Below are 60,948 nucleotides of genomic sequence, written 5' to 3'. Positions count from 1 at the left end.
AATGCCACTTATCTCTAAATCTGGGGCAGCTTGGTGAGCTTGCACTGCTCCAGCTAGAGCAATTAGGGAATAAATTGTTCCATTCTGGGTTGTTTTGGACCACAAACACCTTGCTCTATGTGCCAGCCAGGTCTTCGGGCCAGGTTTTGTGGATGCCAGAGGGTAGTTGAAGACTTGTTCATTCACCTGTGAGGAGATTAACAATCATTGCGCTTTCAGGGCAGTGAGAAGGAAATTCGCACAAAAAGTGCAGTGGAACAGAACTTTTTGGCTTCCTGAGAGTGTGAGTGTAATTTTATGATCCTTTTCAGGATTAATTGGCTCTTTGATAGTATGTTACGTAAATTACTTGAGCTAGCTTGAGAGATGAGGGGGAATTTATACCTGCATGATACCTATATTGGCATAACTCAGACCAGGAGCTGGATGTAGGAGGGAGACTGGAACAGGAAGTCACCCCTCTTCTCTGATTCTCTGGCCCATCCTCCTCTCCTCTGCCTCTCTCTGTGTCTCCCCTGCACATCCTCCAACACCCTGCCCCATCCTGCACACTGGCGTTCTCTGCTTCTCCTACCAATGGTACACTACGACCTTGCAAAGCTCCTGAGTGCACATGTGAGAGCCCCAGCCTCCCCAGACCCTGACCAATGTCCTCTCTGTTCCAACAGGAGATCCCAGGGAAAGAGAGTCTGATGGGTGCGGGTTGGGTCCAGACACTTAAGGGTAGTACCAGCAAGGCTGAAGGGCTCATCCAAAAGATGGAGGCAGTTCCCAGATACCATCTGTCTTAGATTGGATTCCCCCAGACACAGACCTTGAATGAAGGATTCCAGTACTAGCTTATTCAGGAAGAACCTGGAAAAACATATACTCCCACCTCATCCTTCTTTCTCCCTTTGGTTACCTTCTGGGGCTTTCTGTATGCCAAACTCTCAAGCCAGAATGTAAAGTCCAGGGAGCCTATTGAATTGGCCTATGTTAGGGCAGCCTTCCAGGGCACAGAACAGGGTGGAGAAGAGTAGCAAGTAAATCTGAAGGGGCAAATGGAAGACATGATTCGGACATTTCTCAAGAGAATCTTGTTACTATATACCCTAACACAGATATGAAAAAAATAAATTATTTCATCTTTTAGTTGTAGGGAATTGTAGCATTTAGCCATGCCCAATTTCACAGTATGACTCATGAGGTTTGAATAGTGTATCAACACTTGGCGTTCATCACTGCTTCATACAACCTGGGGTCAGACGCGTCAATAAATTCCTGGACAAGTTTTAAGCATATTTTGATTTACAAAAATATGGTCCAGGCCTGTCATAATAAACTTAACCAGTTCAAGTGTCAAATGTAATATGTTTATATTGTTCTCCATGGGAGTAGTTATGTCCTAAGCAAAAGAAATTTGACTTTAGAACAGTGATCTCGGATTTTGTTCTTTACATCTTCATGTGTTACTTCCAGAAGTCACTGTCCAGGGCTTCATTTAAACTCCTGTCACACTGATCCAATTGCAATCCACAAAGATTTGTAGAAATAATTCTTCCCCAAACAGCTTTCACCAAAAAGCCTCGTGTAGTTTCTGAAACAAACAACAACAACAACAAAAATAAGTTGTTTGTATTAGTTTCCTATTGCTGCTGTAACAAATTATCCCAAACTTAGTGGCTTAAAACAAAACAAATTTATTATCTTACAGTTTTGGATGTCAGAAGTCTAAAATGGGTCAACAGGAGTGGTTTCCTTCTGGAGCCTCTAGGGAAGAATCTGTTTCCTCACGTCTTTCAGCTTCAAGAGGCTGCCTGCCTGCATTTCTTGGCTAGTGGTCCCTTGCTCCACCATCAAAGCCAGCAGTGTATCATCTTCAAGTTTCTCTCTCTCTCTCTCCTCTTCTTCCGTCATCATCTCTCCTTCCCTGACTCTGACCCTCCTGCCTCCTGTTACAAGGACCCTTGTGATTACATTGGTCACACCCAGATAATCCAGGATAATCTCTCCATCTCAAGATCTTTCATTTAATCACCTCTGCAAAATCCTTTTTGTCACGTAAGGTAGTATATTCAGAGGTTTCAGGGATAAGGACACAGATATCCTTGAGGCACCACAATTCTGCCTACCACATTGTTATTAGGGGCATTCCCTTGATACCACGATCTATAAACACCCCAAACTAATAAAAAAGAAGGAGCTCTATCACTCTACACATTTTCGGGTGACGGTAGGAACCCACTGTAGGGTTCAAGGGAGACTCTCAAGTCCACCAGCGGAAATTACAGGAAACACAGTGGGGTGCAAGATCATTGTCTCCCAGCAATTCACCAAAGGTACTTGCCTTTTTGGAGTTGAGACTGAATTTGGGATAGGGTTGGGTGCCAGAGAAAGCAGGACAAGAAAAACGAGGAGAAAAAATTGGGGAAAAGAATTCTCTTTGGGCTAGCTGCAAAGAGTGGTTGCATTGAGCCTTCTAAACATAAAATTTCGTTCTGTAAAGGAAAAAAGGATGTTAGGTATTAGTGCTACATTAAACCCAAGGATTCATTTGTGAGTTTGGGGCTGATTCTCCAGAGAAAATTCCCACTTCATTAGTACTTAGCTTTGCCAAATTTGGTTTTTCCCAAGCTTTTCCTCCAGGACGCTGTTGATCTGATCGCGCTTCATCTCCTACTCACCGTAACCTCTCTTTGTTAGATTTACTATATTCTCAGGTTGCAAGGAGGACCTATTATTATCAAAGTATGTATACTTACAAATAATTCTCACTTTCTCTATCTTGACTGTGTGTTAATAAACAATGAGGTTTTTTTTTCTCCATCACCAATCTACAGAGAAAAGGATATTAATTAATTTTGTTCAAACAAAGCAAATAGATTCAAAGATGAGATATTTTTATCCTCTACACTACCATATGAGAAAAATTTAAGTATTTTATACCCAATATGGCATCTTGTATTTTCCAAAGATAGCTACAATAATATCTCCCTTCCTCTGTTCTTATAATGTAACTGACACTCCTCTCATCCTCTCTTCAAGAGGTGCAGCCTGTATCCCCTCCCCTTTAATCTGGGTGGGCTTGTGACTATGGTGGAAGTGACACTATGTGACTTCCAAGGCTAAATCATAAAAGACAGCACAGCTTCATCCAGGTGCTCCTGGGATACTCACTCTTAGAACCCAGCCACCTTGTGAGGAAGCCCAAGCAGAGATGCGGAGGGGCCATGTGTTAGTGTTCCAGCAAACAGCCCGGCTGACACTCAGCCAACAGCCAGCACGCACTGCCAGACTTGTGAGTAAGCAAGCCTTCAGGCGATGTCAGGCTCAAGCTGTCAAGCCACTCCCTGCCGTTGGGGTCTTCTCAGAGCAGGTCCCAGGCATTGCGGAGCAGAGACAAGATGTCCTCACTGTGCCCTTTCTGAATTCCTGCCCCACTGGATACGTAATCACAAAAAAATGCTTGTTGTTTTATGCTACTAATCTAGGAGGAGCATGTGTTGCAGCAACAGTAACTGGAACACTCAGGTAGATGTAAATGTAGAAAGACATGTTCTCACCAGCAAACACGGTAACTTGAACGAGATGCCTAATCTTACCATTTTTTCCCCAGCTTGTTTCTTAAGAATAACAAATGTTTCAACCCCATTAATCTAATCCAGAGATGGCCTTTTTTTCCTCCTCCAATACAATTCGTCTTTCCCAAACAATTCATGTGGCCAGAGCTCAGTGCTTTAGAGAATTCATGAAACCTCATAGATCCTGGAAACAAATCCCATTTAAAGGGACAGATTTAGTCTTTTTCTTAAAATTTATTTTTGTAAAATCTGGTCAATGAGGCAAGAAAGCAAGAAGGAAACCTCTTTTACAAGGGGGGGGGTGGGGGGGAGGAGGAGAAGGGCAGAGCCAGATGACAAAGCTGAAGAGTAAAGCTGTAAATGATGATACCCATTCAGCAGAAAAAATTCTCTTCTCTGAAGTTTCCATCCTTAGAATATTAGTGGTTATAGATCTGTTGGAATGGAACCCTTTTCTGAGCTGGTTTTCTGATCTATTTTTGCTAGGTTAAATCCCCCTTCAACTCTGTCCACTCTTCAAAAATATCTGTAGACTCAGAGTTCGGGGAGTAATAGTTTCCTGAGAAAGTGTTTTGTGAGGTCAGTTATATGGAGAAAGCTATTCATTCTTTCATTTAACAAATATTTGTGTTGGCTCTGTGGAGGGAGGAATGATAAGCAGACGATGGATGAGATTGGCATTTGGGGAGGAGCAGACAAGTGATTTAATCAACCTGGAAATAAAGCCTGTGTGATTTAATTAAGTGCTCCGATGCTGACACCAAGTAATTTGTTTATTCCTCTGTATAGTCATGTAAACTTACCTTGTGTTCTTTGAAATTCTTTTAAAGAATGGGAAGTAGAGAATTCGCTTATTTGATAATACCTCTGGAATAATTATATGAGATACTTATCCTTTTTCATGTCAGCTACTTATTCTTTTGAATGTCACTTCTTTCTTGATGGATAGCTCAAGAAAACCAAGGCTGGCTTACATGTGTGGATTGATGGATACAGATTGTGATTTTCACAGCACTTTATTAACACTTGACTTCACTTAAAAACACAACTTATGGAAAGAGGAGACTGAGAAAGCATAAATGATTGAAATTCTCTGACATTCTCTAAACCACAGTATTGACACTGTCTGCCTCTTCCCCCCGGCCTATATGACAGACAGCGATTTACAAATAGGCTGAGTACTGTTTCACTGCCTTCTGCTCCCTGAGCTGCTGCTGCTGTTAATCAGCAAGAAAAAGGTGATGGCCTTTTTGATGATGACTAGGGACGTAAATAATCATCCTTGTAACACAATGACATCTTTAAGAATGCTTCAGATAGTATCTTACTGGTTCTATCTCAAGCAGGGGTCAGAACTCCAGAAATACTAGCTCATTTAGTCCTTGTAACAATTATTTGGGGTAGATACTGATATTACATCCCATTTTAAACACAAGGAAACTGAGGCACAGATAGGTTAGTTAGCTTTTCCAAGGTCACAGTGAGTGGTCACAAAAAGTCAGGATTTGAACCCCGAACTCTGGCTCCAGAGACTATACTCTCAGCCATTACACAATGATGCAATTGAGAGTTTATATCCCTCGTTACTTAAAAAGAAAAACCCCAAACAAAAATTCTAAGAGGACAAATTGCTGGTGTATTTGGTCTTTGTCTAGTCTCACCTACCCACTAATTGATAGTTAAAGTAATAACTCTAGTCTTTTGTAGTTAACTTTGACCCAAAGAGCATTAGGACATATTGTTTTGGAGAGCCCATTCTTGGAAAGGACATGTTTATGACTAGCAGAAAGCAGGATCTGGTTTGTACATTTTCCGGTGAGACAGTCGGTTTTCAGAAGCTGCCAAGGCCTCTAAAACAAAACCCAGGACAATGATCATACCAGAAATATGCAGAGGGCAGGAAATGACTAACTTCTCATGATCATCTGAGGAAAACTGGGAGGGCTTAATTGGTCACTCACATGCATTCTATCATTCCACCATATTTCTATTTATAACCTTGCATACCACCATCTTCGTGGTTGTTCATTATTGCTAAGGCCAAGCGGGAGGTTAAAGATAATGATAGGGTAAATTCAGTTCATTTATATTGTCAACATTAGTTGGCTTGTCTGCAGTACTTCCCTTGAAAATCTCCAGCTTCACTTCACCACTCCTTTCCCCTGACACACACACACACACACACACACACACACACACAATGTGATAGATTGAGAGAAGAAAATGTCACAGTATATTGCAGCTTCTCCCATCAAGAGATGGATTCAATTTTTTGGTGAAATCTAGGCTTGGCTACGTAACTTGCTTTGTCCAATGGGACATTAGTAAATGGGTTGCAAACAGAGCCTTGAAAAATACATTGCACTGGGACTTACCTTGTTGCTGAGAGCTCTTCTGCCATCATGTGAACAAGCCCAGGATAGCCTGCTGGATAATGAATGACATGTGGCCAATTCATCCTGTCACCCCAGCTGATATCAAACCAAGTGCCAGACATGTGAGAGAACTGCATCCCCCTACTCCTCCCCACCCGCCAACCAAACAGCCTACCAACCACCAGATAATTGAGTGAGGCCGTCCTAGACCATCCAGTCCCAGCTTAGCAGGCCTGGGCAAACAAAAGGCCCATTTGACCAGCAGAATTGTGAGCAAATAAAATGATTGCTGTTTGTGGATGGTTAATAATACAGCAAAAGTTAACTGACACCCATCTTTACCTACTCACATGGCTATTTGAGAACCTGCTTTTTCTTACGTAATTCTCTCTCCCTCCCTCCCTTTCCTCACTCAGCCATAGTTGATTGGCTCAGGGATAGTGATTGACCCAAGTTTTGCCAGTCAGATTCCATCCCTGGGATTTTTCTTTCTTTTTTTTTTTTTGTGAGAGAGATCAGCCCTGAGCTAACATCCGTGCTAATCCTCCTCTTTTTTTTTTTGCTGAGGAAGACCGGCTCTGAGCTAACATCTATTGCCAATCCTCCTCCTCTTTTTTCCCCAAAGCCCCAGTAGATAGTTGTATGTCATAGTTGCACATCCTTCTAGTTGCTGTATGTGGGACGTGGCCTCAGCATGGTGGGAGAAGCAGTGCGTTGGTGCGCGCCCGGAATCTGAATTCGGGCCGCCAGTAGCGGAGTGCGCGCACTTAACCACTAAGCCACTGGGCTGGCCCGCCCTGGGATTTTTCAAACTGCATCTAAGGAAAAGCATAGTCTCTCTTCAATAGTAGAATTTGTAAGATACGAAACTGGAGATTTGTTCATAGCCGGGTTTCTTACCAGGGAGACAATACAAGTCAGCAGTGAAAAGGAATGAAGTCAGCACAGAGAAGAAAGTAGAAATGAGAGACGGGGAGAAAATGCCCTGTTGGCATTTAAATAGTTAAACATCATCCCTGATACTCCTGCAGTTGGATGAGTTAACTTCCTTGGGTTTCATGAACCAAAAATTTCCATCTTTTCTCTAAGCAGTTTGAGTTCAGTTTCTATTACTACCTCCCAAAAGAATCCTGATTGATATATCCCATTCATTTGCATATGTAACTGTTACTTATGCAATAGACAGATTAATGATTATTTCCATCCCTATGTTAAGTAGGACTTTAGGGACTGTCTTGGTTATCTATTGCTGTATAACAAATCACCCCAAAATTAGCAGCTGAAACCAACAACCATTTTATTATCTCTCATGGATCTGTTGGTTGACTGGACCAGCTGAGTGGTTCTTCTGCTGGTTTCACTTGGGGACTTTCACGTGGCTATAGTCAGATGGTGTCTGGGGCAGAGTCATCTGGATACTGAAGACTCAATTAGCTGGAACATCCGAAATGGCTTCTTTACTTACGTATCTGGCATCTCGGGGCTCCTCCACCTGGCTTTTATCTCCATATCATCCCGGGCCTGTCCACAGTTTCTCTTTCCAGCAGGATAGCTGGACTACTTATATGGTGGCTCAGGGCTCCCCTGAGCGTGTTCTCAGAGGTTAAATCGCTTTATGACAGGCTTGGAAGCCACACAGCATCACTTCCACTACATTCTTTGGTCAAGCCAGGCACAAGGTCATTCTGGTTTCCAGGAGAGGGAATTACACTCTTACCTCTTGATAATAAGAGTAACAAAGAAATTGCAGCCATTTTAACCTACCACAATAACTTTTGGATTTTAACAGTTGTTATTTAAATTTCAGCTTCAAGATGTTTGGTATTTGGAGATTTGGTGTGTAAGAAAACTGAAACCTTAAAAAAAGTTAAAGGCCAATGAAAGTAATTCCCCCTGCAGTCTGGTATTTCCATGTCTATGGATTTTACTCTAGAACTGGCACCTGCTTAAAAAGGTCATTCAGATCTTCTATTAAATATAGCTTTCCCCCAAAAGTGAGTTATTTGTGTAATTACATGTTTACTGTTGGCCTCTCTCACTTGACTAGGAAGTTTGAGAAAGCAAGGACCACATCTTGGCACACAGTGTCTCCCCTGCCCCAGGAGGAAAGGCATGGTGTCTGCCACATGATGAATGCTCCTTAAATATTTCTCGAATGAATGGGTGCAGTGATTCTTAACCAAAGGTGATTTTGCCCCTAGGGGACAATTAGAAAGGTCTGGAGACATTTTTGGTTGTCACAACTGGATGGAATATTGCTCCTGGCATCTTGAGGGTAAAGGCCAGAGGTGCTGCTAAACAGACTGCAATGCACAGGACAGCCCCTTAGAACAAAGAATTATCTGGCCCAAAATGTCAATAGTGATGAGTTTAAGAAATTGTGAATGAATGAATAAGGGAATGAATGAATAAGATGTGAAACCGATTGTGTTGTCATAGCCTAGTCTATTGGGAGTCTATTGAGCCATAGGTTCCCCAATTTTATCTGCATTATGCCGCTTGACTACACCTGGCTTCCAGCCTATACCATTGGTTCCACAGTAGGAGAGGAGCCAGGACTGGAAGCCCATGCCAGCCCTTATCAGTCGCCTCCTCAGGGGTCCTCACTGTCCTCCTTCTGCTCCAACCTCAGAGGGTTATCCTGAGTTGCCTGTGCAGGTGACGTGGTGTACTTACTGGGTATCTTACATTTGCCGCTCCAGGTCCAATCTCAGCCTTTATCCCTTCTGTTCTGCGCCCTAGAAGGCTGACTTCAGTGGACTGCTTCAATGGGCCCCTTCCCTCTGGCTTCCCTTTGGATTCAGTCAAAAAGGATGATGGCAGAAGGAGAGTAAGGCTGGAGAACTTATTTTTCTGGATTCCTCCCTATAGATTGGTTGCATCCTTCTGCTGAAAGCCAGAGCTTCTACCAAGAGGCTTCTGCTCTCTTTAGCTATAACTGCTACTGCCTCTTGATCCTTCAGACCCAGGGGTGTGAGTGGCTCCCCACTCTTACACACTGTACTGCACCATCCATTTTGATTTCCCTTAACCTGCCCACAACTTCGTAAATAGTCTTATGAAATTCTCCTCAATTACCCCATTTACATGTGATGTCAGTTTTCTTCCGGGAAATACACTGGGAATCACAAGGTTGCCTATGCTTTACTTCAAGGAAGACCTGCCATCTATAAATACCTGCTGCCTTGTTTCACCCATTGGTTTTGATTATGTTGGATACCAACAACAACCTTAAGCCAGCTGAATGCACCATGCTCCTTTGGATAATGAAAGTCTACAGTATTACCCCATTTTGAGTTGAATCCTACAGTCAATCCTTTTCCTTTCCTTACTACCCACCACTGCATCTCAACACCCCAAGTCCCAGGATTAACCAAAACTAGGTCCTTCCCTTTACCCAAGTGCGTCATGCTGCTGAGGCTGGCAAGCACCAGGGACGAGTTTCCTGCTGAGTTGTGACATGTTGGCCTTGAATGACCCATCCTTTCCTGACCTTTCACCCAGCTCTGAATTCTTGGCACCTGCCTGCTGGCACGGAATCTGCTGCAGCTTTGCCAGGGACGACAGTCTCTTTGGCCCCTGCTCCCCTGCCTCTCTCTGCAGTGTATACATGATGTCATATTTGTTATAGTTACTTTCAAGTCTCTTGTCTTTATAGATCCCCAACATTATCAGATGCTTTCTCTGGCATCTTAGTAAGTTATTCACAGTAATCTCAGAAGGGAAAGAAGAAAAGAACTAATTTCTATAGCTGTGTGTCATATCTTGTTTTAGCAATTACTATGGCTGTGTAAAAAAGTATCTCAAAATTTAGCAATTTAAAACAACCATTTTATTCTGTTTGCAAATACCATGGGTCAGGATTTCAAGTAGAGTGAGAGTGGTTTTTCTCTGCTCTATGATTTCTGGAGTTTCCACTAGGAAGACTTGAAGGCTGATGATGACTTCACAGCAGGGGCTGGAATCGTCCGAAATTCCATTTACTCATCTGTTTGACTTCTGGGCCAGGATGACAGATGAGATGCTGGATCATATGGGAGTTCTATATTTAATTTTTTGAGGAACCTCTATACTGTTTTTCATAGTGGCAGTGCCAATTTACATACCCACTAACAGTGCACAAGTGTTCCCTTTTCTTCACATCCTGGCTTGTCATGGCTTGTCTTTTTGATAATAGCCATTCTGACAAGTGTGAGGTGACATCTCGTTGTGGTTTGATTTGCATTTACCTGATGGTTAGTGATGTTGAGCATCTTTTCATGTACCTGTTGGCCATCTGTATGTCTTCTTTAGAAAAGTGTCTATTCAGATCCTCTGCCCATATTTTAATCAAGTTGTTTTGTTTTGTTATTGAGTTGTATGAGTTCTTATATATTTTAGATATTAACCCTTTATTAGATATATGATTTGCAAATATTTTCTCGCATTCAGTAGGTTGCCTTTTCGTTGTTTTGATGGTTTCCTTTGCTGTGCAGAAGCTTTTTAGTTTCTTTGAAGCTTCTTTATGACTGAAGGACAGAAATATCTAAATGGCAAGGTTGATTGACAGGGTAAAAGCCAATAGCAGATTTAACCAAGTAATACTGTTTTTTATCCTAGAGGGCCAGACACATATACACCATGAGAATTTTTCAAAGCTGATGGTATAAATATGGACAGTTATCCATGATTATAAGAAGTGAGAAGCATCTGAGAAAATGAAATCTAAAGGTAACATATAAAGAAACAAATTTTTAAAAAGTCTTTGCAGCGTCAACAGCAAAGGAATTCTCTCTCTCCCTGAGTGAGAGATCAGATCAAATGGGGAGAGATTTGAGGAGCTGTGACTATATTCATTTCCCATAGAAATCTGAATTTCTGATAATGTTAAAATATGTGGAAAATCACAATATTTCTCTATATGGTATATCCTATTTGTTTTTTGTTTTAGAGATATAACACAATGGTCTGCTCAATAGTAGTTATGGAACGTTCTTTCTTTTTTTTTTTGAGGAAGATTGGCCCTGAGCTAACATCTGTTGCCAGTCTTCCTCTTTTTCTTTTTTCTACCCAAAGCTCCAGTACATAGTTGTACATCCTTGTTGTAGGTCCTTCTAGTTCTTCTATGTGGGAAGCCGCCTCAGCATGGCTTGGTGAGTGGTGAGTAGGTCCGCGCCCAGAATCCAAACCAGCAAACCCTGGGCCACTGAAGCAGAACACGTGAACTTAACCGCTGTGCCACTGGGCCGGGCCCAGTGTATCCTATTTGGATTACTTATATTTCTTTTCCTTGATATGAGAAATGAAAAGAACAAAATTTTCAAAGTTTGCCTTTGTAATAAATTTTGAATTGTTTTTGGTAGGCAATTTAATATACAGTCAATATATATGCGACAACATGGATAACTCTTACAAGCCTCATGTTGAGCAAAAGAAGCCATGCACAAAATGATGATGTACTCAATTATTTCATTTATATAAAATTTAAGAATGATCAATGGTAAAAACATCAGAATAGTTGGGCCAGCCTGGTTGATAGGGAAGATGGGCACAGATGTTAGCTCATGGCCAATCTTCCTCATCAAAAAAAAAAAAAAAAAGAAAGAAAGGGGAGGGAGAATAGCTTTAGTTGTAATTCTTCAAAACTAACTTTCCAACAATTTGCCAGAGAGAACATATTTTGAACTTTCAAACTCTGTCTTATTTCAGAGACTTCATAGCAGTTGTGTTCAACTCATCTATGGAGACACTCAGGGTTCCGTGGCAGAGACTGCATGTTATCTGTGATGTGCTTGGTGGATATGGTGTTCCCTCTCCTAGACTGGGCTCTTGGTACTTGCAGATGGGTCTGTCCTCCTGTTCCCTGCCTCATCCCCTCTCTAGGGCAGACCTATTTCCGGAGTCTCTCCAACTCCAATCTGCCCCAGGCTGCAGTATGAACTGGCACCAGCCAGGAATCAGAATCTAACCCTGCTACCACAGTACTAAGAATTCAGCACAACCTGCAGGCCTGAATACCTGTGGGCATAACTTTAGGTTCAAATCACTGATTATTTAGTTTGAGTTCTCCTGAAAGCAGACCCTGAGACAAGGTCTTGGGTGCAGGTCATTTATTTGGGGAGGTGGCTCCAGGAAGCTCAGTGAAAGGGGAGGGAGAAAACCATGAAAGGGTAGATTAATAGGCAAGTCACAATTTGGGCAACCTGGGCTCAATCCCACTGAGGACCTTCTGAGGAACTGTGTAGAACAGGCCTCAGAAACATCACTCTGAGGGATGGGGAAGCTGGGGGCTTTATGTACTGTTATGGACTGAATGTCTGTGCCCCCCCAAAATTCACATGTTGAAGCCCTAACCCTGAGTGTGGCTGTATTTGGAGATGAGACCTGTCAGGAAGTAATTAAGGTTAAATGAGGTCATAGGGGTAGGGCCCTGATCTGACAGGATTAGTGTCCTTATAAGAAGAGATACTAGAGCTCACTTTTGCTTTCCCTCTTTCCCTCCCTCTGTGCACGCTTTCTGAGGAAAGGCCATGTGAGGACACAGTGAGAAGGCAGCCATCTGCAAATCAGAAAGAGAGCCCTCACCAGAAACTGAATTGGCAAGAAGCTTGATCTTGGACTTCTAGCATCCAGAATTGCAAGAAAATTCATTTCTGTTTTTCAAGTCACTCACTCTGTGGTATTTTGTTATGACAGCCTGAGCAGGTTAAGACACGCACTATCTTTCATTTTCAGTGATTGAAGGTTGCCCTTGAAGGCATTGCAGGTGGCTTGAGATGGGAAGTTCTATCAGTACATACAGAATTTTCCACCTTGGCTGCAGGTGAACTCAGAGGTGAGCCAAGGGAATACGGCAAGTCCACACAGTGTTTGCTATACCATTGTTTCCAACCTCTGACTTATGAAAAACAATGCTCCTTTGACTATCCTTGTACATATGCCATTTTGTACATGTTGAAGAATAAACTAGGGATAAATTTGCTCACTCAAATGGTATGGGAATTGTAAATTGCGATAGATAGGACCAAATTATACTCTTCAAAGGCTTGTATCAATTTACATTCCACCTGCAATGTCTGTTTCTCCACAACCTTTCTGACACAGTTTATCATACATTTTCATCTTGTCAGCCTAATAGGTAGAACATAGCGTCTCATTGTGATTTTCATTTGTAAATTTCTTTTGAACCAGTGCAATAGAGTGTGAGACAAAGGTAAGGGGAAAGAAGTTTTCCTGCTTCATTGGCAACCTCAGCTCATACATCAATTCTTCCTCAAGGGCATGGATATACCAGCAGCCTCAAAGGATGTAGGGTCTTTGGCCTGGCTGGGACAGGGAGGAAATCCCCTTAAGTATAATCTGGTCCAGGTATCACTTGATCTTAGTGGTAGCCATGGTAACAATACAGCAGCAACAGAGGCAGCAGAAGTAGTTTCAAGGCATCAAAGGCCTCGGAGCTGTGGGTACCCATACTAGCCTTGCATCCTCTTCTTTCCTCTAGATACCAATTCTTCATTGAGTTCACATCCTATAGATTGCAATTCCTTTCTCCATATTGATTAAAAGGATCATATTCAATTTTTGTTCAGAAACTTGTGCTATAGAAGAATCTGTTGTTAGTGACACAAAAAAACAGTAAAGAATGGGCTGGCCTGGTGGCGTAGTGGTTAAGTTCACGCACTCCGCTTTGGCAGCCCAGGGTTTGCAGGTTCGGATCCCAGGCATGGACCTATGCACCGCTCATCAAGCCATGCTGTGGCAGCATCCCACATACAAAGTAGAGGAAGATGGGCACAGATGTTAGCTCAGGGCCAACCTTCCTCACCAAAACAAAAGACAAAAAAAGCAATAGAATACCAAGGAACACCTAGGGCCTTTGGGGAGAGCTGACACAATGGATATCAGTGGCATTTCTAAGCCTGTTGCTTGCTTATTCCTGGAAGTCTCTGCAGAGTTGCCAGCCAGAGGTATCTTTTTCTCTGTCCTCCCTTCTGTGATGTAGAGTCTTTGTTCCATGCTGATCACATTAGTGGGGTGTTCTATTTTAGGCTAACCTTGAATGACTGGATTCTTTTGGTAATACACAACTGAATAATTGGTTTGGTTACAGCAGGCCTTCTGATTTATCTGCTCCATCAATGGGACGGACTGTCAAAAGGACACCTACAGCATATGGTGGGAAAGCCGAAAAGACCACTCTGTTTTCAGGAAAGTCAGCCACTTCCCAGCCTGTGCACAACAGATGCCTTGCCCCCAAAACCTGCACATGCTGTAGTTAAAAATGACTGCACATTTTCTTTTTCAATTTACTGAGTCAATTCCAGGCAAATATCATCTGACTGGGAGTAACTGGTATTACCAGATTGTTAACAACCACAATAACTCTATTCAACAGAGATTCAACTACACTATAAATAAATCTGTATGATGATTTTGTAATAAATGCTGTGCAAGCACAGAGGATGTGAGTAATATAATATTTATTATTATATATAATACAACACACAAATATATTATAATATAAAGTTGTCATGGTAGATTCAGAGCCCACAGGTTATAAATCAATAATAGAAAAGAAAGCCAGAATTAAGGGAAGACAAGATGCCAAGGAGAGAAAAGTCAATAATGTGTCAGTTTCTTAAACCTTCATATTTTTTAGGCTTCTTGAGATGGTTCAGCTGTAAAGTTGGATTAACCCACCAAGAATGCACAGCATGAACTTGTGCAAGCTTTCCAGCAAGGATGCAGCCCACAACTAACTGTAATATCATCTTTGTTTCACCGATCGGGTAACCGATAGAGTGAGAGGTTAAGCAACGACATAAGGTTTTACACCATGAGTCAGTAACACAACCAGGATTCGAACCAAGTGGCATCGCACACTCAGTGGGATGTACCGAGTACATTTTCTGCGAATTGGCAGCCTTGCAATATTTAGAATGTCACCCTTCTTTTTCTCATATTCTGAATGTCAATGTAACTCTTTGTTTTTCAGGGGGTTCTTCTCCAGAGACTAAAGGGTTTGAATAGAGAATAAACACATAAACCCCACAAGGCAAAGTCTTTTTCTGAAAGCACAGCTCTTAGGAGTGGAAAGACAGCAGCAAAATCAGTCTTTGCCTCCCACATGAGTTTTTGTCCTCATGAAACGAGATTTAAAATTATGTCAGTATCAGCTCTAAAGGGTCAAAAAAAAAAAAAAAGAGAGAGAGAGAGTGAGCCCACCTATTTCTTTTTCTTCTTCAACAGTGCAGGCAGTTTATGGGCTGAAAGCCATATTCTAGGAAAGCTACATTCTAGTAGAGCCACATTTAAGAATGTTGCCTCCTACAGCTTGAGTCATGGGTCCGTATCCTGATGTGTACTATGCTAAGCACATGTATATATTGATAAAATACATGTGTATACATATTTTTGTAAGCCCATTCCTTATCATTATGTCCTGCAGCTGAATTTGAAGTCAATAAAATAATGACACAAATCCAACTACTCCCACCTGACCCATGACTCTATGTGTGGTACCCAAGGGTGATCAGGGTGCAACAGGCTACTGCAGCCTGAGATTCACAACACCCCAACCCCATCAGGGTCTCAGACGGCTTAATTGCAGCTTCTACCCACCCTCTGGGAATCCTCTCTTCTTCCAAATTAGGAACCTGAAAGGAGGCACCTTCTAGCTTGATTACATCCTGGGTCAATCATTTTCCCTCAGGTACAATGAGCAACAAGCCAGCTAAGAGAAGCAACTGGAAGCATGAACTTTGGAGTCAGATCTGGGTTCAAATCCTGCCCCTGTCACTTACTAGCTATGGGACATTAGGCAAGTTATTTAATTGCTCCAGTGTCCTGGTTTGGGTTCCCTAGTGGGAGACCCTGAGGCAAAGATTCAAGTGCGAGTAATTTATTTGGTTGATGATCCAGAAAACACTAACAGGGGAGTGGGAGAAATGAGATCAGAAAGAGAAGGCAGACAAAAGAGAAGTTGCATTACCAACATGTCACCTCTGTAGACAACCGGAGCTTAACTCCATTGTGGAACTCTGGAAGACCGTGTCATTTGTTGAGGGCAGGAGGGGCTCTAATTTCTTGGCACTTCTGGCCTGTTCCTCTTCCCCTACATGGGCAGGACAGACTCTGGCAGCCAGGGTAAACCCTCAGGAAATAATTGTAAGTGTGGGCAGTTGGAAAGCTGGCCCTGGAGCCCAGAAATGGTAAGTGCGAGGGGATATGGGTAGAGCACAGACAGTATCTGCTACACCCAGCTGCATTTTCTATCTCCAACACCCACCTCACAGGCCCACACATAATGGCCTTTCAATCCATGGGAGCTGCTATCATTACAGTCAAAACAGAGTGGGAAAGTTGAGAGAAGTTATGGTAAACTGAATAATGGCCTCTCCAAAGATGTCCACATCCTAATCCTCAGAACCTGTGAATATGTTACCTTACATGGAAAAAAAGGGACTTAGCAGATGTGATTAAATTAAGGATCTTGAAATGGAAAGATTACCCTGCATTATCCAGGCAGGTCCAATGTCATCACAAGGTCCTCATTCTAAGAGGGAGGCACAAAGGTCAGAATCAGAAAAGGAGATGTGATGATGGAAGCAGAAATCAGAGTGACGTGGGGCCATGAGCCAAGGAATTCAGGCAGCTTCCAGAATCTGGAAAAGGCAAGGAAATGTAATCCCCCCTAGAGACTCCAGGAGGAAGGCAGCCCTGTTGACCTGCTTTAAACTTCTGTTAAATTAGCTAAACAAGGCCATTAGACTGAGGTGGTTCTAATACCTTAGCAGCCTATGTAAGCAAAACAAAACCTAAACCTGCAAGAAATCAAAACCTAAGGACAACCAATCACAAACAGCCAACTAGACTTTCTCAAATAAGGCAAATGCGTAAGCTACAGCCAATCAAATCATTTCCATGATTGCTTCCGCCTTTTCTCTATAAAAGTCTTCCCCCTGGCTCCTGTTAGCCGAATACTCCTGACCACTTGCAGTTTCGTGCTGCCCCATTTGAATCAATTTTTGCTCAAATAAACTCTTAAAATTTTTAATATGCCTCAGTTTATCTTTTTTTTGGTGAGGAAGGTTTGCACTGAGCTCACATCTGTTGCCAGTCTTCCTCTTCTTTTTGCTTGAGGAAGATTGTCCCTGAGCTGACATCTGTGCCAATCCTCGTCTATTTTGTATGTGGGTCGCCTCCACAGCGTGGCTTGATGAGTGGTGTATGTCTGTTCCTGGGATTTGAACCCACGCACCCCGGCCTCCAAAGCAGAGCACGCTGGACTGAACCCCTATGCCCCTCGGTTTATCTTTTAACAGTTCTCCAGAACTATGAAACAATAAATCTGTGTTGTTTTAAGCCACTAAGCTTGTGGTAATTTGTCACCACAGCCATAGGAAACTAGTACAGAGGGTACACGAGGGATAAGAATAGCAAACACATGATAATATTTCCTAAGAGCCAGCGCTAAGTGCTTTAAGTATCTTAACTCCTTTAAGCCTTAAACCAACTGTAGGTATATTTGCTACATGGACTTCAACTCATTTTGCCATACTGAGTGTCCTTTTCTACCTCTTCTTCTCTATCACTTAATAATAAAAAGCTTTCAATTAATTTTATCATTATGGTTTCTTTATACATACAAACAATTCTTTTCTGGAAAAACATCTTGTGGCAAAAGCTTCCTCTCTCTACCAGCAAAAGGTGAAAGCTGACACAGTTCCACTCAAAGCAGGCTGAATAAAAATTGGCCTTGGCCCCTTTAAGTCCCCCTGATTACAAACGGATGCTTTTTATCCTTTACAGTTTGCTCTGGCTTAGTACAGCCATTTAACTATTCAAAGAAAGGCTCCATGGTATTTTCACTATAGAAGCTGCAGCTTGGACTAAAATCTGACTTCCATTGTCTCCAATGATGAAGTTTCCAGACTGAAGTAATGGAAATGTCAGTGAGGTGACATTCCCAGAACCCATTCTCTGTGCTCTGCAAGGAAAGCTAGACTTGGGCTTCGGATTGTTGCAGCATGAAGTTCCTCACTCACTGAAGCTGTCTCAGCAGGAAGATCCACCAGAGACTCTAGGCCAGTGACTGTATGGATGTGAATGTAAAATTACCATGAATATAACAATTAAAATTGTGTATTCTGGGGAAACTCTTGGAGTTTGGAGAAAGAATCTCTATTAACTTGCAGGTCAGTGTGATTTTGTGTTAGTTTTGTTTGCGAGTTCTCTCTCTCCCTTTGTTTCCCATTTATTTCTAAATAGTGCTAGATATAAGGGAGGAAAGACATCTGGGCTATCACTTCATTTAAGAAAGAAAGAATGATGACTTATTAACAGGAAAGTCATTTAGCCAGGATTTTAGGTACAGATTGTCAACACCATACAGAAAGGAACAAATGTTGATTTGACTTGGAATCCTCCTTGGGTCTTCTGGAAGATTCAGGCTCTTGACATCTCTCACCAGCATTATTGCGTCAGGTCCCCCCCCCCCCCCCCCCCGTTAGTTTATCTGTCTTCTTTTTTCAGCTGTAAATTCCTCAGGGCAACCCCCTAGACTTCTTTATGTTTGTTTTTCCAAATCCCAGGCAGTTCCAGACACAAAGAAGGCCATTTAGTGCTTCCTGAACGAAATGACAAGTTGACTGACTTATAAGTATGAGTAAATAAACTGACTTTACATATAAGTAAATAAAGTCCATACTTTATCGGCGTTGAATTGTTCCAGGTTGTAGCTGAATGCCCAGCGCAGCCTGAGCGAGCTCAGTGATCGCCTGTCGCATATCAATGAAGGTAAATCTGTGAAACCTGAGCCTTATCCACCCCTTCTCCAGGACTCGGGAACAGCTAGCCCTCCTTTGGTGACTTCATTCCCCCATGTGCTTAGTCACTGCAGGGCAAGTCCACAGGTATTTCTTGTACTCTGATGGAGATGTGAAGAAAGCTCTATCAATACCTGCACCTTTATGCAGTTCACAACCTGCACAAAATAGTTCAATCCCAACAACCAAATAACATTGCAGTTGTGTTCTGGTCCACTTCACGCATTCCTGCCTTTGCAGGTAAACCTGTCTCTAAAACACTCTTAGAACAAGAGATACTTGCATAACAAAGAAACAAAGACAGGCCTGTTAAAAGGAGGAGAGCAAAGCAATGGAACGAGGACAACTGAGAGCGAGGAAAGCCTACGGTGCCAGGGACTGACCAGGAATTGAAAGGGGAAGAGAAAAATGTGCTTTCTCCTTAAATCCACAGTAAGAAAATGTTTTCAAAAACAGAACTATGGAAAGGATTGCACATCTGGGATTTGGGAAGGACAATGAAAAGAGAAAAAGTTTCTTGGGTTTTAGAATCCAGGGGTCTCTGATACCCTTGGGACTAGTTCAGAGATGCTTCTAGATAAGGTCGTGATTTCTCAACTGGCCCTAGAGATGCCTTCTGGCTAGGTGACCTTGGGTGAGTTACTTGACCTCTCTATGCCTCCATTTTTGTATCTATGTACCTCATGGAGTTGTGAGGATAGATGAATCAGTATCTGTAAAGGGCCTAGAATGATGTCTGGCCCGTAGTCAGTATATAGTACTATAGCTATTGTCTATTATTACAACTTGTTGTTGTTGTTATTGTTGTTAGAACAATCCAGAAAAATAAAATTCCAGCTAATTGTTGGACAACATTGTTTCATATCTACATCAAACGGGTCGAACAGATAAATAAATAATCAGCAACTACATAGACAAAGAAAAGGGGCAAAAAAGAAACCTTTCATCTTTGGCCTTTTTAACCATCTTATACAAACCAACTACTTATAGTATAGCTAAGTACATTGTAGAGGAGGGAAAACTTCTCTTCTACTCTTCTATGTTGTCTACCTGGGTCCTGTAAATTAAACTGACAAAAACCAGATTACAGGAGAAAAAGATTTATCTTGTATGCACAACAGGAGCCAACAAAGGATGTAGCTGGCTTGTCAAATGGTTCAAGTTAAAGGCTTATATACCTAACTTAGTAGGGGAAAGGGGGAAAGGAGAAACAGTTTCTGTTGGCAGAACAGAGAGGTTTCTTTAGGAAAGACAAATGGATTTTTAGGAGAACAGATGGGAGATAAGCTTGTGACAATGCTCGTCTATACAGGTATGAGTAGTCTTTCTGTCTTCTTCAGAGCCATAAAATTCCCCCCTCCTAGGGAATTTACAGTAGCTTCATTTCCCAAAAGTTGCTGCTTTTAGTCAGATAAGTGCAGCTTGAGGCGTCTTTTTTCTGCATCTGTTGAATCTCAAATGTCTTCAGCTTAAAATAATCTTTATGCTAACTCTGGAGTTCCAAGTGAGTGCCCACAACACACACACACACACACACACACACACACACACGCAGAAAGTTAATAGATGCTCAGAATAAGATTTTGTTGTTGTTGTTTTTGCTTTTCTTTTTACAAGGTTTTTTTTTTTCTTTCTCCTTTGAGATTGTGATGAGCACGGTCACACCACAAGTAAGGTCAGAAGTAGCACAGAGAATGCTCTGAAGGCTTGTTTGGTCATCTGAGATCATTAAGTAAGGCTGACCCCTAACAAAAATTGTGTAATTTAAAGTGTAAATTAAAAATACCAAAAACAAATCCTTTTCAAAGTACTTTTAAGGAAAAAAGCAGGGCCTTGGAACTTCTGTTTCTTTTTTTTCTTCCCCTGTTGCAAATTCACATTGTGGTTTTGGTTGGGTGGTGGAGAGCACGTGTCACCTGCGGGTGGCTCTGCCCACAGTGGGCAGACAGGTGGGAATCTACACCAAGGTGACCACGTTTAGATTCTGAGAGCAAGTGGAAGGTGAATAGGTGTATTCACAGTGGGCTTTCTCTCTCATGTTTATTTAACTTTTCCTTTTTTGCTGTCCAGTCATCCTCACTGGTGTCAACATCATCATCCCGTTTGCCTGTAGCTGCCTCAGTCTCCTCACACTCATCTCCATCCTCTTCTTCTTCCTCTCCTTTCCCTTCCCCTTCCCCTTCCTCTTCTTCCTCTAACTCGTGGTCAGCCTCCTGCTCCCTGTGTGCTTCGTTAGCATTCCCATTAGCAAGGGAGTCTCTCTCACCCTCTGCCTCCTCTGCAACTCCTTTTCCTTTCAGTCCTGGGCCATGATCCTGCAGCTGGTGAGGCAGCTGATTAAAAATAAGCACGAGATTGGAGACTCTGGCGACAAAGCCGCGAGGGTCTGTGGTGGCCGAGGAGGCACGCAGAGCCGGGAACATTGCCAAGATGGCTTTTCAGAGCAGCCAGTCAAATACAACTATTTTTTAGGGACGCACAGGCTAACAATTGCCAGACTTTGTACCAGAATCATTCAGAATATCCATAACTTCTTACTCAAGAGTTTTTAGGTCAGCGTTTTTGCCTTACAGTGTTCAGCCTGCAACGCCCAGGAAAGAATGTTCAGGTCTTAACCCCTTCAAAGAAATTTCCCTTCACCCAGTTCTCCCAACACCTGATTCTTCCAGCACCGTCTGCCTCTCAGGTGAGGAAAGGGGAGCCCAGAGGGGCCAGGTGTCTTGACCCAAGTCCCCCACACAAGTCCCCACCAGGGTTCCTGCTCCCAAATGGAATCGCCTCCTTCAACACAGCCACTAACCGTAGCCTCTCTAATGATGGTGCCCTCTGGATTCAGGGTGCAGAGAGCATAGAGAAGATGGAGAACATCCAGCCAATAGAGGCTCTGCTTCATTAAGAAGCAAGTTGAGACGCAGGCTGCTTCTGCCCAGCTCTTATTCTTGACCATCATGCTCTGTCCTTCCCTGGTGTCCTCCCTTCACAGACCTCCCTGCTGTCCCAGAAGAAAGAGATCTTGTACCACGGGTACTGCTGCATCCTCCTTCCTTCCTGGAGCATTTGGATTTAAATGGGGCCTTTAGAAAGGTCTCCTCTTTATAAAGAAACTGTTTCCTAAATTGCCATTCTTTCTAGCAGCCCTGGAGTGAGTCTAGGACTGTTGGGGGTCTCCGCCACAAATGTATATAGGGTAACTCAAGGTATGTTATTCTCTTGCAGGACAGAAACAATACTAGAATGAAAGTCAGAAGGCCTGGGCTCCAGGCCTGGTTCCTCTCCTAGCCATTTAGGCATTTACCTTCTCTAAAGCTCAGCTTTTTCATCTGTAAAATGGGAACTATTTTACCGTATTTAACGTTAATTGTTAAGGTTAACATTAATGTGAAGATCGGATAAGATCATGTCTGTGAAAGTGTTTTGAAGGCTCTAAAATACTCCACTTGTGGGCCAGGATAATTTATTGAAATGCAAATTTGTTTTTTATTTTCCCGGTGTAGCCAGCCCTGAGTCTCTGCAAGGTAAATGCAGCTCTTCCTGTCTCCAGGGAAGGCTGAAGGTCACCGAAGGTGGGGGTGGGATGTGAGTGCCTTTGAGAGACAAGGCGGGCAGTAGCAGAGGTTGATTGTAATGGTTGCTCTGGTGCCTTACCAAGATCCCCTCCTCAGGACCAAGACACCCTCAGCTGCCAGGGAGTTACCCTCTAATGGCTCCCTTGACCAAGGTTAGGTACCCTTTCTGGGGGTAGCCTGTGACCAAAGACTGGTTGCCTCAGTTCAGGACAACTCTAAAGGGCCACTCCAGCTCCAGAGCTCCTGGTAGGATTGGTTGAGGCCTCTACAGTGACAGCAACACAGCCCAACTTCCCCATCTGCCGAAACCTCCCTCCCCTACTCCCTCAAAGATATTGTCCCCAAAGGCACTCCCCAATCACCTTCCTACATACAGGCTCTTCACCTCAGAATCTGCTTCCCCACCACTGGGAAGGGGGCTGCCAGGGGTGCTAAGAGTGCTAGACCCCATTGTCAGCTCTGCCAGCACCTGGGGGAGGGGGCAAGGTTTCTTAAGGGAATGGCTCCACGCTGCATCTCAGGGGAGAGGGGGGTGCTGTACCACAGATAGATGATAAAAGTCTTCTTGAAGTAGCATCTTCACCTTCTACCTGATCTCCCGCTAGTACATGGCTTAAATGATGTCCACATTAGCTGACAAAGAATGAGTGACTCTCTCAAGTCACCAGGCATTTGTGGTGTCTACGGCAGGGCCCTGGTATCTTCCTCTGGGTTCATACCTACTGTCTTGTGTGCCTAGGAGCACAATCTTTCTGCAGTCCACTGCCCTCATGTTTCCCTTGGCACCTAAATAAATTCCCAGGGTTATTGCCAGAGTTCAAATAAACAACCCTGACCTCAGCCTGAACTGAAGGGAAAAAAAAGACAACCTCAGATTACCTTTTCTCTTCCTTTTTTTTGGTACACAGACCTTTTAGCACAAGGCCCAATAGGATTGCTTCTTAAGATATTTATATTCCCTACTCACATATCTTGAGCTGGAACCTCCTAACCAGCCAAGAAGGACATCAGGGACAGTCGTTTATGTTATGGTGCTGACAGACCTCATTAGTGGGAGATGACCTGTGTGGCATTGGGCACCAACCAAATGGATGCCAGCCAGTCAGAACAGATGCCTGTAAACAAGCTGTACTGTTTGCACTGGCAGGGTGCTACCCTGCAGAGACCTGCATTGCTAACTCTCCATAAAACATCCGTGCTAAGTGCCATCTTAGTTGCGTTCACCCCAAAAGCAAAACCTGAGAGAAGGACATGGGTGCAGGTAGTTTATTTGGGAGGTGATCCCAGGAAGCGGAAGTGAGGGAGTGGGGAGAATGAGATAGAGAAGGGAGAAAAGCCAACACAGATGTGTTAATGAGCTGGTTACCACTGTGGACAACCCAGGCTCCAACCTGCTGGGACCTTCTGAAGAACCATGGAGAAAGACATCAGAAATGTTCCACCACTGATCCCATCCCCCATTAGATGAACACCTCGCGCTCCCCGAGGGTGTTAACTCCCTTGTACTTTCAAGTTACCTGAACTTGGCTAAGTGATCTTCCACTGTCTTAGAGAAAGCAGAGAGCTGTTTCCATGTATGCTTCATGAAGGATGCTGGGAAAGTGTACGAACTGACTGCCCAAAGGTGCACTGAAATCAGGTGAGTTGAGAGGACGTGACACAGGACATCACAAACATCTGCTACAAATGCTTAATAAAAATATAAATAAAGTGTGCCGTGATGGGTGCCCATATCCCCTTAAGTCTAACATTATGGTAGAGGACATATGCTTTTTGTCTGCTGGAACCTGTAAATATGTTAGATTATATGGCAAATGGGAATTAAGGTTGTAGAAGGAATTAAGATCACCAGTCAGCTGACCTTGACATGGGAGATTATCCTGGATTATCTGGTAAACCCAAAGTAATCATGAGCATCCTTATGAGTGGAAGAGGGAGACAGAAGAACATGAGCCAGAAAGATGACAGCGTGACATGGATATTACTGGCTTTGAAAGTGGAAGAATGGAGCCAACACGTGCAAGCGGTCCCTATAAGGTGGAAAAGACAAGGAAATGGATTCTCCTCTAGAGCCTCAGAAAGGAGGGCAACCTGGCCAACACCTTGATTTTAGCCCAGTGATTTCCATTTTAAACTTTTGATCTCCAGAACAATAAGATAATAAATGTGTTATTTCCAGCCACTAAGTTTGTGGTAAATTGTTACAGCAGAAATGGAAAACTAATGTACTCCCTATGCTTTGATGAGGCTGACTGAGCTAATTCCTCATCCCAGAGGTGGAATCATGACCCCGTCATCCATCGCCGGGTCCATGGTGATTCATTCAAGAACAAGCACATAACCTAGGCAGGTCCAGGCCTTTCCCAGTCCTAATGGGAAAGATATAGCCTCTTTAACTGGGATATGTTATGACCTCTATTCTTTCCACTTATAAGGACCCTTGTGGTTACATCAGGCCCACCAACACCACAGCAAAAGAGGTAAAAGTGTGGAGGATGGGAAGTTTTCAAAAGCCTAGCCTGGAAGCGACGCAATTCACATCCACTAACCTTCCATTAACCAGAACACAGTCCCATGGCTCTGCCCAGCTGCAAGAGAGGCTGGGAAATGTGGTCTGTGGTGCCAGGAGGAAGAGGAAAAGGATTTCAAGAACAGCTAGGCATCTCGGCCTCATAAGCTTGGCTATGAAATCCCTCCCTTTTTAGTATAACTGGAATTTATATTCATGCCAATAGATTCACCATCAACATAATCACATATTTAAATAAGTCTGCTCAAATGCTGTTTTTCCAGAAAGAGCCCATGGTGACCACCTTCTCCTGATCTCCTAGACCTAAAGCATTGCATATCAATATTTTTGTTTCCTCAGTGTATCAAAGAGAAGGAGAGAAGTGCAGCCGCCAAAGGTGAAGGAAGTGCAATCAGAAAACCGGAGGGACTTTTTCCACCCACACACGCATTGCCCCATAGATAGCGTTATCTATCCCCAAAGAAGCCTGGCTCTGGTTCACTGAGGCTCATTGCTAGAATGAGCCACAGCTTTGATGGGGATGTGTGGAGTGGAAGAGAGACTGAGGATCACCGTGGTACATTTGTCACCCCAACATGCAAATCCGGCCAGAACTCTTACTAGTAGGAATTTATTATTAAATAAATGCATATAATGCTGCAAGTCAGATCTTGTCCCCTACAATACAGCCACATTCAATAAAGCCAACTACAATTGCAACTCGAAGTGTCAGATTATACTTGTCACTTTTTGTTTTTTTTTTGGTGTGGACCCATTGGTGGCCTCATGAAGTGTGTGGACCTCCTTCTTAGAATAATGTTGTTAAACTCATAAAATAAAATACATGGGGATACAAAGGAAACCAATTATATTGAAATGCACTTATCAAAATGTCAAAAAATTAACAAATGTTTGATCTATATGCTCCTTTATTAAAGCATTAAATATCAAAATCTCACTGCAGGTCTAAAAACCAAGATTTTGAAGCAGCAATGAGTCTGCAATCTGGAAATATCTGTGTACTTTACTAGGGACAGTCGCAATTCCTGCTAATAGCAATGTAGTTTGTTTCCCACATTCGTCATTGAAAGAAAAGGTCGAATTCAGTTAGAAGCTAGTGAAAATAAAGATAATTCTTTTCCTATCCAAGTTTATGGACCTCTGTAATTTTATCCACAGACTATATATTCTGAATATTAACCCCTTCTCAGACATATGATTTACAAATATTTTCTCCCATTCTGTAGGTTGCCTTTTCACTCTGTTGATATGTTCTTTGATACACAAAAGCTTGTCTTTATGGAGTCCAATTTGTCTATTTTGCTTTTGTTGTCTGTGCCTTTGGAGTCATATCCAAGAAATCATTGCCAAATCCAATGTCATGAAGATTTTGCCCTGTTTTCTTTGAAGAGTTTTATAGTTTTAGCTCTTATGATTAGATCTTTGATCCATTTTGAGTTAATTTTTGTATATGGTGTTAGGTAAGGGTCCACCATACTCTTTTAAAACATTATCTAATTTAATCCTTGTGACAATCCAATGAGGTAGGTGCTGTGTATAATTCCCATTGTGTAGATAACACAAAGAGCAGTGAAGTAACTTGCCCAAGGAGACACAACTAGTGAGGTGGTGGAATTCAGATTCAAACCCCTGTTAGTCTGACTTCAAACCCGGTTCCACTAACCACTTTACAACACTCTTTCACATGTCTCTTTTGCCTCTGTGGGCACACCTACGTCCCTGTGCCTGGAACACCTTCTCTGGTCTTTGCCTGGCAAACCCTCACCCTTTGCAGCAGTTGTAAGTATCCTCCCTCATCCCCTTGGCCCCCACCAGTTTGGTTCACGCCAGACAGACTTCCAACTGCCAGTACCTGTCACTTTCTGCCAGCGAGCTTTCTGAAGTTGCTGGCACCTGCTCCACAGACACACATGGCAGGCCAGAAGAGCCAGGAAATTAATGCCCCCAGGAGAAGCTCTCAGCCAATGATGATGGGAGTTGATCCTCCCGCTGTCCTTTTGTCCCTTGAATACGGTGGTTCTGTGGCGTGGTCTATACTGCTTCCCAGCATCCTTCAGAATGCTTAAGCTCCATTTGCCTACAATTGTTAACTTGCTTGATTATTCATCTTTATTGACTTCTTCTCTTTCTCTGTCTCACTTTCTCACTCCACTACTGGTATTCCCTGACATTATCACCGAAAACAACTACTTGCCCTCAAATCTTTGTCTCAGGGTCAGCTTCTCTGGGAATCTGACCTAAGACACTGCTCCTTCAAAACCCTGTTCAAACTCCTCCTTCTCCGAGAAGTCTTCTTCACTTTCCTTCGAAGCTGCCTGTTTCCTGCTCTCCCCATTGCTTGGGGCACACTCCCTGAAGGTCATGTTGCTCTCGGTGCCTTGCAGTGGTCAGCTTACACCTTGGGTGTAGGTTTTCTATTGCTGCTGTAACAAATTACCATGTAGTGGCTTAAAGCAACACCCACTCATTATCTCGTGGTTCTTTAGGTCGGAAGTCCAGATACAGCATGGCTCCGCCCAGTCCTCTGCCTCAAGTCTCACAAAGCTGCAATCAAGGTGCTGGCAGGGCTTCGTTCCCTTTTGGAGGGCCTGGGGATGGATCAGCTTCCTAGCCCATTCAGGTTGTTGGCTGAGTTCGGTTTCTCGCAGCTGTAGGAGTGGGGGCCCAGTTTCCTTTCTGATCGCCAGCGCAGGGCCGGTCTTTGCTCCTTTGAGACTTCCTGCATTACTTCTCATGCTTTCCATGTGGCCCCTCCAGCAAAAGCAGGTCAAGTCTTTCTTATACTTTGAACCTCTCTGACTTTTCCTTCTGCCACTTCTCTCTGACTCCAGTTGGAGAAAGTTCTCTGCTTATAAGGGTTTATGTGATTAGATTGGACCCAGATAATCTAGGATAATCTCCCTATTGTAAGGTCCTTAACCTTAATTCCATCTACAAAATCCCTTTTGTCATGTAATGTAACATATTTATAGGTTCCAGGGATTAGGAAGTGGACATTTTTGGGGGCCATTCTGCCTACCACATTAGTCTTCCCCATTCTATCAGTTACCTATTTCTTCGTAAAGAAACCACCTCAAAATTCAGTGGTTTAAACCAACAACCGTTTTGTGTCCTCATGATTCCACAGCTGGGGCCGGGCTCTACTTGGCGTTTCTTCTGCTGGAGTCCCCAGTGGAACCAAGCCTCTGTTGCCCACAACAGGAAGCCAGGCTTGAAAACTTTCCTCTCTTCCCTGTCTCTCCTTCCCCACTTCCTCACTTGGGCTTCTGTGATCCCCTCCCAAAGAAAGGGCTTGAACCCAAGTCTTCACCTTAGGGCTGTTACCATCATGGAGAAAACGTTTTTCTCATTATTCCTGTTACTTCCTGGGATTGTCTTCTATGCTATTTCTACCCGGTCTCAGTCTATCTATATGTATGTTGCCTTTGCAAAATGTTTTCTGCCATTTTAAAAAATACAAACAGACCCCACTTCTGCCTCACTTGATGGTCCCCATTCCAGGTCTTCTTATGATCAGAAATCAATCTTTTAAACTAGATTTGTCCTGTTCCAGCCCTTTGTTTCCTCACAGATTGAGAAAAATGGTCCAATCTTCTAAATAAACTTCATGCTGAGGCTATAGATTTTCATTTCCTAATCTTGTCTACTACATTCTGTAACTTCCTTTTTTTTCCCAAGCTCCTGGTCTGAATGTGAAAGCGCTAGTTGGTAACCAATTTCCGTTCTTTGACGAAGAAAGCTCTGTTTACATTCAGAGTTTCCTATTCTGTTACGTAAGAGTCCAGCATTTCCTCCTTATGTGGTACAAACAGTTTATATCAAGCTGCGTCTACACACGCCAATAAAACCATTGCAGAAATCTTAGGATCATAGTCCTTCTGCACAGCCAGAGTCTAAACACAGAATATCCTCACTTATATGTGGAATCTCAAAAAACAAAAACCCCAAAAAACCCCAAAGAACCAAACTTATAGAAAAAGAGATCTAATTTGTGGTTACCAGAGGTGAGAGCATGGGGTAATTGGATGAAAGTGGTCAAAAGGTAAAAACTTCCAGTTATAAGATAAATAAATACTAGGGTTGTAATGTACAACATGATGACTATAGCTAACACTGCTGTATGATGTTGTAGGGGAGGAAGACTATCTACCCTCTAGGTCCTTCTGGCTGGTTGAGGAATTAAATTGACATGAGACAGAATAACAGGAGAAAATCAAAGTTCAATAACACGTACATATGGAAGAAACCCTAGAAATTTGAGTAACTCGCCAAAATGGTGGACGCCATCACCTTAAATACCATCTTCACTAAACACAAAGGAGGATGTTGGGGGCAGTGGTTTGGGACTTCAAAGGAGAGGAAGGCAATTCACAGGGAGATGGAAAAGCAAATGCTTGATAAACAAATTTTTGCTGGGCCATCTATAGACAATGTGACCTTCGATAAAGTGGGCTTAGCAAGGATCCTCCCAGTCTGTCATACCCAGAGTTATCTATGGTGAAGGCCTGTCCTGGGAAGCAGTCAGGGAGTTAGGGAGTTAGGGAGAAGGTCAAAGTTTCTTTCAGAGTCTTTTGTCCTTAAGAATAATCAAGTCAAAGACACACATTTTGGGGTGGCCAATTCTGATCCCCCACAATGTATAGGAAAATTGTTAAGAGAGTGGATCCTAAGAGTTCTCATCACGAGGAAAAAAATTCTTTTTCTTTTTCTTTTTTTTGTATCTATATGAGATGACGGATGTTAACTAAACTTATTGTGGGGATCATTCCACAATATATGTAAGTCAAATCATTATGCTGTACACTTGAAACTCATACAGTATTGTATGCCAATTATATCTCAATAAAACTGGAAAAATAAATAAGTAAATAAACACAAAATGTTAGGGTTTGAGGGGCCACAATTTACCTTCTACTGTCAAAGAAAAGATCCTTGAATGCTGGAATTGTGGGTAATTTAAATTTTTTTCTGTTTACTTTTCTGTATTTTCCAAAATTTGTAATGGTCACATTTTACTTTTATAGTCAGAGAAAAAATGAGGGGGTTTCTTAAAAAAAAAGAAATCAATTACCCAATCAGCCTCTCTAATGCCTTATCTAAAAAAAAAAAAAAAAATTCCTCCTCCAGCCGGCCGGGTGGCGTAGTGGTTAAGTGCACGCGCTCCACTGCTGGCAGCCCAGGTTCAGATCCCGGGCGTGCACCGACGCACCACTTGTCAGGCCACACTGTGGCAGCGTCCCACATAAAGTGGCGGAAGATTGGCATGGGTGTTAGCTCAGGGCCAATCTTCCTCAGCAAAAAGAGGAAGATTGGCATGGATGTTAGCTCAGGGCTGATCTTCCTCACAAAAAAAAAAAAAAAATCCTCCTCTAGACCACCTCCCTTTCCAGATAGAAACCAAAGGGCAGAGGTACCTGAGGCCATCAGGCTGACTAGGGCCACTAATTCCTGGGATGAGCCTATGCATAGGTCTTATCCTAATGTGGAAAGCCCCAAAAACTGACTCTGAGACAAGGACTGAGTAGTAGTTTATATGGGAGGTGATCCCAGGAAACACTGGTGGGAGGAGGAGTGGAGACAGGGGAGGGAAAGCAGTCAATCAAGGTGAATTATCCAGTGAGCTACCACTCAGAGACTGGGAGCTGCCTCAGCAGGGGACCTCTGGGATCCTGCGCAGAACACACTTCAGAATGTCCCACTGCGGGGAGAGGGAGCTGGGGTGTTGAATATGCCCCCTCCCGTCAGTCAGATATCAAGGGCCACTCTCAGGGTGGTGACAATTCCTGAGCACTCTGGCCTGTCACGTGGGTGGGCAAAGTGGGCTCTGGCAGCTAGAAGCAGAGCCCTGCCCACTGAGGGGTCAGAGTAGGGGAATGTGGGTGGGCAACAATAGCATCTGCCACAGGTGTAATAGGGAGGAAACAAAATTGTGGACTTTGTGGGGCATCTAGATCCCTAACTACCCAAACCATAAGTCTGCACTGGTGGTCACAGGGCCCCAAATTCATCACCTTTGGAAACCTCATTTAGGTTAACAGATTACATTCAGGAAATTAGTTGTCAGAGGCAACACATTAATGCACCACACCCAGTAACATCTATGTCGGTCAGGATTCTTTGGCTGCAAGTGACTAAACCTGACTCTAATCAGTGTAGACACAAAAGTGGGGGTGGGGGATGTTACTTCCTTATGTAAGCAGGAAGGGTGGGGTGCAAACTTCCTCAATTCATCCACACAGAGTGGGCCCAAATCTTGCCCAAATCTTGTGTCCAACAGATGAAGTGCCTTTTTAAAAATTTTGCACTAAAACACCTTCTGTGCTAGGAGGATATTGGGTATAGTGGTTTGGGACTTCAAAGGGGAGGAAGTGGCGCTGTGACAAATAAAGTAGATGCCACCCAGCGAGAAAGTAGGACTGTGAGGGAATGGTGACTGTTGTGGGTTAAACTGTGCCCCCCAAAAAGATATGTTGAAGTCATAACAGGCAGTACCTGTGAATGTGACCTTATTTGGAAACAGGGTCTTTGCAGATGTAATCAAGTTACAATGAGGTCACGCTGAGTTAGGATGGGCCCTAATCCAGTATGACTGATGTCCTTACAAGAGAAGAGACAGAGACACATAGGGAGAATGTCATGTGACAACAGAGACAGGGATTGGAGTGATGTGTCTACAAGTCAAGGAATGCCAAGGATTGCCTGTACTCCAGAACTAAAAGAAAGGCACCAAGCAGATTCTACCCTGCAGCCTTCAGACAGAGCATGGCTCTGCCGACACCTTGATTTTGGACTTCTAGCCTTAGATCTCTGAGAGAATAAATATCTGTTCTTGTAAGCTGCCCAGTTTGTGGTATACTGTTATGGCAGCTGTTGTGGTCTGAATGTTTGTGTCCCCCCAAAATTCATGTTGAAATTCTAACCCCCAAAGAAGTAGGGCCTTTAAGAGGTGATTAGGTCATGACAGTGGAACCCTCGTGAATGGGATTAGTGCCATTATAAAAGAGACTCGAGAAAGCTCCTTTGCTCCCTTTCCCATATGAGGACACAGTGAGAAGACGGCATCCATGAACCAGGAAGCAGACATTCAGCAGACACGGAAACTGCCAGCACATTGATGTTGGACTTCCCCACCTCCAGAACTGTGAGAAATAAATGTTTGTTGTTTATAAGCCACACAATCTGTGGTATTTTGTCATAGCAACCCAAACGACTAAAACAACAGCCCTAGGAAACTACACACAGATCTGGCAGGAAGGGAGGACCAACCTCTGGGCAGGACAAGGTTAGGTTCAGCATGAGGACGTTGGGCAACTAGGGTGAAAAGGGAACAAACATTGAGCCACAGAGGCTGGAAGGGGAGGTGAGCACTAACCCACATGCCTTCCCCACTGGGCTGCTTCCTTGGGCTGGTTATCTGTGTGGAAGGAGTGACCTTTTCTACAAGGCAAAGGTGACTAAAAGGAACATGGTGGCCTCAACTTCTCCTTTAGATGATGACAGCTTTTCTCTTTGAAGCCGTTACCCAAAGGTAAAGCAAAGGGGCACTTCTCTGTTGGAGATCATTCCCTGAGTCCAGACCTTTTCCCATTTTCTCTGACTCTTGGGTCAATTCTCCTTTCTCTCACTCTGGCTATAACGGTTTGACATTTAGAGCTAACGCTTGTTGAGTGCTTACTATGTGTCAGGCAATTTTCTAAATCTACAACGTCCAATGCAATAGCCACTTGTGGCTACGTAAATAATTAATCAAAATGAAATAAAACTAATAATTCAGTTCCTCAGTCACACTAGCTGTATTCCAAGCACTCAATAGCCACATGTGGCTAGTGGCTACTGTATCAGTTAGATATAGAAAGTTTCCATCATCTCAGAAAGTTCTATTGGACAGTGCTAGTCTAAGTTACTTACATGTATTATCTTATTTAATCATCACAACTCTTGTAACACAGATTCTACTATCATCTTTACTTTACAGTTCAGGAAGCTGAGACTCGGGTCACAGAACAAATAAGTTAAGTGAACTACGTGACTGGTGCTGGCCAGTGAGCAAGGTGAAGAGCCATGGGCCACTTCTGGGTTGGAAGATTTAACTGCTGGTTCAAGACCCTCCTGAGCTCTCTTCCCTCTGCCATGATGACCAGCAGTGCTCCAGATGGTGACTGCTTCATTGGCCTGTCTTCTGGAGGAAGGTTGACGGCGATGTGGCACAGAGCCCTAGCTGACCTATGATGGATGTGATGTTTCAAACAATGGTTCTGGGGTTTTAACCATAGCATAACCCAGCCCATGCTAACGAATACATATATATGTGCAAAAGATGGCAGTTCTAAGACAGATAACCTCACAGATGTGATCAATATAGATTTGGAAATTAAAACTCATGATTTAAACTTTTCTTTCTGAAAGTAGGAAATTTATTTTTATTGCCACCAAAGCCCTGAAATTTGATAGAATGCTCATACACCTGAGAATATTTACCATAGGTCTTCACTGAACTTATCAGGAAAATTGAATGTAACGCTATAACTGTTTTTTGCCTTTAGATAATTTTTTTTAGTTTAATGAAGAGTCCAATATTTGATGAGGCAGCTATTGAGTTATTTCTTCCAGAGAAACAAATAAAGCAAGTGACATCATCTTGGAATCCACGAGACACCGTTAAATGAAAAATAGTGATATCAGGGATAAAAATTCCAATATGGTATAAATCCAGGCATTAAAAGGGGTTTATTTCAGGCAAGTTCATTGAATTCAACTGTCTCTTAGGGATAGTGATTTTGACTACTGTGATTACAAAAGGCAAGAGATATTCCTGAAAGGAATGGTATCACACCTATTTGTAGTTTCTATTCTCTGAGTCCATTACTAACAGTCAATCCATTAATTAACCTATAGGAGCCAAAGCATGGCAGGGAACACAGAAGATGTGTGGAATATGGCTCTGTTCACAAGGAACTTACAATCTACGTGAAGAGACAAGGTAAAATGGATGAAATAATAGTGAACCACGCATGACAGTAAAAAAAAAAAAATAGATGCTCACCACTTTCCTCAGTGTCTCTTGCTTGGATCACGGCCAATTATTTCTCACTCTGTATCCCTCTCCAACAGACCATATTATTGGTCCAAATATTTCATGCCTCCCTAGTCATGTCATTTTCTGAGTAAATTTGTTGTTCTTCCCTCTAAATAGATGGCATCTTTTTCCCAGACTTTTTGACTTTGGGTTTGGCCATATGACTTTTACTTTGGCCACTGGTATATGGGAAGAAGTGACAATGCCCTGATTCTATGTCTAGGCCTTAAGCCACGTGTGTTTCTGCTTGCCCCTCTGCCATCAAAATGAAAAGAACATGTGCAGGCTAGCCCATTGTTTCCAGGAAGAGAAAGAGAAATACATGGATCTGAGTCAAGTTATCCCAGCTGAACCAGCCTAGATAAGCTGACACTCAGACAAGTCCTAGACTCATGAGCAAAATAAATAGTGTTGAATGCTATAAAGATTTGGGGGCAATTTTTTACATGGTAATAGCTAACTGACACACTATGTTGGATACAGCTGACTCTGACAGCCCCTGTAGTACTTTATTGCACTTAGTTATCCATAAGTCATATCTCTTCTACTGCACTGTGAAATCCCATTGGGCAGGTAGTGGGTTTTGTTTTGTTTTGTTTTTCTCATTTTTTTCCCTCAGCACCTAACCTGTGCCTGGCACACAGTGTACACTCAGTGTATACTTGTTGAGTAAATGAGTAGATGAAAGAATGAGTGAATGAATAGACTTTTCTGCATGGATTTTGATTTCTAAATTGTCCTTGAAGTTCCAAAGGAACTTGTTATGCAGGGAGGAGGGGAGAAAGTTTATGAAACTGCTTTCAAATTTTAAACACTTTATAAATTATTATATAATTATGTGTATAAGTATATTGAAACAGTGTACAAAATAATAATCATAAGTAGCATATCTATTATCATAACAATATCTTTTATGTCACCTCCCAAAAAACCAACCAGCCAACATAAAACTTACCCCCAAAACACAACAACATTTTCAGGTATTGATTGATCAAAAATGTATGTTTTTAAAAGATTCAGTAGGTAAGAATTCTTTATTTGAGCCCATGGGGAAAGGGATTTGATTGATTTGGTTAGTTGCTTTGCTCTAAGGAAAGTGTTGTCACTCATCCAGAAAGCATGTGTCCCTCTGGGGACCAGGGATCCCCCAGAGCAGAGGACTAATAGCACCACAAAGGGGTCGTCTTGAGACAGAGGCAGAGAATAAGCAGTCACGTGTGAGGACACCCAGGATGACAAAACAATCTGCTGTCTGCCTAAGTAAATGTGTCAGAGACACGGGAGGAACGTACAACGAAATCTTTTCTTAAATAAAAAATAGATTTCACCATAGACACAGTCACACTGTTATCTGTTTTACAGATGGAAAAGTAAATATCACAACTTTCCTGAAATGAAAGCATGAAACTGGCCCAAAGTTTTCCAAGCAATTTTGCAATAGTTTGACAGCTGTTTGCCCCTCATTTCCAGAGTATTAAACTGGCTTCTATCCATTACTGACTTTTAAACTGAAAGAATAATGTGGATTGCTTGTAGTAAAAGGAAATGTCTGATGGTGAAAAAAAAATATGTCCAAGTGTTGTCATTTCTGTTTCACAGTTTTAGAGATTTCCCTTTCAAATAGCTCTGTATTTAATAATCCGTTTACTAGCAAGTTAAAACAAAATGATTTTGGATATAAAAAGTTGCAAATTGTATTTTAATCAGATCATATTCTATTTCTTCGTTTGTTTGTTTGGAAGAGGTAAAACAAACAAAAGCACAGAATACTAAGAGTTCTATGAAGGAAATGGAATCTATTTCTCACCCCAAGGGTGAAATTCTCAGTCTCTTCCTCAGAGGCAACCATTTCTTGTTTCTAGAAGATTGTCCCTAAAATATTCCATGCATACAAAAGCATTTTATACCATTAAAATTTTTAAATAAGAGCAAACTTTCTAACAACTGTTGTTTCATATCTTATCTTTTTCAGGTGGAAAAAAGTCTTGGAGCTTATTTTTTAAGTGACTTGCTTTTCAACAGGATCCCTCAAAGTGACAAGAAAATATGGAAACCAACACTGTTTTGAGTTGTTTTCTTGTGAAATGGGCTAGCAAGCATTCCTTCATGAAAGCTCCCAGTGTGTGCTCTGGTGTTCATAGCTGTGTGTGCAGAAAACTCCAGGAGTTCAAGAGGTAAGAAATCAACTAAAGGCGTATTTTGTAATGGCCCTTGACTGTGAACATTAGTAGCACTAACATAATTGTTTTGTCATGACTTCAATGTCACTGTTGGAGTTTATAAGGCATAGGACAGTAAAGAGCACTCTTTAGCAGGGAAATGTAAATTAAAACAATAATGAGCTATGATTTCAGAGCCATTTGATTGGCAAAGCTTTCGAGTTTGATAACATCAACTGTGGTGAGAGTGGAAAATCAGAAACAGGGGCTTTTGTACTCGTCCCGTGGGAGTGAAAACTGAAATAATTACAATAGGGAGCAAATTTGCAATACTTAGTAAAATTAGTATGTACATAATCTCAACTCAATAAATATGCTTTTATTTGTATACCCAAGCAAGGTTCTTGCATATATGATTCTAACCACGTGTAATGTATGAATTAGAGCTACATTTTTTTCAGCATGGATAAATATCAAAAACATAGTGGTGATCCTGAGAAAAAAGAACAAAGCTGGAGGCATCACAATCCTTGACTTCAAAACATTCTACAAAGCAATAGTAATCAAAACAGCATGGTACTGGTACAACAACAGACACACAGACCAACGGAACAGAAGTGAAAGCCCAGAAATAAAACCTCACATCTACAGGCAGCTAATCTTCAACAAAGGAGCAAAGAACATACAATGGAGAAAGGAAAGTCTCTTCAATAAATGCTGCTGGGAAAACTGGACAGCCACTTGCAAAAGAATGGAAGTAGACCACCTTCTTTCACCATACACAAAAATTAACTCAAAATGGATCAAAGAGCTGAAACTATAAAACTCCTGGAAGAAAATATAGGCAGTACACTATTCATCTTCGGTCATAGAGGGATCTTCTCGAATTCCATGTCTACTCAGACAAGGGAAACAAAAGAAAAAATAAACAAGTGGGACTTCATCAGCCTAAAGAGCTTCTACAAGGCAAATGGAACCAGAATCAAAATGAATAGGCCACCCACCAGTTGGGAAAAAACATTTGCAAACCATATATCCAACAATGGATTAATCTCGATAATATATAAAGAACTCACACAACTGAACAACAGAAAAACAAACAACTCGATCAAAAAATGGGCAGAGGAAGGGGGCCAGCCCCATGGCGTAGTGGTTAAGTGTGCGCGCTCCTCTGCTGTTGGCCCGGGTTCGGATCCCAGGCACTCACCGACGCACCGCTTGTCAGGCCATGCTGTGGCGGCACCCTATATAAAGTGGAGGAAGATGGGTACAGATGTTAGCCCAGGGCCAGTCTTCCTCAGCAAAAAGAGGAGGATTGGTGTGAATGTTAGCTCAGGACTGATCTTCCTCACACAAGAAAAAAAATAAATGGGCAGAGGGAATGAACAGACACTTCCCCAAAGAAGATATACAGATGGCCAATAGGCACATGAAAAGATGTTCAACATCACTAATCATCAGGGAAATGCAGATCAAAACCACACTAAGATACCATCTTACACCCGTTAGAATGGCTATAATTACCAAGATAAAAAACCACAAACGCTAGAGAGGCTGTGGAGAAACAGGGACCCTCATTCACTGCTGGTGAGTATGCAAACTGGCACAGCCTCTATGGAAAACAGTATGGAGATTCCTCAAAAAGTTGAAAATAGAAATACCTTATGATCCAGCTATGTCACTACTGGATATCTACCCAATGAACCTGAAATCAACAATCCAAAGAGGCCTATGCACCCCTATGTTCACTGCAGCATTATTCACTATAGCCAAGACATGAAAGCAACCCAAGTGGCCCTCGACTGATGAGTGGATAAAGAAGATGTGGTATATATATACAATAGAATACTACTCAGCCATAAAAAAAGACAAAATAGTCCCATTTGCAGCAACATGGATGGATCTGGAGGGTATTATGTTAAGCAAAATAAGCCAGAAAGAGAAAGACAAACAGTGCGTGATTACACTCATATGTGGAAGGTAAACCAACACACGGACAGAGAGAACTATTTGGTGGTTACCAGGGGCTCGGGGTCGGGGGTGGGCACAAGGGGTGAAGGGATGCACTTATGTGGTGACTGACAAACAATAATGTACAACAAAAATTTCATGATAAAGAAAAATATATAGTTGTCAATGAAAAAAGCAAGCTGCAAAAGCACATGTAAAAATATAATATCATTTAAGCAAATTTGTAAAACATACACACAATGTTTGTATTTTGCTGATGTTTTGTTGTGGACACATATTCTCCACTTGTCAGCTCCACCTTCCAGCCTTCTCCACCACGCTCTGGCCCTGGGGGGCTTTACGGACTTCATCAGCAAGCTCCCTTCCCTCTGGCTTTAGTTGGGTTCATCCAATGGGAGGCACCAGTAGGAGTGTGAGGAGAGGAGGAGAAGGAGGCTGGGTATTAACTCTGCCCCCTTCCCTGGCCATCCCTCCTTGCCAGGCTGAGGGTTTGCAGAGGCTACGTTTATTCACTGAAGACCACAGCTCTTGTCAGGTAGCCCCATCCTAAGGTTGCAGGTCTTTCCAGATCTGTAGTGGGTACCTCTCCTTGTTCCTTCAAGCCTGGGCATAACAGGCTTGTTATCCCCAAGGTGCTTCACCGTCTCTCGCTGAGTTTCTTTATAACAGCCTACACATTTGCACATAGAACCTTTTTAGACAGCCTCATTTAGACTATTTGCATGGGCCTGCCGAGGGTGTGAATGATGCACATATTTATATGGGGAGATTTAGAACCATGCTTGCTAATGGTAGACAGTCAGTTCAGGAGACTCAGTTCATGATATACCTCAGTTCAGGAGACTGGTTACCTCTGCAAAAGGAAGTAGAATGGAGGATGGGGTAGGATGGGGGGGAGGGTTTTAGCTGTATTTGTGAAGTTTTATTTTTTTAAATAAATTTTTAAAAGTTACATCAGAAGCCATTACGTAAAAACGTTTAAATCAGCTAAATCTGGATGGTTAATACACAGGTGTTACTTAACGTTTTAACTGAAATATTTCTAAAAATATTTTCTTTTAAAAACAAGCTTTAGAAAGGGAAATGCTTCCTCATTCTAGATGACGCAACAGTGTCACATGAGGCCCAAAACAAATTGCATCTGATGGAAAGTTCTCCCTCACCCTGGATCCTCCCTTCACCAGCACTTCTTTCAAAGACTTGAGATAAATTCTGCACAATTGGGTGAGACCACCCCACTCTTTTTGCTTGGAGGTTGTGGGAAAGTGCAGAAGTGCAATTAAAACTAAGACATCTGATGAAAGCAAGGTAAAATTGGCCCCCAGTCAATTCTGGAAGGTGTCATGATGGATGACAGCCAGTGTTGTTAACAGAACAGATCATTTGTATCTTTCTGTTTCTACAAATTATTGTTAACCAAGGCCTCAACTTATTTGTTTCCGTGTTGCTGAGGAAGTTGCCTGTATAGTCAAAATAGAACAGTATTGAAAATTGCACAATCGTTCAACTTCCTTGAGTAAAACATTTGTAACTCTCTAAATCTTTGAGTCAAAGCCTGTATTGTCTTACCTTGGGTGCAGCTGTGTGTGTTTGCGTGCAAGGTTGTGGTTTTAAGGTTTGAAAGTATTTTTATTGCTTTCTGCGGTATTTACACAAGTTGCATTTATTGCTGTATAAAGTAAACAATTCCAAGTGTAGAGCTGACAGTACACATCCTCTTGGCTGTTCCAGCCCCACCCTTCCCCGGAAATAAAGACTGCTATTAATGAGGCATGTTTCCTCCTGGACCATTTTCTATGCACATATATACTTATGCATATAGAAATATTATCTTTAATATAAAAGCTTTGATATCATTCCTGGTGTTCCACAACTTGCTTTTCTCCTCTAATAATATACAAGAGCTAGTAGTATTTGTTGATAACATTTCTATGAGACAAGTACAATTCAAAATGCTTCACATGTATTGGCCCACTTAATTCTCGTAAAAAACCCTAAGAGGTACATACTATTATTTTTCCCATTTTACAAATGGGAAAGCAGAAGCACAGAAAGTTTATCTGAGCATAAATAGCCAGGAAGTGCCAGCGCCAGGATTTGAATCCAGGCAGGCTGGTTAGAGCCCTCACTGGTTACCCTTGTGCTATGTTGCCCCCATCTTTAAGATCTTGTCATGTCACTGCATAGGTCATCCTAAACCTTTTATAGTCACTGCAGGGTTTTCAATATAATGGATGAACCGTAGTTTACATTACTATTCTCCCATGCCGGACACTTGTGTTGTTTCCAGTGTTTTGTGACTCATGCTTCTTCTTCCACATACCCCTTTGTGCACATGGGCTACTATTTCTCTGGGCTAGATACCTACAATTGGAATGCAGGGTATGTACACTTCAAGTGTTGACATATACCACTAAATTCTCCTCAGAAAAGGCTCTGCCAATTTTCAGTAGTGCGTATCCGCGTAGATACTGGGTACTACTAGACTTTTAAATTTTTATTTATTTTTTTTTTTAAAGATTTTATTTATTTATTTATTTTCCCCCGAAAGCCCCAATAGATAGTTGTATGTCATAGCTGTACATCCTTCTAGTTGCTGTATGTGGGACACGGCCTCTGCATGGCTGGAGAAGCGGTGCGTCGGTGCGTGCCAGGGATCCGAACCCGGGCCGCCAGCAGCAGAGCGTGCGCACTTAACCGCTAAGCCACGGGGCCGGCCCGAGACTTTTAAATTTTTTAAAGAGAATTCGCATCCTCACAAACTTTGGATATTACCAATTTTTTGAATGTTTCCTAAACTGGTAGGCAAAAATGATATTTCATAACTGGTTGTAACTTCTATTTCCTTGAAGTGAGATTGAGATCTTTTTATATGTTTACTGGATATTTTTATTTCGACTTCCATAAATTGCTATTATCTTTTGTCCAATTTTTTATTGGATTATCTTTCTTTTTCTTATTGGTCTGTAGGATATATATGTATATAATGATTAAATTTCTTTTTCTGCTATACATATTGCAAATATATTCGCTCAGTTTATCCCTTGTCTTTTAAATTTATTTTTGGCATCTTTTGATTCAAGAAGTATTTAATATTTGTGAAGACAAATTCATCAGTCTTCTTTTTGGTTTCTGAGGTTGAGTCTTTCTCATTCCTTGTTTTTAGAAAAAAATATATAAACATATAATACATGTTTATTGTAGAAAATACAGGAACAACAGATAAAAAAATTAAAAGTAAAAATCAAGTATCATCTTATCCCCCAGATACAAACAAAAGTTGTTAATGTTTTGGGTATTTTCTATCACTATTTTAAACATAAGAACAGATATAGTTAAACTTTTTTTTTTTAACAGATGTTAGCAGTGTGCTAACATCTGTTGCCAATCTTCCTCTTTTTTTTTTTTTCCTTTTTCTCCCCAAAGCCCCAATACGTAGTTGTATATCATAGTTGCAGAGTTGTAGCTCTTCTATATGGGATGCCACTTCAGCATGGCTTGATGAGCGGTGAGTAGGTCCACGCCCAGGATCCGAACAGGCGAACCCCGGGCCGCTGAAGCAGAACGCACGAACTTAACCACTGCACCACTGGGCCGGCCGCTAGTTAAACATTTTTTTTTAAAGAAAAACAGGGTGTTTTTTAAAAAGGTTCTGATGTAACTATTAATGTTTGGTAAACTGTTTTAAGATACTCAAGACTGTAGGATAATTATCATAGTCCACGGAAAGCGCGTGGTCCTTACCAATCTGGGCTGGAGAAATCTTAAGGGGGCATTTCCAAGCTGTTGGTAGAATCTACCTCTTCTATTTCAAGGTGAGGGAAAGATACCTGGATGAGCACAGCCAGCCCCATTTGTTGGGGAGATGCCTCTGCTCCCACCAGAACCCTCTACCCCCAGACATCTCTGGTTACCCCTTGTGTTGTAAATAGGTAACCAAGGCCTTTGAGCTCCAACCCTCCTCCCTCCATCACAGGCCCCATCTGAGCACTTAAGCCCCAAATGTCATCTGGAACTTTGCCTGAGCCCCAAATTCCCATGGGTCTCATTTGCTGTCTTGCTCCAGCACTAAAGAGCCTGAGCACAAAGATTCCCTTGTTTTCAAAGGGGACTTGCACTAACTGAGCACCTGAGGCTATTAGAAAAATAGAGGATTGTGAGACACTAAAAGATGAGGGACATTTTTTTAGTGCGAAAAAAATGCATTTTAGGAACACTGTTTCACTCTCAAGTCCAATTACTGCGCAAACATCATTATAACAATGCAAAGGAAAGAAAACATCCATTGCTCCATTACCACTTGTTTTCACATTTTTAATGCCTTCCAGCAAAAGCAGTATGTTTAAAAGAACAATTCAATTTTCTTCTCACCTAAAATCACTCATAGTACAGGAGAGATTCTCTGCTAGTGAATTTTACCTATGTGTGTTAAGCACATCTGTTACAACACGCATGTGTTCATTTCTGTCTACATATATGATCTTTCTATGGCTATTAAACCACTCACAGTTTAATTCATGTATATTGTCAATTCCCTGGGAAGTCTAAGGCAGAGGAGTATTGAAAATTCCATTTTCTCCAATCATATTTTCAACCATACTCTTGTGAGTTTCCTTTCCCATTCCTGAATGATATCTATATGGCACTACAGATGTAAGACACAGATGCTCTTGGTACCTTGACCATATGGCTCTCACCATTCACATCAAGTGCTTTTCGATGCAAGCACTTGGAATTTCCACCAGAGCTAACTCCAGGGAAGGCAAGGAATTAACACCTCTGAGAGTAGCCCTCAACCAGTGACTGATAGGAGGTGGTGGATAAATACCCCAGCTATCTCATTGCTCAGGTAGGACAACCCTGAAGTGTGCTCTTCATACTCTCCCAGAGGTCCCAGTGGGATTGAGGCCCAGTTGCCCTGTCTTTACTAACACATCCAGGGCTTCCTTCCTTTCTCTATGTTGCTTCCCTACTCCCCTACAGGTGCTTCCTGGGATCACCTCCCAAATAAACTACTTGTGTGCATATCCTTGTGTTCTGGTCTGCTTCTAGAGGAAGACTGCAGCAACGCTAATACAATCCATTCCCAGCATCTGGCAGTACGAAAGCTGGGTGGGCATCTGACTGTGCCAATTGGATTCTCCCTCCAGGATTCTCGTATTGGAACAGAGAGGATGTTGGTCAGCGTTGGCAGGAGGCTGGGGCTCTCACATGTGAACTCACGAGCTTTGTGGGGTCATAGGGTACCATATGTGTAGGAGAAGCAGAGAAAGCCAGTCTGTGGCGGGGGGGGGGGGGGGGGGGGAGAGAGAGAGAGAGAGAGAGAGAAGAGAATGGGCAAGAGAATCAGAGATGAGAGATGGCTTCCTGTTCCAGGCTCCCTCCCTTCCGGAAGCCCTCCTACACTTGGTTCCTGGGCTGTGAATATACGCATAATAAATTCCCCCTTTTCTCTCAAACTGGCTTAAATAACTTGTAACATATTACCAAACAATGGATTAAATAGAAGATCATCAAAGTTAGACTCACTCTCTCAGAGAGCTGGAAATCTATGTTCCAGCACTCTCCCCCTCCCCATCCCCGTACCTTCCCAGCCTAGATCTCTGTTGTTGGGACTCATGAGGAGAAGAGCTCTGACCTCTGACCTCTTCCTGCGACTGGCCTCCGGAGGACTCCCTCAGGTGGCCCCCATAGAGTTGGTGGGCTCTGCTGAGATGGTATAAGTGGCATTTTAGGGGTGCTGCATAACTTCATCTGGACCCTATTTGCCACGGAAGACCCCCTACTCAGGCAGGGGCAGTCATGTCTCCCCTCAGCCTTTGCCAGCCTCCAGGCCCCAGGCCCTTTCTGGGTGAAGGATCTCCTTACTGGACAACCACTCTGGAGGCCCCTTGGTGTGGGCCTCTGCTCTACTTTGTGCTCCTTTATAAGGAGCCTGCGGACCCCTTGAGCTTCTCTTTCATGCCCTCAGGCTAAGGGAAACCGAGTGAGGAAAAGGCCCCCCATCCTCTCCTTTTGGGCCATGCTACAGTGTGGTCCTCACTCATCTAGTAAGGCCTCCCTATTTCAGAATTTTCTATTCAAGAAGCACTGTTGACTGGGAAAACGCCTTTGGAAATACGTATTCAAAATTCAAAAGCAGTCCCCCAAGCCTTGAAAACTCGCAGAGACAAACTTCTTGGGGCTCAGGCCTCTGGCCCAATCTTCTTGCTGCTAAACCACCTCCCAAAATGAGAAATGTGTGATAAGTCTTTGGAATCCAATGGATTCTCAAAGTATGTTTTCAGTAAAATGTAGAAATTGGACCCAAGTAATCATTCAATGTCTACCTGTGCTCCATGCATTTCTGGTTACCTCACTCCTGGTTGCGAGTGGAAAATCAGCTGTAGGGCCAGATGGGTCCCTTTGGGGCTGCCATTTGTCCTGCAAAAGGTTGGACACAATTCACTACATTATACAGCATTAGTTGAGAAAAACGCTTTATTGTCAAAAGGCAAAATTTACAAGGCCAGGGTGAGCTCATACATGGTCTTCAGTTTCTCATCAAATCAAAGAGCCATCTGCCAGAGCCAGGACAGCTGCTGGACACAGCATGAGGCCATTCCAGTGAAAGGACAGCACCCAAGCTCAAATGCCTGTTGGACTGGAATATTTGGCCGGCAGGGGGAATGCAATAGCCCTCGTACTACAAGATCCCCAAATGCCCCAGCTGCAAAGCAATTGGCATTCCCAGACAACTTCATTCAACAGCTGACATCCCAAATCCAGACCACTTGGCACCAATCTGTGCCATAGGAGGGAGGGGAGTTTTTCCACTAGAATAGAACCCACAGCATGTCCACCAATGCCCTGGACCTGGCATACCTACTTTGAGATAGGAAAGGAGGTGGGACTGCCTGCTTCTTTGTTTGCTAGCTTTTCCTTTCGCTGATAAAGCTAATTCCTTAACTAATTGGGTTCTACACCCAGTTCTGATTTGTGGGCCTGTATGTGTGGGAGGGATCCTCCCACACCACCACCAAGCAATGCTCCAAACACTAGCTGGGTGTCCTACAATTCAACTCAATTCTGACACTATCCACCCGCAGAAAATGTCAGATCGCACAGGTTAAGGGTTCAGTCCAACAAGACTACCCCCCTACCCCCAACTTCAGACACCAATTCCAAGTCCACTTTATTACCTGTGCTTCTGACTGACCAGCTATAAATCAGAGGTTTCCAGGGCTCCCTCCTAGGTTCAATTAATTTGCTAAAGCAACTCACAGAACTCAGAGAAACATCTTCCTTACTAGATCACCAGTTTATTATAAAAGGATCTAACTCAGGAATAGCCTGTAGGAAGAGATGCATAGGGTAAGGAATGGGGAAAGGACTCTGAGCTTCCATGACCTCTCCAGGTGCACCACTCTCCCCAAACCTCCGTGTGTTCAACTCAGCTCTCTGAACCCCACTCTTTTGGATTTTTATGAAGCCTTCATTACACAGACACGATTAATTAAATCATTGGCCATTGGCAATTGATTCAACCTCCAGCCCTTCTCCCCTCCCTGGAGGTCAGAGAGTGACTCAAAGTCCCTGATCCCATGGTTGGTTCCACTGGCAACCAGGCCCCATCCTTAGGTGCAGTCCAAAAGTCACCTCATTAGCATAACAAAAGACACTTTTGTCGTTCTCATCACTTGGGAAATTCCAAAGGTTCTAGCTCTGTACCCCAAACAGAGATGAAGACCAAATGTATATTTCTTACTATAAATCACAATATCACATTAACCTATTGGACCCTACCCCTTGTAAGACAGGTGTCAACCCTGAAGTGTCCCACCCTGGCGTGACAGTAGCTTTAAAAAGATATACAGATTCCTTGGAGTCATCCAAGATCAACTAAATTAGAATCTCTAAGGATGGGCCTAGGCACTGGAATTTTTTATATGCCATGGACCTTGTTGCCATCTGGTGAAGCATATGCACTTCTCACAATAACATTTTTAAATGCGTAAAATAAAATACGTACATTTACAATGGACTTCACTTATAGTGGAAGAAAGACATAAAAATATTAAGAAAACAAGTTTGTGATATAACATATTGTCTTCTATGGTAACCCATTCAACAAAATCTAGTGGTGGGTCTAATAATTACAGTAATTCCATAGTGATAAGAGTAAACATTTTTCTCCAGATTTTGCTGTCTACCAGTTCTCACCGTCATGACCTCTAACCGTTTTCCCAACAAAGAATCCCTTTAAATGGTTTCCCATATTTGAAAAGTGTGTGTCTTCTCTAGTAATGGTAATAATTCATTTTCCCATTTTCCACCTTTCCATTCTAATGAAGTAACATTAAATTTTTTGAACGAAAATGGTTTAAGAACCATTGTTATGGCCTCTAGGAAGTCACTGAGTTCCAAGGGCCCCGAGCTGGAATGATCGTATGAATGAATATAGCTAACATGTTAACTGGTAGCACCTTAAATTGATACCCCTTTCTGACGCATTAATACTGTAATGTAAAGTTATTTTTAAGTGTATTTGGAATGGAGATTTATTAAAATTTTATATAATACATACCCTCTAGAATGGCTAAGATTACAAAGGTTGACAACACCAATTGTTGGCAAAGATGTGGAGCAATTAGAACTCTCATACATTGCTGGTAGGAATGCAAAAGGGTACAGCTACTTTGGAAAATAGTTGGGCAGTTTTTTATACAGATAAACAAAAGCTTACTGTAGTGAAACATACACCTACCCTGTGATCCATAGTCCAACTCCTAAGTATCTACTAAAGAGAAATGAAGACGTGTGTTCACACAAAAAGTTGTATGGAAATGTTCATAGCAGCATTACTCATAAGAGCTAAAAATTGGAAACCATCCAAATGTCCACCAACTAGTGAATGGATAGTGTGGTATATCCTAGACAGAAAATCAATTGGTGGTTGATTGAAACCTGGGGTCAGGGAAGGGGACTTGTCAGAACGTTTTAAGGTGGTGGAAATGTTCTATATCTTGATTGTGGTGACAGTTAAACTCTTTGTTGAAGGGTAGAGCTCCATTGCACAAGGATGACGGGTGGAGTCAGGATGGAGGGTGTCAGTTCTCCTGAAGCCTCACAGGGAGAGTTTACAGATCTCCAGAGATAGGGCCTCTGAATGGAATAGCTGCAACTGTGCAGAGTTTGAGACCCTAGATAATACTCAGGAGCTTTGAGAAAGTTCCCCCACCTTAACTGGAGTGGGTGGTGGAATGACACTTCTTCCAACGGCTCAGATGGCAAGATATCCAGATTGCCTAAACCCTGGGTACTTTCCTAAGAGGGTGGAGAGGGGACTCTTCACCAAAAGTCTGGGATTAGATTTCTCCACTACTAAAGTCAATAGAGCTTGAGCCAGATTTAATTTCATTTAAGAATATAAAGGAAGGTGACAGTTCTTGAGTTTGATTCTCATGGAACAAATTCATACAGATTCATATCTATGAGCATAAAATCATATTAATAGAGGGATGTTAGGGAAGATGTAATATCCAGAGGAAAGGACGACTAAAGGTGGTTTGGCACTGAGAGAGGTGGTAGGAGAACTCTTTGGCAGCTACAGGGCTCCTAGCTCCCTTGTGATCCCATCAGAGTGGCTGATGCCTCTCATCCTGCTTTCTTAAAAAACTCACTTACTTGGACTTGGAGACTTTGCAAAGAACATAGCTGAGTAGTCTGTCATGTAGGAAACTGAAAGTCAACTTAAGCATTGTGTCCAAATTTGCAAAGACTGTCATTGCCAGGCAATTTGTTTTGAACAGTTGCCTTGTCTATGAAAGACAGCTAAAGAAGATAACATTGTACTGCATAAATATAAACTAAGGCTATCTTCTTATAAACACATGCCTTAAATACCATGTGCAGCTCATCCAAACTTGGGAGTTAGCAATTGCATGTTGATGTAATGACTGAAGTTTTCAAGTAGGAAAAACTCCAACAAACCTAAGATGTGTCTTTTCAGAGTAAACTGGAGAGAGAGACGATTATATTAACATCAGATTATTATATATATTCAGTGCTGCAGTAGAACTGTATCCTTATACAGTAGCTTGGCTTTATAATAGTCAAGAAAAGCACCTGAGTACATAAATATGAAACTGTGATTATAATGGGAGTATAATGTTGATGATCTTTAATAATTGATCAAATCAGTGAATTAAGAACTTTTGAAATGTCTAAGGCTTGTCCCAGCTCAGGATTATCTGGATGGAGAGGGACTTGGAAGAATGTCTTAGTCAGCTTGGGCTGCCATAAGAAATAACATAGACTGAGTGGCTTAAACCACAGAAATTTATGTTCTCACAGATCTAGAGGCTGGAAGCGTGAGATCAGGGGACCAGCATGGTCCAGTTTTAGTGAGAGCTCTCTTCCTTGCGTGCAGATGGCTGCCTTCTCGCTGTGTCCTCACATGGCCTTTCCTCAGCACTTGCATTCTGGGAAAGAGAGAGCAACCTCTCTCTCTTCTTTTTCTTCTTATAAGGCCACCAATTCTATTAGATCAAGATTCCGCCCTTATGACCTCATTTAACCTTAATTACCTCCAAAAAGCCCATCTCCAAATACAGTCACATTAGGAGTTGGGGCTTCAACATATAAATTTGCAGGGGACACAATTCAGTCCATAGCAAAGAGTAAGTAGTCCCTCCCTTGTATCAGCGTGGAACTTTCAATTTAGCCACCATAGAACTTGTAATGCATGAAGCAAAACCATCTGGTAAGGAAGATGGAATCGACTGCTTAGAAAGAGGAGGGCTGGAGTACTCAAAAAAGACTTTCTAAAGTTAAGACTCCCTTGGGACCATCAAGCCTGAGAGGAGGTTTTCTAAACCCTGAATCCGGTCATGTACTCCCCTGCTCAATGGCTTCCCACTGCCCTTAAGAAAATGTAAAGACTCTTGATCGCTGCCTTCTGATCCTGATTCCATCTCCCAGCCTCTTCTCTTGCCACACTCTGATGCAATCCTGCTGAGCTTCTTTCAGTCCCAAGGGACTCTCCTTGACCCTCAGGCCTATGCCCATGCAGCTCCCTCCACCTGGAAGACTTATCCACTCGATACCCCACATCTCATCCCCTTACCCTCAGTTTGTGTCTGCTAGCTCCTCTCATCCTTGAGGTCTCAGTTTAGAGGACGCTTCCTCCATAAAACCTCAGATTACCCCACCAGGGCTGGTTATGTGCCTTTTATGTTCACTATAGGCCACGGTAGACAGAATAGTATCATGAACCCCCACACACCCATCACTCAACTCCATTTGATGATGGAATATCATCAAATATTTCATCAGTGTTCAAATTCCCCTAATTGTCTCATAAATAATTTAAATAGTTTATTTGTTTGAATCAAGATCCAGAGTTCACACTTTGCAAAATAGTACACTAATTATTCCCCTGAATTATTATTTATAATATCTACCCACTGCTCATCCCTTCCCACATTGGCTGACCCACAAGGTATTGTCTGCCCCTGCATATACCCCAGGTTACACACCTGGGATGCAAACGTACAGTCCTCATTCACATCTACAAAGCTAAGAGCGTGCTCGCTTCAGCAGCACATACACAAAGCTAAGGGCTAACCACAAACTACTACTGATGCTGTCCCTTCAAAGCTAACTCACCCAAATTTATTGACAGACAGCCCAGATATACCACCACTATGATCATTCTCAGCACAATCTGACCTCTTTGTAGGATTCTTCCGGAGGTAAAAAACTGACGGTGTGCTTTAAAGGAAAAGAAGGAAAAGGATGTGTGATGTTCCACTTGGCAGCTCCAGGCTCCATCCAGAACAGCCTTTGTGAGGACATCTCAGGAAGTTTATGATAAGCTGGATGGAATTATTGTGCACGTGTACCCTCTGAGACACACTGTACCAAAAGCTGGATCTAGGTTTATGTGGATTCCAAGATCTTCTTCCTCCCGAGATCCTCTAAAAATAGCTTCTCTGTTACTTAGGAAATCTGTCTTGCTCCTGAACACAAATATGCTTTGATTTGATTCCAACAGAAAAAAAGCATTACTGCCTGAAAGAAAAAATAGGGCTCTTAGTGAGGGATATGGATGGGTGAGGATCTATCTGAAATTACTTTCCTTATCTTTTAGAAAGCATGTAATGTTCCCCTCCGCTCATTTCTGTGTTCTATGCTGAAAACGCAGTGGAAAGGGGGCTTCACCATTGAAATCTGGTGAGCACAGGAGAAGAGAGATACAGGCAGTGTTCCAAGTCCTGCTTTGTAACACAGAACATGTTGGAGAGAGAAATGCTGGAAAACAGAGAGAACAGGGGAGGATTTATATTTCCATGTTAGCAGTTATCACATTCAGTCTTATTCAGTGAAGGTGCTTCAGTGGCTGTTGCCATGGGAACTGGACATGATTAAGAAGTTTATTGAATGCAGTTTCCATGGACCAACGTTCTAAAGCTGGGTCAGAGTTTCACCCTCACTTTAGGTGCTCTAAAGCTGCCAGCATATTTTCTTCCAATAAGCGTGTTTTTAATTTCACTATCCATGAATACCCAAAATGTCTGAGATAAAGTGGCTAAATGCATGAACCTAATATTTGTAGGATTTTGATTATTTTGTCAGGAATGAAATAATTTGGTGTATTTGCCAGAAGGAGGCTGTAATTGCCAATTTTACATGTGTGCACACTGTATTTTCATCACAATGTAACAGGGATCGTCTCACTTTGTGAGATCACCAAGGCCATCACTGATTTGCAGTCTTTCCTTTTTCCTAACTGTGCTGGTTCAGAAAAACATTCATCATTGTAGTGACTTCTTTGTAACCTTTCCAAGTTCTTCATATTCCTCATTTGTTCAAACCGAGCAGTTCTCTGATGAGAATCTGGCCAGACATCTTGTCTCCCTAACCACCCAATTAGATACAGCACCACTAGTTTCCTCCTCACATTCAGCCCTCTTAGTTACTCACATGACACACATGGATGGGCAGCTGACACTTAGATACTTTGTGTCTGGGATTCTTTCCAGAACTGCTCTACAGTGGTCAGTGTGTAGAAATCAGCACACACTGAAGAGTAAGCAACAAGGTGAGAGCTAGAGCAACGCCATCTAAAAGGCCTGTGTGCGGATCTGGGCTTTGCCTCTTAGAAGCTGAGGGACTTGTTTCCTATCCCACAACTGCTTCGTGATTACTGGAATGTGCTGCCCAGATTCCTCTTCAGGCCAGAAGGACTTATTCTCCCAGCTGCTGGAAGTGTTGTCAGCTGACAGCCGACTCCCTCTCCAGGAACTGCCTTCTCCTAAAAAGAGCCGGCACCAAGCTTCCTTCCTGGGCATCCCACAAACCATACCTGATTCATGGAGGGGATGGGTGGGTATAAAGGCCCAGCCCCTCACTCCCACCCACCTTGCTCCAATTCAAGACACCTCTGAAGGGTCTTCCCAGCTCCAGAGCTCCCTATAGAGCTGGCTGAAGAACTTATTGAAACTTCTTTGCAGTCCAGTTTCTTCCTCTGCTCAACCCTGCCTCCTTCTCTTCCTTTCTAAGGTGCTGCTCACAAGGGCACTTCCTAATACCCCTGTACATTAATGTCCACCTCAGAATCTGTTTCCTGTGATAAGAATCTGCAGCAACCCTGAACTTCCTTTGAGAAGTTCCCTCTCCTATTTTTGTAGTGCTGTTTTGGGGTGATTCATTCCATACTCAGCCTCAGGTTTAAGGCATTTGGAAAAGTCCGCGTGTTCTTCCATCTCTAGGCCACACTGATTTCTGAATTAGGGCAATGAAGCAATGAGAAGAGGTCTGACAGGGCCTCCTGAAAAAGAAGCTTACCTAATTTGCCAAAAGATCTACCAAAAGAGATGTTCTCTGTCATTGGATGGGGACAAGGAAGCACGTGGCCTTTGAGTTATTGACTGATATCTTAAAATGACAAGACAAGCTTGCTGAGATTGTAGCCAACATGGGAAAGCAGAGGCAAGAAATAATCACAAGATTCGAGCCAGTGGCTAGAGCAACACCTACACCAGTTGCATCTGAAACCACCTACCTCTGGATTTCTCAACCCGTGAACCAACAAACTCACTTTATTGTGTAAGCTAACTTCAAGTTCCCCAACTGTAAAATGGCAGTGATGATACTAGAACCCAACTCATGAGGATGTTTTGGAGAATAAATTATCAATGCATCCAGCACACAGGAAGTGCCCCATGGATATTAGGGAGTCATATGGCTTTCAAAACCCATGGCTGATTTACATGATGGAAGACAATGTGTTTCCCTTAAGCACGGGTTTCTCAAAGGTACAAAGGACTTTATTTGATGACATCTGGGACTTTCCTTCGACCTGTAGTTTGAAGCTTGATCCAGAGCTGAGATTTTCACTTTTTAAGCAGGGGCATTTTTAAAAACTGAAACCTTATGTGGCAACCACAGAAATGTATATACATAATAATAATCAAAAAAATGCATAGGGTACTTGCTATGTGCCAGGTACTTTACTTTTAGGTTATCTATGCATGCTTGTGTTACATATGAATTCACTGAAACCTCCCAACAACCCTGTGAGGTATGCTCTATCATTCTCTCTGTTGTAGTCCTGGGGAAACCTGCCCAATGCATTTACAAGAGTCCAGAGGATCCCATGTGGAATTTGATGACTACGACTCTTTATTTACTCTGAATAATGGATACTTTGAATCCAGCTTTGGGTCACAAGACTTTCTTTAAAAAGCAGGAAATAGAATATATATAGCACAAATAACCTAAGTAATAACTATACACACTCACATATATTCATTTCAGAGCTTTAGCTGGATCTTTGTGTAGCTGAGAACAGTTGTTGAGAAATGCAGCAGCTTCGTCACAGACACTTTCAGATTCCAAACAGGCCTGAGGAAACAATTTGAAAGGCGAAAGGGGAGGGGAAGGCAGATTAAGGAAAGGAATGAATACTACCTTATACAGAAATGTGAAAGTGTATACTCATCGGGGAGAGAGAACTGTGCAAATTATAGGATGTGTTAGGAAAATGTTTTACTTCCTCCTTTTGGGTTTACGCTGCACGCACGTGTCTGTCGTTGGGAGACTGTGTGTGTTTGTGTGCGTATGAGCCTTCGGTAACTAGGAAATTAAGAGTTTTATCTGCAGCAACACTGCTAGGGAGATTTGGAGGGTCAGGGTTAGGACTCAGGGCCCCACCTCCACACTGGACTCTTCAAAGGGACTTGGAAAGCCTTGGAGAACTGCCCTAACACTCTTGCCCCCCTGGGTGTTGATCCAGACCAAATAAATCAGCCTTGGTGCCCAGTACTGCTCAGGGTGGGACTTGATGAGGACCCAAGACCAAGTCCTATGGGCAGGGGCTGGGGTTTCAAACAGGCAGAAGATCTATGCAAGGCAGCAAAAGAGAATCTTACAGAGAGTTGAGTCGGTAGGAGCAGATTTAGGAACTGAGGTGTGCCAACAAGAAACTCTAGTGAAGAGTTGAACTTTTTGGAACGTTTTCCCTTGAACTGAAAGAAAATTCTTACATAGCCTCATTTTAAATCTTTTCTTTCCCATGTTTCATATGAGGTCTGAGGTTTCCTCAACAATATAATGAAATCTTATATACCTACATACCTTGTGAGTTGTGGCGATTTGGGAGAATGAGACTCAGGAGACAGGCTGAAAAAGGGTGTGGTGGTTCAAGGCAGAGAAAGGAGAGACAGGCACCTTGGACCTAGCGGGCTGGTAGGATCTATGATCTATGTATCAGGAACCTCTTGAGTGTCCTAAAAGCAAGTGCTGGCCCTTAAGGGTCCAGAAAACTGACCTTGAATTATAAATGGGGTCAAATAAGCTTTTTGCCTTACCAGAGAGTCATCAAAAGCCCATTCCAGGGGCTGACCCAGTGACATAGCAGTTAAGTTCATGCACTCTGCTTCGGCAGCCCGGGGTTTGCAGGTTCGGATCTTGGGCACAGACCTACACACCACTTGTCAAACCAAGCTGTGGCGGTGTCCCATATAAAGTAGAGGAAGATGGGCACAGATGTTAGCCCAGGGCCAATCTTCCTCAGCAAAAAAAAAAAAAAAAAAAAGCCCATTCCAAACATCATTTCTCTACAGAATTGAAAATATTTGTTCTGTATTTCCTGTGGCGGAAATGCAAAATCATGTTAGCTGCTGATCATAGAAATCAGGGGAACTGTGTATTTCTTAGAGAGAAATTCACTACGAGTGGATCTACCATCACTCTCTGTGGAGGGCTCTTTACACAAGTACCCCAGGTCCATGAAATCCAAGTACACTTTCTGGTGGAAATTGCTACTTCGCAGGACATCTGGGTAGCAAGAAAGGAGAGTGGTGTGGAATAGGAAGCCAAGAGCTCCCGTTTTAACGCAACTTCAACCAGCAGGGTAACCTCAGGCATGTCTCCTTGGCCTCTCGGAGCCTCAGATTTCTCTTCTTTAAAATAAGAGGTTTGCAAATTCCACAATTAGAGATTCATTCTTTTGGCCTAGAGTGTTTCCTTCTGCTAAAATACACGTAAGCCTAAGAGTATTGTCAGAAACCATATCAGGTATTTATGCTAAAGTGAATTTATTCAAGAACAGGCTTTGATGGAAGAGAAGAGATAATTGGAAGGGGCCTGGGTGTAGGATCACTGAGGTGGAGAAACAGAAAGGAGAGGTAGGACAGGCTAACACACATTTTTTATTACAGCTAATCAGCTAAGGGAAGAAAAATGACAAGTTTTGACAGTGTTGCTGTGTCAAGGTAAGAGGGAAGTAGAATCTACATGTCACCACAGTTAAAGAGTTGAGTTTTACTGAATATTTGTTCCACTGATCAACAATCGCTAGCAGTGTTGGTTAAAACCTCAGAGTACAAAATCATCCTCCTTGAGTTTGTTCCTGGATTGGGGTATGATTGCCAGGTACACATCAGAGTGGGAAAATTCATTCCTTTCTTTCAGACTTCCCCTCTAAAATGTATGTCTGGTGATCATTTTCTAATTAAGTCATTTATTGGGAATGTTGGAAAGTTCTACTCTGTTTTATCAACTCCAAAATAAAAGACTGGTCAATGATTAAAAAGAAAAATGACAGCATTGGAGGAGGTAATCCCTTAGGTCCCTTCAGCTCTGAAACATTTTGGTTGTGTGTCGTGCCTTCCTTCCTGAAAGTGGAGGTGTTTGATGGAGGCCCGTGCCCACAGGACCCAATTAAAGGAGAAGGCGCCAGGCTCAGGGCTGGCTAATTTGGCTGACTCATCAAGAACAGAAATGTACCTTGTCTGCATTTGGTGAGCAATAAAAGGAGAGCTGTGTCTTGTAGCTCATGGCATCTCATAATTTATTCCAGAAGTTCAGCAGACATTGTGAATCAGAGATGGAACTGATGTAATTTTCTACATAGAAGTTAAGCTAGGCAACTCGGTGCCGGGCTCAGTATAAACAACTCCCTTTAGCAGCAGCCAAGAAAATGGCCTTAACAGATACAACACGCTTGGATGGTTTAGGACAATCTCTTAGCCTAGTCATCTGATCCTTACAGTTCAAAAACCAAAACAAAATGCTTCTCTCCATATCATTTAAATTTTTAATTGGGTCCTAATTAGGGATTGTATTAAAGTGGCAGGAGAAAATATAAAAGGCATTTTAGTTCTGAAATAAGCCTTCTTCCTCATAGAAACAAATATCAACAACAGGGCACATTTCCTCCTCAAAGTTTCCTCAGGGACAGTTGAGCCTGGGATCTTTGACCTTGTGGTATCTGGTGACTCACTTTGTCTATGCAAAAATTCTTTTTGTTGTCTGAAGATTCGCCAATACAGGCCGGTTCCCTGTGAAAAAAATTCCTTCCTAGAGAATTTTATTCATTCGTTCACTGTTTTATGATTCATTTTAAAGCATTTGAAACATTTTTGGTGCCTTGGGGGATGATTTGAATTCACTTGATAGAGTATAGGCCACTTTGTGAATTAGAATTTTAGGAGCTGTAACTCGACAGGGTGATTTATGGTTTTTATGAATGTTGGAAAGGAGGAGTTTCAGTGGGTTAGATTCCACTGAAAACTTACTGGTTATTTGACCCAACATTTAGTGATTTATTAACAAAACAGAAGAGAAGGTGTTTAAGGTGTTAGAACAGAATTCAAATCCCTGAGTAAGTTTTAGCCAAGTAAATGACAACTTCAAATGCATAATTATCAGGAGACCTATTGTCAGCTCAGTATATATGACACAAAGTCTTGCTATAAAAATAAAAGTAAAAAGTTGTACTTTAAAGGGTATATTTTCTTAATGTCGATATTTTCTATGATTGTAAGAATTTTAAAGTGCGAGAATCTTACCTGGAGTTTCATTCATGCGCTCGTACAGAAGAATTTAAGTTGACTTCAAACCTTCTTCTCTTACTCCATCAAGACAACGTCCACCTCCTAGGACTTTGGTCTTAGAGGAGGAAAAAAGAAAATAACAATAAACTCCAATGAGAAACACAGGAAATGAGACTTGTCCTGAGAAAATTCTTCCAGTCTCTGCGTGTTAAGTTAAACGCTGCCGTGTCATCGAGGGCCAAGACCACAGTAAAGCAGGAACTGTTTAGCTAAGCACTTTCCATGGAAGGAGTCTCAAGACTGTCCTCATTTTTGGTTTCAGATGCTGATTCACCTTATCAATTTCTAGAAGTGGGTGCTATTGAGTGTGATTGGTCACATCCAATAGGATCCTCAGTCAGGGGAGAAGTAGTTTGTTGTTTATGTTGCCTTTTATTTATTTTATTTTTTCTATTTTTTTTTTTTTTTGTTTGTTTGTGAGGAAGATCAGCCCTGAGCTAACATCCATGCTAATCCTCCTCTTTTTGCTGAGGAAGACCGGCCCTGAGCTAACATCTATTGCCAATACGCCTCCTTTTATTCCCCAAAGCCCCAGTAGATAGTTGTATGTCACAGTTGCACATCCTTCTAGTTGCTGTATGTGGGACGTGGCCTCAGCGTGGCCGGAGAAGCGGTGTGTCGGTGCGCGCCCGGGATCCGGACCAGGCTGCCAGTAGTGGAGCGCGCGCACTTAACCGCTAAGCCACGGGGCCAGCTCCTGATTTGTTTTAAATCTAACAAGTTCCTTAAAAGTCTCTCAGTGTCCTTATTTGTGGAAAAATTGGGCTGGCATTATAACTGTGGGAATAACTGTGATGATGGAAAGAAAAAAAGAGCTAAGAAGAGAATAAGGGGAACAAAGAGGCTTATTTCTGATAGGATGGTCAGGGGAGGCCTCTCCGAGTGGACAAGAACTAAACTAAGACCCAAAGGAAGAGAAAGAGCCAGCATAAGGAGAGTATGGAAGGGGCTGGCCCCATGGTATAGTGGTTAAGTGCATGTGCTCCACTACTGGCGGCCCGGGTCCAGATCCGGGGTGCGCACTGATGCGCCACTTGTCAGGCCATGATGTGGCGGCATCCCATATAAAGTAGAGGAAGATGGGCATGGATGTTAGCTCAGGGCTGATCTTCCTCACACACACACACAAAAAAGGAGAGTATGGGAGAGATTCTACAAAAAAGAAACAGCATATGCAAAGGCCCTGAGGCTGGACAGGGCTGGTGTAGTGAGCCAAAGAGAGAGTGATATGAAATGAAGGTGGGTAGGTCCTGTAGCAGCTTAGAGGGCACTACGAGTTCATATTTAATTCTAAGTGTAGTAGGAATCCATTGAAGGATGTTAAATAGACCATAGCATGATCTGATTTTTATTTTAAGATCAATCTATTTTCTGTGTAGACAATGGGTAGTATAGAGCAAGGAGATTTGGTGGTAATGAAGGTGGACAGGTTTGAAATGGGCTTTGGAGATAGAATCAACTGCACTTCTGATGAATTGGATATAGAACGTGAGGGAAAGGATGAATCAAGATATAATGAAGTTCCTCACCAGGGCAACTAAATGAGAGGTGGTACCATTTACAAAACAGGTAAGGCTTAGGGTGGGGCAACAGGTTTGGGAGGTGAGGAACCAAGAGACACATTTTGATGTCTGGGAAATTCCCTAGAGGGAATATCAAGAAGGCAGTTGGATATAGGAATCTTGAGTTGCAGGAAGAGATCAAAGCTAGAGATATTAATGTTGACATTGTCGGCATCTAGATGGCTTTGGAGCCATGGGATTAGATAAGACCATGCAGAAATAATGCAGAGAGACAAGAGACAAAATGATTAGGATCCCCAACATCTAGAGGTTGGATAGTGGAGAAAGAACTTACACGGATGGCAAGGAGATCGCAAACAAGGAGAAAATGGTATGGCAGAAGCCAGGAGGAGTATGTTTCCAGAAACAGTAAGGTAGTCAGCTGAGTCAGTTCTGCTTAGAGATCAGTAAACATAAAAACAGAAAATGTCCTTCGGATAGGGTAACAAGGAGGTCCTTGTCAACCACGATGAAAGCAGATTCAAAGAAATGGTGGGAGCAAAAGCCAGGCCAGAGGGAATGGGGGAGAAGTAGAGACAGCACGTAGAGGGCATTCTTCCAAGAAATTTGGCTCTGTTGAAAGTAGTTGAAAAACTCTTTGCTTCCCGACATATTGTGAAAGAACAAAGCTCTAAGTTCTTGTCATATTACAGTCTGGTTTTCCCTTCCTGTTTTGATTGCAAAGTTCTATTTGCTTCAATTTTCAATTAGCACTAACTGGAAAATCACCTTCTTTCATCCCAGCATGAGACTTGGACATTATTGTCCTGTAAAATAACTACTAATTGTGTTGGCGAAAGTAAACTTCCTGAAAGACTGTGTCCTTGCTGAATAAAGACATCATTTAGGCAACCCTGATTTCTTATTAGAAGCTGAAAATATCTTTCATCTTCATAAAACCAATTAATTATTCAGGAGAAATATTCTTCTTACAGTTCAGCCAAGAAATTGAAAATGACATTTTAAGGGCAGGGGCGGCTTGTCTCCTGTTGTTAGTGCAGGAATAACTTTGAAAGAGGAGAAATTGGTCTGTCATTCTTCTCGCTTCTATTTCACCTCTTATCTTGGGCAAGATGTGTCAGGGACTATCAGCTCTCAAGACTCTACCGCATCCCCAGCTCCAGGACCCAAATTAATCCTTGACTTTTCTTTAAAACGCTCCTGGCTCTGAAAGTACACACCTCCTTGGTCTCTTCTCTTCTCAACGTTGTCTTTTCCTCAGCTTAACTGAGCTCAGTTTCCAAGATGGACCCCAGTGATCTTCATCTCCTAGTGAGTCATAGGAGTCATGCCCTTGTGTAGTCCCCTCCTTCACTGAATAAGGCTGACCCCTGTGATCAATAGAATCTTACAGAAGTGATACAAGATGACTTCCAAGGCTAGGTCACAAAAAACATTGTGGCCTCCACCTTGCCATCTCTTGGATTGCTTAGTCTGGGAGAAGGCAGCCCCTGTGTCATGAGAACAGTAAAGCAATTCATGGAGAGGTCCTCGTGTGGAGGATCAGAAGGTACCTGCCTATAACCAGAACTATGTGAGTGCGCCATCTTGGATATGGATCTTCCAAGACCAGTCAAGCCTTTGGATGGCCACAGCCCCAGCTGACAGCTTGCTACAGCCTCCTGCAAGACCCAGAGCCAGAACCACTCAGCTAAGCTATTTCTAAATTCCTGACCCACAGAAACAATGATTTAAAATGTTCATTGTTTCATGACACTAAGTTTAGATTATATAACCACAAATAACTAATATACCACTGAGATTGAAATACTAGGAGCAGTTCCACAACCTTCCAAAAGAGTTTACGTATTCTAAAGAGGATTGTTTTAAACTCAAATGTGTAATCAATAAATTTTAGAAAACAGAAAAAATGGAGTGAAAGATTCAAGGCAGGGGATAAGGAGTGGAGATAATATTTTTGTGCATACGTGTGTTTTGGAAGTAGGAGAGGGCAGAAGATGTTAATATATAGCTAAGTAAGTCCCAATAGCCTGTCTTCAGATCAAACCCCTCCTAAGCCTGTACTTCTTGTTAGAGCTTCTTTCCTCCCTTCCTTTTAAAAAAATATTTCACTGAAGTAGACTATTGTAGTAGATTAAAAATAGCTGCTCTGGGGGAGGGCAGCTGCCATGTAAGATGTCTATTCTTAGACCACCATACTGGGAGGAAGCCCAAGCTAGCCATATGGAGAGGTACTTGAAAAGAGAGAGATGCCTCCAGTTGTTCCAGCCATCCCAGCTCAGGTGCCAGATGTGCGAGTAGAGAAGCCATCTTAGACATCTGGTCCAGTCAGCCTTTCAGTCAGCTCCAGCCCCTGCCTAACTGCCACTGTCTAAGAAACCCTGAGCAATAACCTTCAACTGAGCCCAGTTAAGCCAACAGAACAGAGAGAGATAATAAAATGGTTGTTTTAAGCCACTAAGTTTTGAAATTGTTAGTTCTGCAGCAAAAATAATCAGAAAAACAAAAGAGGGAATTGATCAGAGAAGCACTAGGAATCCTTGTTAAGGCTGGTGATCATTAGTTTGTAATGGAGCCATTTGTCTGGCTGTGAGACTTTCTCCAGCTCAGCTTCTCAGGAGCAGAGGGAATGAATAGTAGGGCTTTGCAAGATTATTATTTTGCCACATGGCATGAAGAGACATCAAACACCTAAGGAGTGATAAATGGGCATTTAATGAGACTGGGTTTGATTTAAAAGGAGAAAAAGAATCCAGAAAATGGAGGTGGTGTAACCGCAGGCCCTCCAAGACCAGTTCAATACACCCCATCTCTTACGAACAGAGTGATTAAGAAATTGTCTTTCAGGAAATTTGCAAAGTCACGTAGCCAGAGCATGTGCAGAAGTCTTGACCTGAAACAACTGTGGAACCAAAGATTCTCCTCCTCATGGAACCAAAGGACCGGAACATAACCAGAACATGAAAGTCAGACTCTTATCAGAAGCAAAGGGTCCG

The 60,948-nt window shown here is 42.5% G+C and overlaps 2 long non-coding RNA genes across 2 annotated transcripts; one reads left to right on the top strand and one right to left on the bottom strand.

Moving 5' to 3' along the window:
- Positions 1–1,309: 1,309 nt before the first annotated feature.
- Positions 1,310–52,902, bottom strand: LOC106802379 (uncharacterized). The gene is made up of 5 exons (XR_001391615.2): positions 52,834–52,902; positions 44,376–44,469; positions 5,939–5,990; positions 2,745–2,816; positions 1,310–1,579 (listed from the first exon to the last, which is right to left on the bottom strand). It is a non-coding gene; the product is annotated as an uncharacterized LOC106802379 (long non-coding RNA).
- LOC147914279 (uncharacterized) lies at positions 33,474–36,816 on the top strand. The gene is made up of 3 exons (XR_015555520.1): positions 33,474–33,820; positions 35,889–36,090; positions 36,537–36,816. It is a non-coding gene; the product is annotated as an uncharacterized LOC147914279 (long non-coding RNA).
- Positions 52,903–60,948: the final 8,046 nt, after the last annotated feature.

The sequence above is a fragment of the Ceratotherium simum genome, chromosome 21 (genome assembly GCF_057802395.1).
Source record: "Ceratotherium simum simum isolate JZ-2026a chromosome 21, ASM5780239v1, whole genome shotgun sequence".
NCBI lineage: Eukaryota > Metazoa > Chordata > Mammalia > Perissodactyla > Rhinocerotidae > Ceratotherium > Ceratotherium simum.
This window is presented reverse-complemented; position numbering and strand designations above follow the sequence as displayed.